Source organism: Rousettus aegyptiacus, unplaced genomic scaffold (genome assembly GCF_014176215.1).
Source record: "Rousettus aegyptiacus isolate mRouAeg1 unplaced genomic scaffold, mRouAeg1.p scaffold_m13_p_15, whole genome shotgun sequence".
NCBI lineage: Eukaryota > Metazoa > Chordata > Mammalia > Chiroptera > Pteropodidae > Rousettus > Rousettus aegyptiacus.
The window spans coordinates 6,242,237-6,296,755 of NW_023416290.1; the positions used below are offsets into that span (position 1 = coordinate 6,242,237).

The 54,519-nt window shown below is 48.2% G+C and overlaps 1 non-coding gene and 2 pseudogenes across 1 annotated transcript; 2 read left to right on the top strand and 1 right to left on the bottom strand.

Moving 5' to 3' along the window:
* Positions 1-5,521: 5,521 nt before the first annotated feature.
* Positions 5,522-5,640, top strand: LOC118612365. Its single transcript, XR_004954807.1, has one exon. It is a non-coding gene; the product is annotated as a 5S ribosomal RNA (ribosomal RNA).
* Positions 5,641-16,118: 10,478 nt separating this feature from the next.
* On the top strand, positions 16,119-16,237 carry LOC118612127 (annotated as a pseudogene).
* Positions 16,238-31,152: 14,915 nt separating this feature from the next.
* LOC118612197 lies at positions 31,153-31,271 on the bottom strand (annotated as a pseudogene).
* Positions 31,272-54,519: the final 23,248 nt, after the last annotated feature.

The window sequence follows — 54,519 nt, forward strand, 5'->3', positions numbered from 1 at the left end:
TAAAACGCCAGGTGCCTTCGCTAGAGCTCCACGTACCAGGGCCTCAGGACCAGGCCGGATGGCGCGGTGGCCCCTTGGATGCCCCGGGCCACGCGGCCTGGCTGTTCCTGCCTGCTTCGTGTCATGGGATGCTCAGGGTCGCTGCTGGACCTCCTTCGGGCAGACATCGGAAGGCCCGTCCGCCCTGTCGGCTCTCCGGGGTTTGCTCCTTGGCGGTGCATTCACGCATTCCGGCCTCAGTGTATCTGCGGTCTTGTCCCTGTTTGATTGCAGGTGTCCCCGTATTTACAAGCCTTGACCTCAGCAAAGATCGCCTCCTCCTCTCCTTCGGGGCCCACTCAGAACAGCAAGTCGCTAACACAGCTGGCCGCTCACCCCGCTCCCCACCCCGCCCCTTACCCTGGAGAAGGAGTGAATTATGTGACTGGCGAGCTCGGAAAAGTGACCTGGGCAGACTCCACCCAAGTCCTCCGGGTTCTCTCTCAGAGCCGGCCCCGAGGCAGAGAGGCTTCTGCGGCTGCCATCCTAGGAGCACGAGAGGTGCCCACGGTCCATGCAGATGAGGCCAGCACTGGCCCCTGCTCCAGGGACTGGGCGGAAATGCCTGTCCAACACAGGGTGGCTCCTGACACCCGCCTTTCTCTCCCTTCCGTCCGCTGCTCAGTTCAGAACTGGAGCAAAGATAAAGTATTAAACTGTAATCCCTTAAAACCCTAATACCCAGAATTTTATTAGCTCCTTCATCCAATCTCACTGTTTTCTCCATCCGAGCCGATGAGAAGCGGCCTGTCTTATCTCGCATTGTACCCCGTGATTTCAGCCTCTTCCATTAACGAGGAGGGATGGAGTTGAAGAGTTCCCATTGGATTGTTTGATTTGGGAATTAGGAGATCTCCACGCTGATAAAGGAGACCGTACCTACTCCCACCGAGCATCATTTTGGGCTGTATTTCCAGGAAAAGAAGTGAAGACGGACTGAACCATCCTCACCCTCCCGCCTCAGCTCTGGTGGGAAGCAGCCAGTCTGCCTCAACGGTGCGATCTGAGGCCATGGAAAAGAATGATGGGCACACAGGCGGGTTACCCCACAACCTCCGGGGCTTGAGCTCAGTACTGTAACAACGTGAGCAAATTGTTTCGGGCAAAATGGTTAGCCAAAGGGATTGCTGTTAGCTAGGAGGTAGCTGTCATGCCATGACAAAGGACGTTAGCTCCTGGAGCTGGCAGCTGGGTTCTGATCCCAGCCCGTCCCCCGACCGTTTGCCTGGCTTTGGGTATGTGATCATACCACTCCGCCTCAGCTTCTCCGTTGTGAAGTGAGGATAACAATGTTATCCATCTCACAAGTTTGGCACAGGATCAAATACGTTCACGTGTGTAAGCATGTAGGCAGTGCCAGGTGCGTAGTAAACATTCGATAAACGCTGGCAATCACGATTTGAGTTTGAATGCGATGGTACACACAAATGTAGGTGTTGGGTACGATCGTATTGTCACCTGGTTGTCCCACTACAGCCTAACGTGGCTCCGCCCCCCCTCCAGGAGCACAACGGAGCTCTTTTTGAGGTTAGCGAGGTGTTCAGCCCCCTTCATCTTAATCTAAATAATTATGTGCATTTAATGTACGTTTCAGTCGATTGGTGAATTATGGGCTAAACGTCAGTCGAGCTGCCAGCCCCAGGTGCGACGGTGCTGACCCTCCCAGAGGGCTCAGGAACCACTAAGACTCCTGCCGTCACCCGGCTTCCTGGAGATCGGTGCCGGCGACATCATCGGCTCGTGCACCTCCATGGCAGAGCTGACAGCTCTGCGGGTCACCTCTCACCCGAAGCTTTGGCTAGCGGCTCCATGGGACGTCACCGAGATGAGCCAAGGGGGACTGTGCGCAAAGATCTCAGGGTCAAAGGCATCGCCTCGACTCCCCAGGTGGCAGAGAAGCGGCGAGGCGAGCCGTGGCCGGTTCCTTGCAGCGCGCTGCGTTCCCACGGGGTCTGTCTGAACCCGGCTTTGCTCTCCTCTTTGAGCTCCTTGCACAATGGATCCCGTTCCCTAATTGCTACGTGCTGCTTCGAATTCGAGAAACACAGCATGTTCTGTTTTTATGGTAATTGATGGTCTTGCTCAGAAAATGTAAAATTCCACCGGTTGCTGAACCGGTTGTTCAATTAAGTTGTCTCCATTTCCCGAGCCGGGGGGTTCATCTGTGTCACAGCCTACAGCCTCAACGACTACCTCCCGTGCTGTCTCCGAAGATTCCCCGTCACGGCTGGAAGGAAGGTTAAGATTCCTGCAGAAGAGGCGGCTCTGCGGCGAGTTACAGATCCCACACGCCGGAGGTCAGAACGAAGTTTTCAGTAAATGCGTCGGCATGTGTAGTGACCCCTAAGAGCTGCTTTGAACTCGGGGTTTAGGGGGAAGCTGAAAGGCATGGGAAAACGCTGGGAAGTGCTTGCATGGCCAGTGGATTTGGGAGAAGTCACGTGAGCGTCACGGCAGAGTGAGAACACGGACGTTGGGGCTGTGGGCCCACAGAGCTGGGCCCTGGGTTGGCCTGGCGGCTCCTGCCCCGGGTCTCCGCTGGGAGCCCATAGTGCACAGGGGGATGTGTCTCTCCTGATCTGAGACGAAAGCCCAGAGTGAATGCCTCGAATCTCAGGCAGGAAGGCCACCAGGAGAACTTCGCAGAAGTCCCCACTCCGACTCCAGACCCCCTGCAAGGAGTTGGAAGGTCTCAGTGCTATGGCGTAGACCCCCGCAGCAGGGGCGTACGGGGCAGTTTTCCCACTTCGATAAACAGAGTTTTAAATACTGTGCAGCTCTCATTACAATTTGCCTTGGGTACTGATTCTAAGCCTTCCCAATAATGAGGCGACATGTAATAAAGACGAATGTCTCTGATCCATCGTGCCCAGAGCACCGTATGCTTCCATTATCTGGTTCCATGTCCACACGTGGTCATCATTCTAACAGACCCAGCTTTCTGAGCCCTTGACCCCTTTCTTCAGCACCTGCCGAGCCAGGTCTAGCACATCCGCCTCACGGACCACATGCCAATGTTGTCCCCAAGCTCCCGGGGCCGTCCCGTCAGCACGGGAAAACCAGCTCCAACGTGCCTTTGCCGATATGTCAGTTTCTGCCCCACATCAAAAACTGTGGTTTACGTTCTGCCCTCCCTGGTCCAAACTCTCAGGATCGAGTCCTAGACTTGGTCTTCCTGCTCCCACTGGTACCCACACGCTCTGGGCTGCAGCTCCTGCGAGGAAAAATCCTTTGTTCCCTATAACGGAGAAAGGCTGCCCCTACCTGGGCCACACCGAAATGTGACCCTAGCCACTGGTCTAGAACAATGAGGACAGGCAGGTCTTGATGGGGACAAGCACCAACCTACAGAAGATCCATCTCAGGTGAGCCTCGCAAGCCCCTCCGGAGGGTGCAGGCTGAGCTGTGCCCCCTCAGAAATGCACTGAGGCCCTGACCCCCAGCACTGTGGCTGTGACCTGATTTGGAGACAGGGTCTTTGCAGATGGAATCGAGCTAAGATGAGTTCATCCTGGATTAGGAGGGGCCCTAATCCATGACGGCTGGTGTCCTTCCTCACAAGAGGAGCTGACGCAGACAGACACAGAGGGAGGGACAGCTCCCTGTGAAGAGGGAAACAGAATGAATCCGAGGACCAGGGCCCAGGGTGGAGGCATGGGACGGCTTCTCCCTGGAGCCCCCTTGATTTTGGACTTCCGGGCCCCAGAACTGAGAGAGAACAAACGTCCGTCGCTTTAAGCCGCCCCGTTTGTGAGGGTCGGTGGCAGCGGCCCTAGGACAGGGGCCCACCAGTAAACGGAGGGGCTGCTCGTCTCCACGTCCGCCGGAGCAGTCAGAGGGGTCTTGGGTTTAGACCCTAACGTCCTTGTCTGGACGGCGGGGCCCCCGCCCCCCACCAGGACCCGCTAGCGTAGAGACTGCAGAGGCCGTAACTGCCACACGCGACCCGAGTCTCGAGCCCGGCTTTCAGCAGTCCGCCCTCCAGCTTCGGGACAGAGGAGCCTAGTTCGCCGCTGCCTTAAAGGCCTCGCGGCCTCCACACTGTGGCGAGTTGATAGGTGGCTCGTCTAAGTATGTCGTTTTCTTCCTTCGGGGCCCATGGCCGTTAACACCAGCCAAGTAATCACCACTGCCCCACATCCTTCAAGCACGCGGCCTGCGGGGCGAGCCGGTCCGCGTCCTCCTTCCCACACTCAGCCCGCCCCAGTGTGACCCTACAGGACATCGGGGGTCGCCACCACCACAGGGACCCCAGCAGTGGGGTCCTCGTTGCCATGTGGCCAGAAAATAACCCACGTGTAGGGTCTCGTCCCAGGAATCTGCTCCCTGGGACCACTCCCGGTACCAACTGCCTTATACGGGAATCTCTGGGAAGGGGAGCCTGGGACGAGGCCCGGGCCCGAGGCGGTGACCCCGGGAAGCTCTGTGAGTGGGGCGCTCAGAGAGAAAGCAGCCGCGATGGGCACGTGAACGACGAGCCGGCCACCGCTGAGGGCCACTGAGGACCCTGGGAAATGCCACGGAACTCACTGCGGTGTCTCCGCCCGAGGAAGGGACAAGGATCCGGGCGCGTCCCCACCGGCTCCCGCCTGTCACCGACCCAGGGCTGCTCCTGGGAGTGTTAGCTTTCTCGGGCTTCTGTTTGGCCTCGGCCCCGGGCACGGGCCAGCTGTGGCCGTGCAGCCAGAGACAGCCTGCGACAGCTTGCACGGGGTGCCGGGCTGGGCAGTGAGAATCAGCGGTTGCCTGCTTCACAGCGACGCCGAGGGCGTTGGGGGAGCGCAGACCTCGGCCGCCGCGCCCCCAATATAACGAGTGGACTCGGTTCGGTGTCAGGGGGAACTGTGTGCCCCGTTCTTGCGGGCTTGAGCCGGAGCAGCGGCGAGGTAAACTCCAAAATGGGAGCGTGGGCAGAAAGGGAGCCCCACTCTTCCTTCCTCACTGCCCCCCACAAACAGACCTTTTTTCTTTAAGTGCTCAGGGCCAAGAAAGGTAAAAAGCCATTTGCTCAAGTGCAGAAAAATAACTCTGTTTGCAGTCGAAGCGGCTCCAGTCTCTCCCAGCTGCTGAACGGAACCCGCGGTCTCCGCCGGCACGCGGGAGGGTCACCTTCCTCACAGGACACGGGACAGACCCTGAGAGTGTTTGCTCCAGGGCTGACGACGGCCTTCCCTCTGCTGCCACCCCACTGAACGAGCTCTCCTGGCATGTGAGCTCGGGATGGGCAACTTCTAGACAGAACGCTAGGCCAGAGCGAACAAAAGACATCCCGCAGAAGCCATTTCCCTGGTTATTTCTCGGGTCACACTGTGAGGCGTCTGCCTGTCACCCCACATTCAGACGCAGCCTCCCAAAGTTTGTCATTTAACTGTGTCTAGTGAGGACCACACTCCGATTTAGGGAACACTGCCATTCGGAGACAAATAATTTACATGCTCTCTCTAAAATTTGTCACGGTTTATCTTGAAATAAAGAAAATATAATCTACGGCCATGCCACCCTGAACAAGTCCGATCCCATCTGATCTCGGAAGCTAAGCAGGGTCGGGCCTGGTTAGTACTTGGATGGGAGACCTCCTAGGAAGACCAGGTACTGTAGGCATAAACAATTAAAACATAAGGGATCGTAAGCTGACAAGGCCCTTGCAATCTGTGCGGTCAACCAAGGTTGTCTCACCTAAAAAAATAAAAAATAATTAAAAATATAAACTATGGTATCGATATAGTTGCTGAGCATTAAAAAATCCATAAATTCCATCCTATTCTCTGCTTCATGGAGCTAGGCCCGGGATTTCAAATAACAGGCTACAATTCCTGTCCTCCAGATGGCCAAGCGTCTGGGCCAGTCAGAGAGGGCGATGATCACCCGCACTGCCACGAGGAGGCCCCCCCGGCCCTTGCGGGAGCAAAGAGGATGCGAAGTGTTTTCTGCAGTGAACAAACTCTTCCTAGTGTATGTAGTTTGGGCCGACAAAATTGCTGATCATCCACGATTTTTTTTTTTTTACAACAAAAACGGCAAATTTCATACTATTTAAACAAATAACTCCCCAGCTGAGTTATATCAGCTTTCCAGGAGTCAGCCTGGGTTTAAAAGCAGTGAGCGACAACTATCAAATTAATATTTTAAAAGTTAGAGGAAACGTCTGGTTTCAAAAGGACATAAGAATACTGACATTATCCCTTCTTCTCTTGGAAATCACCCCAAAACAAAGATAACAGAAAATATATATCAGACCACGTAATTGATGAAGTGTCTATCAATAGGCGACAAGTTAAATAAATCATAGGACCTCCAAACAAGAGATTTCTGTGCATCTGTTGAAAAGATTGCGGTAGCTCTGCACACGCAGACTAAGTGCTCTGTCCCGGCCAGGAACCACCGTGCTGTGTTGCCGCAATATCGAACAACCCCAACTTCGTGTAACAAAACTTACTTCGGGAACCATACCACATGTATTCGTGGAGCAGGGAACACTCTGCTTCACATGATCCTTACTTGGGGACCTGGGTGCATCACCTAGAACAGAATACAGCCGCAGGAGGAAAAGAGAACTATTCGCCTGCGCTTAAATCCCTCGACCCGAAGTGACACATGTCGCTACGGATTACGCATTCTTGGTTAAAGCGAGTCATGTGACCACCTGATTGCAGAGTCAGAGAGGCGCATTCCAACTGAACTAGCCCAGATGAGAAGTGGTGAGCAGCAACGTTTGCCACCGTCTCTATGAGGGGTTATCGAATGGAAGGAAAAAGCAAGCTTTTTTCTTTATGTTAAAAACTCTTTTTCTTCTTGATGTGCATTGAATATTTCTGGAACTCTATCGATAATAAGAAGGTACCTCTAAGTAAGCCTAGAAAAACGGGGTTGTCTAATTTTCTAGAAGGCTTAATTTTCACCATATGATTTTGTATCTTATGTAGTTCATACGATGCCTGTATTCTCTACTAAAATAATGCATTTTGAAACAAACAAAAATAAAAGGCATATGCCCTTTGACTCTAGAACATAAAGGGTGATATAAGAAATCTATCTCGATTTGCCTCCTCTTGAATAAAATGATTTCGGGATGTCCATTAAGGAATGTGTGTGAGCCCGGAAGAGATTTTTGTAATTACTTAAATTTATAAGGATTTTATAATCATGGCTCATAAATAAAATCTCCAAACAGAAAACACTTTTAGACTCTGAGATAAAGTCAATGGATCTTGGTCTGGAATGAATCAGTACCGATCAACGTCTATGAAAAAGATGACAGATCACCAAACAATGCAGCCAGACCGATTGAGTCAAAACACATAAATTAGTGAGGCGTGAACTCCCTGATGAGCGCCCATTATGAAAAATGGCAGATAATAGTCAGTTAGGGAGAGACTCCAGCTCTTGATGATGGCATTATGGATAAGGCGTGAACCTGTCATCGGTCCATCAGAGAAAGTCTGGCCACTTTCTAAGAGCAGCGGGGGCTTGTATCAGGGAGAGAAGAGTGTTCTTCCCTAACACAAACTGTCCATCTTGTACATCTCCCCAGCCCAGGGTCATTTTTAATGTAAACGTCCCCTTGGTACGGAACTCCCTGTGCTTTTGAAGTTCCTTAAATCTCTGATTAGTTATGCCATGTTAATAGCAATGTCTAGAATTGGTTTCTTTCCTTACTGACAGTTGTTAAAAGAAAAAAAAAAAAGGAGAGCTAAAAGTCAAGGAAGACACTGATATTTTCTGGGCACTCGCATACCGCCCTCTACCCCACACGATGGCCCCGTGCCACACCTCCATTCCAGAAGCACAAGAGCTCACAGTTAAAGCAAACCGGCCCCGAAGCCCCCGTCTGGGACTCTGACCGCTGGGGAGCGTGTGGCAGCGTCTTCAGAGCCATCACAGTAGCGTCCACTTTGATCTAGCTGTGTCCCGAGGCTGAGGCAGGCGCTCGCGGCCGCTCCTGCCGGCCATTCTGCCTCAAAGGGCTGCCCGGTTTAGAGGCGCCAAAGCAAACCTAGCATGAAAGTAAATCTTGAAATAGCCTGCACGTCCAAAGCCAAGCTCAAGGACAGAAGGAATGAAAAGCGAAGCGAGGAGGAGGAGAATGGGTTTTTTTCCTATGGAATTGGCCTGTAATAGAATGGTACGGCATAAACGTGGATTCTTGGAAAGGCATCTGAGAAGCCAGCATCTCTACTCCCTCCCGTCCGGGATCGGCCCTTAAAAAAAACGGGTGCTAATGAGAAAGGAGTGGAACCCACTGCAGCCCCCCCAAAAGTGACCTCCTCATCACAGTAAAGCAGTTGGGGAGCTTGTGGCATTCCACGTCTCTTTGTTGTTTTCAACATAGCCAACAGAATGAATTACGTTTTTAATAAGATTCTGTATAAAGACATCTACTAGTAAGAAAAAAATGCTTTGCCAGACCGTACGTCCTGATTTTCAGTTTAGGAAATTTTACCACTGTACCTTGATGTATGCAAACAGCATTTACGGCGCACCTTCTACACGCCAGGCACCCTGCCAAATACCAGGAATGCGACATTAAGAAAAACGCTTTGGCAGACCTCAAAAGTCTACTTGCTAGGCATATAACAAATAAGTCAATATGATAGCCACATTGATCAGATTGCTTGGCAGCTGATGGGAACTTAGTAAACATTGGTTGAAAAAATAAATTTTAAATGAATAAATAATAGAGATTTGTTAAAAAAGAAAAAAAAAAAAAAGAATGCCTAAGTCTGAACACATGTTTATCTTTGGCTGAGAACTTTGCCTGCCTCCCTAAGCATCCTCTGTTAAACGCAAATAAACTTAATGTGTGTGTGTATCTTTAATATTTATGTATTGATAGGTAAGGAGGACTCATGCCCAAATGAAAACAGTGGTTTTCTCTGGGTTGTATAATTATCGGTATTTAGTATCTTTCTTTTTTCTACATACATATTTCCTAAAATGAGCCTAAGGTATTTTTATAGTAAGAAAGAAAACGTCTCAATGATTTTTGGGGGGCAGGAAGCCCACTGAGCTGTGAGCATGAGAAGATACTCATACTTTGCTGCTAGTTACAAAGCCGACCAGCTGATAAGAGGACATGAGGGAGAGAGATGCTTGCCAGGCTCCGACAGGACAAGACAGCTCTACGTAGGGCGAAGCCAGCCCAGGTGAGGGGCTGCAATTTTTGATTAAGGCGTCCAAGGTCCAGCAAAGGAGGAGGGCGTGGCAAGGGCGGACGTGAGAGACATTACACTCGCCTCACCCCTCACCCTCCTGTCATCGGCCCCCTCTGCCAGCCCCCAAAGCCTGCAGGAGAGGAAGCTGACTGCGAGAGGTGCTTTTGCTCCTGATGCCCAGGTAGGGCTTCTGCTGAGAACACCTGTCTGCCTCCTCTGAGGATCCCTCGAGTCCCCTTTAGCTCTCATCCAGGAATTTAGAGCCTAGAAGGAGGCCAAAGCTCCAGCTCCTTGTCTCCCCTCCTCTAGGCCCCACCCCCAGGCCCCTCTCTCATCATCCAGGGCAGGAGGAGCCTAACAAACAGAAGCCCAGCCAGAGAAATGAGAGCATGGGGGGAAAAGGGGACGGCCCCTCCAGCTTGCCTTTCCCATGCTCTCCCTATGCGTCCCTCAAACACCCACCTCGCCTGCACCTCCACCCCCTGGCCTCGCGACCTTGTGGTCCTCCCGGATGGCTCAGTTTTTCACCTTGGTTCCCACGGGCACTATGCTGTCTCCTGACGGCTGCTGACTTCTAGCTGGCCCCCAACCCCGTGCTGCCCACCTGCGCGTGGGAATGTCCACACACCTTCCTTGCTCTGCAGAAAGCAGAGGAGACTCAGGGCTGAGCCCCAGACCCAGCTCTGTCCAGTGCCCCCGCCCCTAACTGTGCAGGACTCCCCTGTGCGGGCGTCCAGCCCTTGCCCTGTGTATCTCTGTCAGACGTCCCTAGGGCCGCCACCGAAGCCAGGCCCACAGAGTCGGGAGGCAGGGAAAATGAAGGAGCCCTTCTCTATTCCTCTCTGGAGTGGACAAAGTCCGTGCTGTGTCTAGGACCCCTCACGTCCCTTCCTGTCGTTTTGTGTGCTCCCTAGCTTTCGTCGTCAACAACCAGCACCTGAGGGTCCTTTCTGGAAGAGCCCCGATGGCCTGCTTCACCTGCAAGCATAGGAACCGGACGTGTCTGAGAATTCATGTCCCCTGTGCCCAACCCCCTGCCTCACCCCGTGGTCCGTAACCAACAGCTAACGAGGCAGGAACTTGCTGTGGGTCAAGACAGCCCGTGCCCTGGAGTCCCCCCGCAGGGTCGGATGAAGCCGCCCCCGGAGCCTCGTTCTGTGAGCTGAGGCCTCACTTCCTCCCCGTCTCCCTGCCGCTGTCCGGAACTCGTCACGTGCATGCGCACCTGCTCTCCGGGCCTAACCTGGGTATCTGTCCCTTCCCCTCTCCCTCTGTCCTGCTCCTTCCGAGAAGGGGCGAGCGCGAACCCCTTCTACAGCCCGCATCTCTTCCACAGACCTCACGTCTTATGGCCAAGAGGCCGTCGACTTTATGTTTTTCTAAAAAACTACTAAGAGTGATTCAGCACAATCTTAACAAGACAGATGCACTCTGTGAAAATGAAAACCCAGGTCTCCCCCGGACTTGGCAATCACAGACGGCTGACGAGAGCCTTGGGCCAAACAGATTTATCTCAGAATTTTAAAGTTAGACCATCCCTGACCCCTTTATTGAATTTCATGTTTCACTTGTTCAATTATTTTTCAACCAAATTGCAAGTTATCCTCCAGATGCTGGATCTGACCTGCTTTTCGAAAAATGGGTTAAAGACATTTGGTGTGCTCCCCGTGACATCCTTCCGTAATTAACATCGACTTAAAAATCTGAGCCCGCCCTCTCGGCAACAAACTGCCAATGAAATGGGACCTGCGGAGAACTGACTAGGTTTGCTGCCAGTTGGTTCTGAACATTTAATATGATATAAGAAGCTTTCAGTACTGGGTTAATTCCTTCTTCAAACCAGTGCTGCTTCTGTGAGGCATAAGGAAGCATCGCGAAGCTTGTGTTTGGTATAACAAGGCCAAACCGAAAGTTAAATCGTTTCCCATAAAACAAGAGATAACCCATGTTGTCAATCAGAGACCGAGAGTCTCGGTGTCAGGGGGAAGGGTCAGCGTTTGTCTTTCCAACAGTCTACATCGACTCCAAGTCTATCATTGTATAATCCCTAAGTGGAGATGTTCCAATAAACGCTGAACGACACAATGAAACGGATTCCATCAAATGAATCTTTATCCATATCCTGTGCATTCCATCATGTTCTGCCAAACAGAACACAGTAAAGCAGAGAGCTATGACCAAATCGTGGGTAATTTTGAAATTCAGGAACATAATTAAACCCGAAACAAGCATTGCTACTAAATGACCAGCATACTTCTGCCATTATTTTCCCCTTTGTAGCCAAATTAACAGCAAAAAGTGGACCAGAAAGAGCGAGCAACTCTTGGAAAGCAGGTGACAGTGGACAAGAGACCTGGTAACATGGGGTGGGGAGAGGCTCTAAGACAGCTGGCAGCTGAAGAGCAAACAAAATTTCAGTCACTCTTGCTGGCACCGTGTGAAGAATTCGAAAAAAGAAATGAGTTGAGTCTTATCCCCAAAGTCCCTCTGCTACCAAGTAGAAGAGCATTCGATTCGTTTAAGATTAACAATTATTTTCTCTTGTTAAAATTGCCTTCCAACACCACTGAAAAGCTTGGGGGCTTACAGGGTTAAGGCTGAGTCACGCAGAAGCTTCCCCTTTATGAACCGCTGATGATCCCTGGAAGATCAGGCCCTCCTGATGTGACAGCTCTGTTTCTGGATAGATGTCCTCTCCCCTGACGTGACTCATCACTGGAAACGACAACTCCGCGTGTAGATTCTGCGTGTAGACTTCCCCTGGAACCTTCGCTGAGTTTGCCTTACGTACCTACACCCAACGTGTTTACGCACCTGCCTCCGCCCGAAGTCTGGAGTTTAAAACACATTCGTGGGGCATCCAAAAGGGAGCTCAGAGCAGGTTCGCATCTCTACACTATGTTCTAATCCACATCTCTCTCTTATGCCTTTGAATAACCTGTTATGCGGATGGTTTAGCACAGGACCAATCCGAGTGACCGTCACACCACACCCAGAGCACGTCAGCAGACGACTGCATGAGGTGCCCAGAATTCTACTCACAAAGGGACCAGAGGAGATGCAAACCCAGTACCGCCTAGTCAATAATGCCTTCAATAAGGGTAAAGACCCAGATGAATCCTAAGGTTATTCTTCTAAAAGTCAGTGAACTCGACTTGAGCGCGAGCCAACAGTGCATCACGTGACAAGTATGTACTGGCTGCCTGTGTGCTCCTAACCCTGTGCGTCATCTGTGAGATTTGAAGTTAAACTATGTAGTCCCTTCACACATGGAGTTAAAATACCATCATGACCTCGTTATATATTCATCTATCATTCACTGAGTCCCTGCTTTGTACCAGACATTAAGAGACAAAACCTCACCGTCCACTGGTAGAAACACATAAATAATGGGTAGTATGACACATTTAGCACAGCACCTGGTAATTTCAGGTGCCAAATCCAGGTTGGCAGATCCGAATGAGCACAGGTGTTCAGGGGACCCCTAGGGGCTCAATTTGGCTGGAATAAAGGACTCATCGGGAACTATAGGACACGAAGCTGGAGAGCTAGGGGGGAGACTGGATTGTTAATGACTTTGTAAGCTATGTCAAGAGTTCTGAATTCTTTCTGGCGGTGGGAATTTCTGAAGGTTTTAAGCAAAGGAGTAGCACAATCTATATGCTCTCTGGGCAACAGTAAAGATGATGAATTAAAAGAGGTGAGTTTGGAGCCAGAGAGACCCGTTGGAAAGCCCGTGCAATAGTCCCAGCGAAGGATGGCGGAGGCTTGAACTAAGCCAGTGGTGCCAGAGATGAAGAGGAGGATCCCAAGATGTGTATAGGAACAGAATCAACGAAACTCGGGGACTGAACAATGAGCTTCTGAAAGAAAGGGGAGAATCGGGAGTGGCTTGGGCAACTACACAGGAGCTTATTTACAGAAATTGATTACAGGAACGGGAGTGAGTTGGAACGGAAGGGCGAGGCAGGTAACAGGTACCACTTCAGACATGCTGACGTCGAGATGTCTCTGAGATAGCCAAGGTCAGCTCTCTAGAATCTATTTGGTGCTAAGAGAAACGTCTAAGCCAGAGATACCTGTTCTATGTCCAAGAGAAGTATCTAAGGAGACAAGACAGGATGTACACATGGAAACAATGAACAACAAAAAGAACCCTGGAATGTTGTATATGCCGAATGGCCATTTAAGGTAATCATGGGTTCAGAGTTCACGGAGCAGGGAGAGGTCAGCTGGCAGAACAGGGGAAGGGAGCTTGTCCCCGAGGGATGAACAGAATTCAGCAAAGTGGGGGAAGGGCATGTCCATGGTCACAACCTGCACCGGCCAAGTCAGATGCAGACGTGGAAGCTCGGGGAGAGGCTTAGGTTAAACAGTTTGGGCATCGCGAGTGCAAAGTAAGGGCAGAGCCGATTGCTAAGGGTCCTGAAAACCAGGAGGAAGAACGTGGTCTCGTCACAATAGAGAGCAAAAAGCTGTCACACGTTTGGAGTGAAGAGCATCACATCCTCATGGAAATGCTTAACCACCCGATCCCAATGCACCTTATACCCGGGTGTCCGTCATCTCAGGGGTCTGCGCCCGATACAAAGTTATCATCTCCTCAGCAAAGCCCTCGGATCATCTACCTACACGTAGAGGATTCTTCGAGAGGAGACTTTACAGAACATATACCAAGGTGAAGAAGCAGAATAACGGTGAGATTTCACGACGCCAGCGTCGTCACAATAAGTTACTCGGCTGACAAATAACTTCACGCTCTGCAGATGGTCCATGATGGCAGTGTTGTACCGAGCAGCTTCTAATACACCTTCTGTCATGAAAGAGCCTCTGGAACATATGCTTCCCTTTATCCTCGGCCACCCGGGTCACCGTCTATGGTGACTGACAGATTTACGAGCTACTCAAAATCTCGGGTTAAGACTGAGTGACAGGAACAGGATATTTTTTTTTTTTTCAACTAACAATTGGGTCAGAAATCTAACAGTGGATTTGGGTAGGAGGATTCACTTCGGAATCCTAGGTTGACAACTAGGATTTCTGCCACTCCGACTGCATAGAAGCTGAGCGGACTGCCATGACACCTCTACCTACCGCCATCGGCACCACCTCCACAGCACCACGAGTAAGCGAGCGACTAGGATGTCACTGTGGTCGGCTCAGGAGTGCGTGCATGACCCGAGCTCCTGCAGCGAGACGCTCGCGGACACCCCCTGGCTTTTACACAGCCCGCCCCTTCTTCCTTGCTGATCTTCTTCAGTTACTGGGTGACCTGAGAGACATTCATGGGCTCACACCCAGCTCCGAGGGACAAATGTCGATAAGCTTAAAGGGATTGAAGGATTGGTCAAGAGTGGGCGTGCGATGTGACTGACTCACGAGACGTAAGGAGAGATCTGTGCGGTGGCTTCTGGAGAGTGTGTCTACACTCTCAAAAGAGGACGCAAGCAGAGACGTAATCTTCCCTATCTTTGCGCATTGTCACAGGAGGATGTGGTGCTGGGGGCTGCTTGGTCCACCCGAGACTATCAGGAGAAAGTTGAGAGAGACACGGAGAAGCTGACCAGGGGCCCTAACACGACTGGTTCCCTGAGTTAACTTATGGTGCACCTGTCTCTGCCTCTGGGCTTCTTGCTACGTGAGAGAAGCAAGCCCCTTCCGTCCAGTTTTGTGTTATTTGTGGCCAAAGCATCCCAACTGATGTAGGCTCAAACCTGGGCCTTGCTGCCACTTGTGGAAAGTAGTTTCTTCTTCCACTGATGTCACTAGTCAGATTGGATATGACCTTGTAGCTCTCACCAGACTCCATGAAGGCAGCAAAAATGAAAAAATAAAATCAGAAGAGAGGGGGGCCCTGCCTAAAGACAGAGCAATGCAATTCCCAGCGGCATTGTTTGAGCACCTAGGTCCAGTTTTCCATGAAGTTACTACTTAATTTTTCTGTTACATGGACCGAAACATCCGCCTTTTGCTCTTCGAGTGGGGTTTCTTCCACTTGCAATTTAAAGAGACATACACGAAAATAAATAAAATTTAAAAAATAAATAGACATACACGGATAAGGAGGGAGAAAGACAGACTGACTGAAATAAGGTTTGGGTCTGGCACATAGTAGGCACTCACTAAACAATAACGGAACCTGAGTCTGAGCTTTCCGTACCTCCTTTACCCTTCAGTCAGATCATCGCCACCAACCAAAAAGACTGGTAAACAAGTGCCAATACTCTGAAGCCCTCTCTGCCCACTCCCCCGCCCCCATCACAAATGTCCCACAAGCTCGAAATAAAACCTACCCGAGCATCCACACCCGTCCCCCGAGCAAGTCGGAGGAAACAAGAAGGTGATCGATGAGCATGGCCTTGCCTACTTTCCCGCCTGCTTAAAAACGTTCTTCTTAGACATGAGGTCATCTAAGCATAAATTATCCCCAGCTGCTTTGTCCTCAACTTCCGCCAAAAGGCTGGGAGCGATTCTCAGCTGCGTATCCATTATGGTTCCACTCACAGGTCACATCTGGCTCAGGCCTCTGTCGCAGCACATTTGGTTTATGCGCTAACATCTTTCTGTTCTACAAAATCACAAGTCCCTGGCGCCCAGGGACAGGCTTCTTCATGGAACGCTCTGGACCTAATTCAGTGTCTTACACTCTCAAAGGCGTCTAATAATGCTTGCTGATTGAATAGCAAATGAATTCGACCTCAAAGTCTCCCTTAATTTATGAGAAAGCGGGGATGATCTGTAAAGATGAGACATGTCAGAGAGTCCAAACATACCAGGTCATTTATCAGGTTCTCAGTTGCCAGCAGCAGAAGCTAACTCTGACTTATTAGAATAAAAAAAAAAAAAAGGTTTATTTAAAAGATAGTGGGTAGCACATGAATTGCTCGGACTGGAGAACAGAGGCAAGATCTGCCTTCTAAACACAGCACTTATAGCCACGCCACCCTGAACAAGCCCGATTCCGTCTGATCTCAGAAGCTAAGCAGGGTCGGGCCTGGTTAGTACTCGGATGGGAGACCACCTAGGAAGACCAGGTGCAATAGGCATAAAAAATAAGGGATTGTAAGCAGACAAGATCCTTGCAATCTGTGAGGTCGATCAAGGGTTCCCTCATCTAAAAAAATTTCAATAAAAATAATAATTAAAAAACAAAACGAACAAAAAAAAGAAAAAAACAGAGGCCAATTTCAAACCACAGAACTTGCCAGATAAGTAAACCACCACCGCACCGAGCACTGGAGAAAAACTTTGCCACCGGAGCCACCGAAAATGGAGAAACGCCCCCAGCACGTTCCCCACGTTCTTCACATCTGAATCGCGGACCCACGTGGATGTGTCTGACGGGCAAAGTCCGCAGCCCATACTCTCATCTTCACTACCAAGGGCTTGGAGTTTGAGTCTACTTCTGTATTGGGGAGGTCAAAATGCGTTACGAGAGGCTTCCCTAAACATAGAAAAGCCACCCAAAAGATGATGAGCAGTCATGAACGTGACACATGCTCATTACTCTGGAACTTCGCAAGGTCATCCGCGTTAAGTCACCCACCATCAAGGCCAAAGTTCCCGAGGGGGTGACACTGGACTCCGGGGGCCTCCGAGCTGGCTCTTCGGGCCTGTCCTCTCCGTTGTTGACGTCCACCACCCAGGCGGACCTGAGGGCAAGGAGGACAGTAGAGGGACGTGAGGAAGGTGTGTGGACTCAGTTTAAAAACTTGTCTCGAATGGTTGGTCGAAGGCGAACGCCAAGGACTCCGCGTCCATCACCTCACGACCTTGTGAGGCGGGCAGCTCCTTCCCTCTGCACCAAGGCCCCTGGAGCGCAGAGAAGGTTCTTCGGCTGGTGCTCGACACCCCAACTGTCCCTCAACTCCACGCCACCCCCGTTCTCTGGCGCGCCCCGCCATGCTGTCGACATTTTAAGTCCTCTGGCACCTGTCTATTTAAAACTTCCCAACTAAAATACAAGGTGTTTTTATTTCTGTATCGATTTTCCAAGTGTTTAGATTTTCCAAAACTGCTCCTTAAACAAAACAATGTAGACTTTACAAAAACTTCAGTCACCTACACTCCCTAATTCTATTGACCTCAAATCCTATGTCTCGCAGTTGCTGGGAAGACTTCTTTCCTCCTGTGAAATAACTCGGACCCATAATCACAGCATGCCACAGAATACATATGAGACTCTGTAACCAGCGTAACATTTACCCTCACAGGCACACATTTTCTGTAATTATGCTTATATGAAAATAATCCTCAGCTGAAAGCTACGAGAAAAACCACTTCAAAATAGAACCTCTACCTTGCCAACACTGTGGAGCTGCTTACCAACTGTACATGCCATTTATGTGCACGGCCCACCAAAAAAGCACTAACGGCTCACAAATTGCTCCAAGAATAAACCTTATTGACAATACGACAAAATGGAATCGCAAGATGCTGCTGCGAACTGATTGGTTGACAAATTTTCCATGATGATCAATATGTAGACAAGAATGGCAAGATGAGAAATATTGCTTTATGATTTACTGGCCATGCTGGAGAGAGCAAATCTTTCACGTAATAAGAGGCCGGTTTCTTTGCAACATGGAGACGGATTTTCAGGTGAAAAACCAGGACACAATAATCCCCCCAGGGAGGTTTCTAATTCCTCCAGAGACAGGACCCCAGAGAATGACATCATTATTTTGTTTGAAGTGAATTCTGAGACCATGAGACCTACCCCATACATGACTGATATAAACACAACGGTAGAGATAATTATGCTAAGCGAAATGAGCCAGACAGGAAAAGGTGAAAATCACGAGATATCACTTATATGTGGGAAAAAAGCTAAAAGCAACAAATGAGCAGGACAAACAAACAGAGCCTCATGGACATGCAATATGAACTAGTTTCCAGAAGTTTCCAGAGGACTATAGACTAGTGGTTACTAGCGGGGTGGGGGAAGGGTGGGGAGGTAGACGGGGTAAAGGGGGTCAAATACAGGGGGTAGGGGGAGGGCGAAGTGGGTAAAAGGGATCAAATATGTGGTAGCTGAAGGAAACTGGACTTTGGGTGCTAAACGCACAATAGAATATACAGACGTCGAATGATAATGCACACCTGAAAATTATATAATTGTATTAACCAATGTGGCCCCAATAAACTTAAAAAAAAAAAAAAAGGCTTTGAATTATTTTACATTTTTTACTTCTCCAGGTCACTAGTAACTTTCAATCAGACATCATTGACAGTGGTCAACTGCTGAGTCACACGCAAAGCACACCACCGAAAATGTTGAAGACTGCATTTACTGCGGTAAAACAAGTCTGTCCACTCCTAGAACAGAAAAGCGTCACCAGCCTCGGCCCCGGCCACGCAGTGCCCTGAACATCCTAGCTGCCCTTTTACAGTCGTGGACGTGAGGACCTTGCTCCAGGTCCGCCTTACAGGTGCTACTTCATAAATGCCCGGAGGCAAATGCTCCAACTTAAGTTTTATTGTTACCTGTAAAGAATTATAAGCTCTAGATTCTTCAGTCAAATTTGCCTCAAAAGGCAAATGTGTTATTCTTTACCTGTGAAAAATCAGTCAGAAGCCTGCGGAGATTTAAATTTTGGTTTCTTAATTACCTACTGGATCAGCTATTAATTATTTAGTATCTAGGAGCTGGAGTGGGCTCTGGTACATTTCCTTTATTTCAGGTGAGAAAATAACATTTACTCCCCCAGAAACGGGTTTTATAGTGTTCATACCAGTGCGCATTGTAATTACTAGAGAGAAGTGCCTGATGCTTTAGCAGATCCTGCTACAAACGACACGTAGGAACATTCTAGATGCTTATTCCATAAACCCTCCTAGGCACCGGAAGTCATTCAAAGGGTCTAAAAATATATACTTAATTATTTTCAGTATCTGGAACCTATAAATAACCGGTAAGATTCTTTTTGCTCATTCTTGCCCAAACCAAAGGTCTCAATTTCCTCCTTGTGACTTAATCTGTGTTTTCACCCCAACAATACCCTTTGCCTAGACATATAAGCATCTTCATGTAAAAACTGAGTTTTTATTTAAAGCTATATGCAGATCTGTAGAGCTCCAAATGTAACCCTTGAAAAACCATTTAAAAGTTTTTAAACCTATAGCTAGCTAGCTAATGAATTGATACAGTAAAACTGGCTTCCTATTCAGCAAAATAAAAAGCATCATAATGGAGTGACAATGAAGAATTACATTGTTCCCTCAGGAATAGCCAGTTATCCTGGTGGCTTTGACCAGGATAGCCATTTTTAAGTCAAGCTTATATTTTCTTCATTTTCACTTAGGTAGACGTCTAATCACTATGTTGTACACCTGAAACCAATATAATATGGCATGTCAACTGTAATTAAAAAAATAAATTTTAAAAAAGAATTTTTAGAAAAGACTATTTTTTCTTCTTCTCTCCATCCTATAACTAAGTATTCATGGCAAAGCTAGTGTTTTTATAAGATACTAGCAGAGGCTAAGTCTGTGGGGATTTCTTTGCATAGAACCTAGTAAGAGAATTTATCATTTTAGGCTTATTAAACATCCTGGATGATACCTGTAGGCTCACCGTCCCATTTACAACATATGTTTGATGACTATCACTACTCCACTGAGTTTTGAAATCGGAAATTCTGGTTTATGTTTTTAGTGGAAATTTTTTTACTTTGAAATTAACCACTTGTTTTAAACATAAAAGCATGGTCCTTACACTGATATTTTCAGGAACAATACGAAAGTTTGGACTTTGGCGAGGCTGAGCACTTTGGGTTTATTAGAGCCACGCCTAGAAGGCGAAGGGATAAATTAAAGTTTTAAATAAGTCCTTCTGCACCTCGCTCTTATTGAATCATCAGCCCCCAGCTCACCAGAAACACAACTCCTGTCCCACCAAACGTGAAGCCCTGCTCAGTGCGTGAGCATCATCTGCGTGTTCTCAGGACGCTCGCTGGACGGGGTCCAGCCCTGGTGAACTGGTCAAAGTCCCCTTCACGTCTTCCCTGCACCCTTGATCTCCGCCTTCTCCTCTGGGAGCCCAGTGTGCTGGGTGTCCTCCGGGGCCAGTTCTCATTGAGTTCCATGGTCCACGAGACTTGCCCAGGCACAGAGCCATCTTCGGAGTCAAAGACACGGCGTGCTCAGACCTACGCTAAGAGCCGCGTCAGCTTCTGACCCACACTTTTGATCTGCCATCTGTTCCCTCTTGCCTTCCCGCCCCCCGCCCTGAGATCCTGGCCCAGATGGCACTTTTTGTTGGTGCCGTGCCCTGCCCCTGTCATAGAGCAACAAAAGTTTTCGTTTCCAAATACGGAAGCAATGTTTCGGGACTGATGCTATTCCACTGTGCAATGTAAGATGCTTCTTAAGAGATTTCAAAGATTTCAATATCTGTTACCACAACCGATCATTCTTCAAGCTTGTGTATGTTGACAAAGCAATAACTATTTTAGCAATGGGTTCACTTGTGTTTCAAAGACACTCTGCACTTATAAAAACACGTACTCATCATCCACAGACTATTTCAGGTAGTTTAAGCAAAATACTTTCACATGCAGTGAGGGAGTACAAAAAGGTTAACAGAGAGGATATATTTGCATTAGTATCTTACTCACAGAAGTGAGGCAGCGAAACCTTTATTCTTAGGAAGTTACATGGCAAAGAACCTAAATAGGCTAGAAATTTTAATGATAAGCCAACAGAATAAAAACCGATTCTCCTTTAAGGGTCCCCACGGAGTCATTTACAAGGAGAGGGGAGAGGAAGCGGAGATGTGGGAAGGAAGAGACAGAGAGGGGCCTAAACAGGCCACGTGTAAAATTTATTACAGAGGATGCCTGATGTAACATCTTAGTTTGGGGGGTAGAGATTTAGAGGCCTAGTTAAAAAAAAAGGGGGGGGAGGGGGAGTGAGCTTACCGAAATCATGTAATATGTAACTAACCATATTTCCATATTGCCGATTAAAATTCAAAACCAAAACAATTCGTATGATCGATTATTGGAAGGAGCTGTTTAAGACACCAGAGGAGACACAGAGAATACCCCATTTCTTTAAAGAGATAGCTGCTCTGCGTAAAAGAATCCCGTAACCTTCTCTTCAGGGTTTACAGGGCCCCGTGGCGAGATCTCCAAACTGCACTAGGATCATGTTGTTTCACTTTGGCATAGCTGCGCACATGCTGTCCGCCCACCCGGGAATGTTCCTCTCCCAAAGCCTGACTCAGCGATCTCCCCTCCTGGAAGAGAATTTGCAGCTGTCACCTCCGCCTCAGCAAACCACGCCCTCTTTTGCCAACAATGACTCTGCATTTGAAAGGCAGCTTCCGGCTTCTTCCCAAGCCCTGGTAGAGAGCAATGCCACACCAGGGGACAGCAAGTAACGTCGCAGTTCGAACCGTCGGTCATGAGCCGGGTGCTGATCCGATCCACCGAATCACAGAACTGAGTGCACACGGCGGCATGCCATGATGCATTAGAAATGGCACGGCACAGCCAGCTGTACCTCCACTCTTCCCCCGACCACCTGCAGGGTCACCGGAAGTGCCCCCAGGACCAGCGAAGACAAGAGAAAAGCTCCCAGGCCCAGGACCAGAGACATCTGCACTCTGCGTCCTTCAAGCCGTCCCCGAAAGATCACGGTTAGCGTGCTTCTCCCCATGGGCAGAGCTCAGGGGGCTGCCTGCGGCCGTCTGCTCCATGAGCAGGGAAGAACTGCCGAGGCCTGGACCTACAGCTAGACGCCCGGGCTAACGGTGTTGGCTGGCGGGTCAGAGGCCTAAAAAGAACAAAACTGGAAAACTGGTGACAAGGGAGCGATCCGTGAATGGACTCTTAAAATGGACACGAAGTATGAGGATACTGACCAGAAGGACCACCTTGTAGGAGGCCCCCAGTAATCGGGTGGACTGAACGACCTGTTCAGTATGCTGGGCAGTCTCCCTCCATGTGAAAATGGCCATGGCAGCAATGACAAAGCCTATGCGTGGGTACCCCAAAGCTCACCCAGCCCCCTCACCTGCCGAGGCCTCACCCTGCCCACGGCAGAGGCCAACAGCAAACCCCGGATATAACTCAGGGTCTGTGCCTTATTCTTTGCTGTATTCGCCGGAGCTTACCCATTGCCTGGTTTGTAATAGGTGCTTGTTAAACATTTGTCGATTGATACAAGTATCAGGACAGATTATACATAGCATAGGACAGGCCACCACACAACAAGGAAAGACAGTGTGGCTGAGATCCGGTCGGCATAGAGCTGGCACAGGGCAGCCTTATCCAGACCCAGAGGAAGGGGGTAACCTTTTGTAATGAGTCCAGCCAGTGGGATGCCTTTGGGTGCTATGCGCAAAGAATCGTTCTAGCAGGTAGTCTTGCATAAGAAAAAGATAAGACCTAAGTACTTTAGGCAGTAAGAGAAAAGGTTTATAGCAGCTTGGGGACAGTAAAGAAAGACTTCAGCTAGGAGATGTCTCGTAAGATAAACGCACTGCGATTCAGTTATTACAAACTTTTAATATACTACGAGGATAAGACAGAGCATTTCTGGCCAAGCCTACATAACCTCAGACAAATCATAAAAGGATTTTTTTCAACTCTCACCCCAATGAGTTGAGTGGGAGATGCTTCCAGATACTTAACTCATGACTCAACTATATTAATAAGTGGTGACAAATGGCGCTGAGCAAAGTTCATGCGTTCTGATTTCGCCACAGGTGTTCAGATAAGGATTTACACAAAGCTTGGGTTCTCTCAGTAAAAAGGAAGAGTCCCAGACCAATAAATGTTTTTTCAGGTTGCTAAACTAATATCTAAATACTATGAGGTAAATGATTAAATGCATAAATAACAGTGCCACACTTTAACTCCATCTGATAACCTTAGATAATAGTACAGATAATGGCAAATGCTCAACTAAATACTTTCCTTATTTGGTAAATCGAGATTTATTTCAATCGTCTGTAGGAAATACTGAATATGATTTTGCAATAATAATTTAAACGAAGTATTTGTGATAGACTACCATGCTCTGATATTAGCATTTGTGAGATTCTCAGGTACTTAGTAAAAATTATAGGGTTTGGGGATTCGCAAAAGGAGAATTAGTGAGCCTTCACATTCGTAAAGAAGTTTATTTTAAGATTTCCGGGCAAAAGCAGATAACTCCCTGGAGAACTCGTGCATTTTAATGGTTCTTTCTGACCAGTGCTTCTAGCAAACAAGTAAGGCAGCTTTTTCTACTCTGCTACACTGGGTTAATTTAAACGACACCTGTTTAGAAGGGTATCTAGAGAATGCCTGCAAGTTTTGACCCGCATCTCCTCACTTAGAATTAACGAAAGTGTGTTTCTATATCATATTTATGTCTTTGGTTTCAGAACCCTATGAAGGGGAGCAAAGTAAGTTTTCCATTTAGCAGGTCACTTCCTGGAGAAAATGTTTCCTTTTACCTTTTCCTGGACCTTTCCTCCCCCCCCCCCATTATACAACGGAAAGAACATTTTTTTAAATCACGTTGACTTAGATTCAAATTCTAACATTCCCCTTATTTTAATGGTGTAAGCTCTAAGATGCTCAATTTTGCCATTTATAAAATTGGGCTAATAATAACTATTTTACAGGGCTGTTATCAGGTACATAAAAATGCATATAAAGTATCTATTTCAGTACCATGCATTTAATAAGTGGTAGCAGCAGAGTAGTCATCATTATCCCTGTTGTTATTATTATAATTACACCATCAGGACTTCTAAGATACCAATTTGATTTCAAGAACCTGCAGTGGTTAGGAAAGAAATTATTCAAAATTATTCAGGAAGGCAGGGTGAATCACTAGTAAGTCAGTTGTATTTTATTCAGTGACAGGTACCAAGGGATGGTAAGACAGGCTTCTCTTAGCCTTTCACTATATCGAACATAGGTATTAATAAAACAGCCAGAGGATAGTGTAGGCGAGAACTTAGCCGAGGCCTGAAAACCCTCGATCACTCACAGAGCACTGCAGACATGAGGTTTTCATTTGTCAGTGTCTGTCAGATTTTAGCATCTTCTGTGAGCGAATGGCAGCTTTCGCTACTGCCTAAAATACAAAATCTCCATAAAATGACTTCTGCCATTTTCGTTCCTGTAATTGTACCATTGTTCATTTAGACACCATCTATATCTCTTCTGCTGAATAAATGAAAGAAATGTCCAAATCACTGGAATCAGCTATTCACGTACATTAAGAGGTCTTATCCAGTAAAACTATAAATCCCAGTTTTCTAGCCATATGATAACATTGGTGTTGAAACAAATTCACATTAGGAATTAGAAACACTTTCACACTGTGATTAATGTGCCACATTATCCACCATTTCTACCTTTCTTCTTTCTCTGACAATTTTTTTTTTTTTAGGGGAGGCAACCTTTGGTTGACCTCACAGATTGCAAGGACCTTGTCTGCTTACAATCCTTTTTTTTTTTTTTTACTCCTGCAAGCACCTGTCTTCCTAGGTGGTCTCCCATCCAAGTACTAACCAGACCCGACCCTGCTTAGCTTCCGAAATCAGACGAGATGAGGCATGTTCAGGGTGGCATGGCCGTAGACTCCCTGAGAATTTCTGAGACTAATCTAACAACAAATAATTCGCCCCATTCTTTGAAGACATCAGATGTCTTTTTTCCTCATTTGAATGATTTGATCTAAGGCAAGTAGCTTGGAAAAGCATTAGGAGTCTTGGGTTTTATAACAAATCATGTGGGTGGAGGGTTTTGTTGGGTTAGAGTTTTTTTTTTTTATTTTTGGGTGGTGGTTTTTTTTTTTTTTTTTTTTTTTTTTTTTTTTTTTTTTGGCTGACAGCAAACAAATCTATGTGAAAACACAGTAAGCTCCAGCAGGTGCCCAGAGCTAATTTGGTTTGGAACTATTTTTAAAAAGCACTAGCTAAGTTTTATAACTAGTCATACCAAATGGCTTTATTGTTTTCTGTCTTTCTGCAATCCAGGGGGCCAGCTTCAAAATGTGACTCTAAACATAATGCCAAAAACTGGCCATGGACTAAACAGATCTAAAAATACCCAGATCTTTAACCGTCTGAGTTCCCCAGAAACAAAATAATTAAAGGTTGACACTTCAGTTTCCACTTAGCACATTCCTCTAGGAATTTGCTGCATTTTCTGTCTATAGTTTTCATTTAAATCAAGTGAGTTTAAGCTCTGGCCAGCGCGGATGCTGTGAAATGCTTCCCAGCAGCCAGCTTCAACCGGATTTGTCGATTCGACTGGATTTGTTGATCCAACCACCTGCTGATGGCATGTGTTTGGCTCCAGGCCTCACTGTGGTTGCTCCCTCTCCCAACGGGATCTCAGGGCAGTCCGGTCACTTAGCATCCTTCTCCTGATCCTTAGACTTGAAGAGCCTCAGCTTTGAATCTCTCATACATGCGCTTAGCCCGGCCTTTCCTTTCTCAGATACAAAACTCTCATTTGGATTAAGATACAAAGATTGGATTGCAGGGGAGGGTTGTTTGTTTTATCCCTGTATATCCGAGCAGAGAAATCACTAACGTACCACCTAGAGTCAAAATATGTATTTGTTCTGTTATTGAGGCAGCAGGTGTCAGGTAAAGAACAAGGGTTTGGGAGTCAGCCTAGCCTGGACTTGAACTCTGGCAAGTCCACTTGGCAGTGTGTGGTCTTGGACAAGTTACTTGAGCTCTCTGACAAAAATGGAGACAATAACCCCTACCTCACAGAACCGTTAGGGAGATAAAGTGTGATCCTATATGTAAAATTCCTAACACTGTCAGGTTCATAATAAATGCTCAGGAGATTCTAGGTTCCTTCCAATTGCCTTTCCTTTTTTAATTTTTACTATGGGGACATTGGTTAACGAAACCCAGTAAGTTTCAAGTGTACAATTCAACAGCAAGTCATTTACATCGCATCGCACGTTCGCTGCCCAAAGAATTCTTTCTGTCACCACATATTTGACCCCTTTCCAATTGCCTTTGACAACAAAACAACTCAAATCTGCTTTGTGCTCATCGTGCCACAGGGAGCAGTCCATGTGACTCTCCTAGCTCTGCCACGGGCTGTCATTAGCCTCCTTTTGCAAACGGGGAAACTGAGGTGCCAAAAGCCAAGTAGTTTTCCCAAAGCCTCACGAAAAGTAAATAGAGAGCCTGCGTCTCTATTTACATCTAACTCTAGATCCAATTCCTTTTCTTCGGTTTTATCACTTGTCATTGATTTTGTTCAACGCGCTCCGAATTATTTAGTGAAAACCTGCTCTAGGTAGTCTCCATTCTCGGCAGACAGCCCCGTGAGCAAACAACAAGGTGGATCACAGGCTGCCAGAGCCATGTCCACTCTGGCCCTGTGTCCGTCCCCACCAGTGCAGCCGAGGACATGGCTGCCTTCCGCGCTGTTGGCTTTGAAAGACCAGGGTATTAGGGCCAGGGAGGACCCCGAAGGGCAGTTGGTGGCCTACAGCCAAGGCGGAGACGTGATGAGTTCAACGTTGGCGTTTTGAGGTTGCGGAGACTATGGGACGGCTAGCCTGCTCTCTCGTCCCCTCTGCCCTCACTCAGAGGGTTTGCTCAGCCACACACAGTCCTTCCAGCTGTCCTGGGAGACGCAGAGCTGGGCTGCCACCTGGCTGGCTGTCGGATTTGGACCCCAGACTCCCAAAACTTAATTCTCAGCTATGTGGTCTCAAAAAAGCTGCCTAGTGTCTCAGTACCAAAAAAAAAAAAAAAAAAATTAATCATACTTGGAATTCCCTTGTTTTGCTTGCCCATCACAATCGCACTGCATTGGAGACGAAACGGGCATTATGTTTATAAGGAGTGTGAGGTTCGGACATGTTAGCCGGTAAGAAGGGGCACCCGGGGGGTCTAACTCTTCATTCTGAACCCTTCGAACCTCCTCCCTGCCTCCGACCCACTGCGGCTGTGGGACCCAGGCACTCTCCCCTCAGGGGCTCCTACTAAGAAACATAAAAGGACTGTAAACATTTGCCGAAGGGATGGAACAAAGGGACAAAGGGACGATGAGGAGGTACCTGTCCCAGTTCTCTACTCATTCTGCCTCTCCTGTCTTGTGAATGAAACTCCCCGCAAATTCCAAATTCGTCTGAAATAATCAACTCGTTTTTTGTCCTGTCAAGCCAGTTTGTCATGTTGCCACAAGCCAAAGCAGAAACTGATCCAGGTCAAAGGACCCAGAACACCCCTGAGGAAGAAACTGCTTGATAGGGAAGCTTGCATGAAACGATCTCGAAGAACAAAGGAAAAGCCACAAATTTAAAAGCCACACGATTAATGTCACCCAGCTTCACTGGGCAAGCACTTGCCGTGTCTCTCTGCTGCTGACCTGTGAAAATTTGTGAATGTGATTCCAGAGCATGAATGTAATGAAATCATTTGGTCAGCTCAGAAGTCAGACTCGTCATATTTAAAAAGTTGGGACATGAACGCAGTTAAAGAAGGTGAAATTATGAGGCCTCAGAAAGCAAAAGAGAAAAAAGACGGAGAGACGGAGACAAAACTGACTGAAGGAATGCCGGAATAATGACCAGCTTGAGTGGCATGGCATGCCTGCCCCATCTCAGTCGGCAAAACACCCCCCGGATCAAATAGAATTCTCCTTCCTTAAGATTCCTTTGACTAGCTCATGTTATTGTTGTATGTAACCGATGAATTGATCGGATGGACCAGACCTGCCTTTTTCAAAACATCCTTGATGACTTAGATGAGCGACAGGCTGGTTCTCCGCATTGGACGCGGGTTACTCAAGCACCTGTTTATAGTTATTTCAGTGTGTCGAGCTGCCTTTTAAAATCAGAGCTTCCCGTTTTCCGATCACGCTTCTGTTCCAGATTTTAATCTAAATTCAGGAAGACCAAGACGCAAAACCTTGGAAAGTAAAGTTGAAGGTGTCTACAAAATGTTAGGGGGGAGAAGCATGTGGAACGTTTGACGCCTTGGTTGGAGTTCTAAGAAATGTCCCTGTCTTTCTGGTCTTCACTGAAGGAGATATTAATCTTCGTATTCATCCCCGCAAAGTGCTAAGTGTGGGGGATCACGCGACTTCTCGCTCTTCTCCTAAACCTCAAGTCAACACACTATGCATTCGTGGAAGTGTAAAGGCCTCGTGTGTCCAAGACCTATAAGAGGCTGTAGAGAAGTCTAAAACAAAGAGGTGAGGGACTAATTACTAAGGAACACAAAGGAAAACATTAATATATAATACTTTTTTTTTTTTGATTTGGGCAGCAGTAATCTGTGCTTTTGAGAAATCTTAAAATAACACTTCTTAACCCATGTTAGCACTTCCAGGGGACATTTGGGACATTTGTGGGGATTGTTCTACTGTCTCGACGGTTAGAGGACACTAAAGACACTTAGTGGGTGACGGCCAGAGATGGCAAATGTCCTGCAATGAGCTGGCTGGTGCCACAGCGCAAGGAGCTAGCCCTCATCCTATATGATTTGTCGAGTGGCTTGCCCAGCATCCAAGTAGGTAAACTCCTATTTATAATTGTCTAAATCCTATGTATATGTTTTAGATCTACCATTTTAATGTGTTTTGGAGATTCGCAGGGTTGCCACGATGGGATAAATTAAGGGAACATTTTGCACTATTCTGTTCCAAACTTTGCCCAGAGTTGTTCACCGTTTTCGGAAATCACGTTACTAATCCCGCCGAGCCGAGACGTCGGTAAGCCACCTCTGCACGTGAGCTATCCCCACCACCAGGACTCACTCACTCCTGACTCCTTCCGCATGCCTTCTCACGTAGAAGAGCCAAAACATCCTCTTACGGAAACACATTCCATTCGCACTATAAACCACTATTATTTCATTTCCTCTGTATGTCACAGTGGAAGTTATGTATAGGTAGGTTACCGCATCTATAAAACATTTTGCAGAATAGTAAAGGGAGTGTTGCCGATTATTTTTTATAAAAAGTTTTGATTTTTTATCTCCATCATTTTTTCTACATTTATTACTTGCATTACAGAGATAGGAAATTATCAGTGGATGCTAACATTAGTGGGTGAAAATTGAATGAGAAACAGGCAGAAAGCATATCCTCACAAATTGTTTACTAGTTGCAAAGAGAAAAACAGTACTTTACAGTGAAGACTGGCAAACACTACCTTAATCAAGTGATTATTGTTCATAAAATTATGTATATATATTTATACATAGGTATATGTGTGTGTATATAAATATATTGGGGAAAATAAAAATGGAATTAAAAGTTGAGAAAAACTAAAGTAAGAATTTTTAAATCACCTATTTCATCTATAAATCTTTTGGGGATTCATGTTATGCAAACAGCTACTTAATTTTCCATTTTATAGGTATAAACAGACTCATAGAAATATCTAAGAAGATGTAACAATGGGAGAAGGTGATATTTTGAAAGAACAGTATAAACTGATAGACCTCTGATTTTTTCTTAAATGTGAGTGTGAACACATATTAGTATTTATCCCTTTATCCTGGTTTGCAAAACTTACGAATTCAGTGAGAGAGCTGAACATAAGAGAATCTGATAGAATTTTGATACCAAGCAAACAAACAAAACCAAACTCGAACACCTCATTCCAACTCCATTCGAGCCAACGACACGGATTCTCCCAGTATTCTTAGCTGTTACATACGGCCCCAAAGTACCGTGCGTAGGAGTTTCTCTGAGAAGCCATGCGAGACCACGTTCTGTCCCCATTGTCACACGCTCTCAAGTACAAAACGTTAAGTAAATGATTAACCTGCCAAAGAAGTGTCTTTAGAAAGGTAGGCCGACTAGTGACTTCACAGATTTCGATCTTTCACGAGAAGCCTGAACTCGCCCATGTTCTGAAATGAAGGGGTATGGGGCGGGAGGGGGGGTTCCCTTTCCACGAGGACAGGCCCACGGCCCAGCCCCATCCATCCTGGCTCGGAGCGTAGGCTCCCGGCGCAGCCCAGGAGGCGGGGAAGGGGTTCCTCCTTCGCGAGCAGCTGTCTTCTCGCTGGCGAACAGGCCAGTGCCAGAAACTCTACCCGGAGGCGGCAGGAACGAGAGGACAGGACACAGAAGAGGCGGGGGGCTCAGAAAGAAAACAGAATCCTTCGAAAACGTGAAAGATCGGGTCAACATGGTCACCATTGGAAACAACTGCACAAAAAGCACATAGTCTTCAAAGCACCGAGCGCTCCCGAAAGCTCTGAAAAGACGAGCCAGCCTGGGGGCTCCTCCCTCGGCACTGAGACCCCTGTCGCCTGACCACAGGAAACAGGAGGCGCCTCCCGCTCGAAGTCACCAGAGCGTGCGCGCTCGCGAGCGGGCCGCTGCTGGCTGCGTTTGATTTCTTCGTGCTGATCAGAAACCGTTCTGGAAGGTTACGGCCAAGTCCCCGGACTCCCAGGCTTCCCGGGGCTCGCGCTTTCCTTACACCTGTCTGTCTCTATTCGTCTGCCGCACATTCTTCTCCCTTTCACCTGAACAGCTGATACGTCGTTCCCGAATTAAATCATATTCTATCGGGAAGAAAAACAAATGTCATCCGGGGTCATCTTCTCAAGGTCAGGAAGCCCGGGCCACCCACCTGCTCCTGCTCGTCAGAATCAGATCTGCCAAGTGCTGAGTTGCTTGAAAATGTCCTGTTAAGTCATTTAAAGATGCGGCTCTTCATAGATCTAGCAAATTGTAACCTTAATTTGAGACGTACGGCTTGCCACAACCACGGAACTAACTCCCCAGTAAAATGTTTTCTTTATCAGAGTGTGAAATAAGCTCCCGGCTGAAAATGTGGTTATCCAAACTTCATATTCCCTGTTGTCTTACCTAAAAGAACGATCTTTCACATAACCAACCACATAATCTTGCTTAAAGAATGTTTTTTTGAGGAATAACTGACATAACATTATATTCATTTCAGGCATACGACAATTTTATCTATCTATCTATTTATTTATTTATTTTAATGCGTACAGGACCTGGTATTCCTAGGTGGTCTCCCATCCAAGTACTAACCAAGCCTGACCCTGCTTAGCTTCTGAGATCAGATAAGATCGGGCACATCCAGGGCAGCAGGGCCATAGACCAGTATTTGTATACAATTGCAATGATCACAGCAATAAGTCCAGCTAACATCCATCACATACATAATTACAAAATTTTTTTCTTGAGATGAGAACTTTCGAGACCCACGTGTTTTAGCTAGTCACCATTCTGTACATTACATCCCCATGACTTATCCATTTTATAATTGGAAATTTGTACCTTTTGACCCCCTTCTCTCATTTTGTATATGATTTGCATCTTGTAACTTTGCTGTATTAGTCCTAACAGTATTTTGATGGAGTCTTTACAGTTTCCTGTATATAATATTATTTCATATGCAAATAGTGAGCTTTACTTCTTCCTTTCCAACATGGATGCCTTTTCTTTTTATTGCCTAATTGCTCTGGCTACGCGCTTCTAATATTATATCAAATAAAAGGGCATCCTTGTCTTGTTCCTGACCTAGAGGAAGCTTTTAGCTTTTCACCACTGAATATGTTTTTTAAATCATAAATGGGTGCTGAAATTTGTCAAATGCTTTTTGTGCATCTGTTGAGTCATGATTTTTAGCCCTCGTTTTATTAATGTGGTATATATCGTGTCGAGTGATTTGCAGATGTTTTACCGTCCTCAAATCTCTGGAATAAATCCTACTTGATCATGGTGTATAATCCTTTTAATGTAGCACTGAAATCGGTTTGCTAATATTGAGGATTTTTGCATCTACGTTCATCAGGGATATTGGCCTGTAACTTTTTCTTGTGGTATCCTTTCCGGAATCAATATCAGGGTGCTGCTGGACTCGCAAAGTGAATGTGGAAGTGTTTCCCACTTTATTTTTTGGAAGAGTTTGAGAAGGATTCGTATTAACTGTTCTTTGAGTTTGGTAGAGTCCACCAATGAAGCAAGCCATCTGGCCCTGAACTTTTGTGTGTCGGGAGGTTTTCGATTACCAATTCTATCTTCTGACTAGCAGTCATCGGTCTGTTCGCATTTTGTTTCTTCACGATTCGGTCTTGGAGGGTTGTATATTTCTAGGAATTTCATTCCCTTCTAGATTGTCAAACTTACTGGCATATAATTAATTGTTCATAGTTTATGACCCTTTGTTTTTCTGTGATGTCTCCTCTTTCATTTCTAACTTTATTTCGGTGAGTTCAGCTCAAGGTTTGTTGATTTGTATATCATTTCAAAGAACTGGCTTTTAGTTTCATTAATTTCTTCTATAGTTTTTAGCCTCTTATTTCTGCTCTGATCTTCGTATGTGATCTTTTATAAAGGATATTTTTAAGTTTCTTTTGAAAGTTTTTAAAGGCCACTCGCATCTACAATGCCTTATAATAGGTTTCTATCTTCCCTTTCTCAGCAAGCAGCTGGAATTACCAGAATTAGCATTTTAATAATTTTGCGTCCTAGAACTAACCTCTCTATACCACGTCACTGACACAAACATAGATTTTATTCTTTGAGAGTTGATTTGCCACTTTCTTCTCTGGGCATCTGCATGTAAACGTTTGCCTTAAAAATCCACATCCCTGCCTTCCGAATAATCTAGAGCACAGTGTTACGCTACAACCTGGCTCTGAATAAATGCCATTGTAAATTATGCTTTTACCAGGCTGTGGGTGCTAAAGTTTTTTATCACATTCTTCAAAATGAATTCCAAAAAATAATTTTAAGAGTTTAACATTATTTACAAGCTATTTTCTAGGGACCCTGCTGAATAAATAGACTGTGACTACTGACTACATTCTAGGAGAAGAATCTCCTAAATGTCTTGTTCTCTCTCTGATATACAGCCTGTGGACCAATTATGTCACCGAAAGGTAGATAATTCTTCAGGGCCATTGTTTTTCATTCTGAAAGGGTTCATGACGAAGCAGAGTGGCCTCCACTGAGAGCACCAAGATCCTGGTCGTTCTTAGGGAATACTGTCAAGCCGACGCAAGACAGACTAAGACGTGCCTGTGAGATAGGACCACTCACGTGGCCTGGCTGGCTTGTGACACAGGGAGTGTTTGTGAGTGTTTTCCCCAAGACCTGACTCTCATCCAGTTTCCAAAAGAAAGCCTGGGCTTTTTGTTTAACGCCCTGCTCAGTAAAATGTGAACTGAGCAGGTCCGAATCTGAGGGCCAGAGCTGGCGGGGGGCTGCCCAAATGATTCTCTTCCGACTCCTCCACATCACGCGCCGGAGCTCGGGCCCAGAGATACGCAGTGTCCAGTGTGAGATCCTACAGCTCGTTATTGGAAAAGCTTGTAAGAAATGCATCTCCGAGGTGTGACCGTGAGAAACCGGAACCGTTCCAACACGCAACCGACATTATGCCACCTTTGGTGTTTGCCGGCCACAGTCCGCAGGTGGCGTGTCCCGGGCACCGAGGCGCGTGGCCGGCTCTGGGGAGCATGTCAGCTGCTGACTGTGATTCAGGAGGTCCCGGGCGGGCCCGAGACTCTGCCGTCCCACCAGTGCCCCCGGGGCCTGCTGACGCTGGTCTGAAGGCCATGCGGTGAGTAGCGGGCTCCAAGTGCTTCATAAATATTACCTCCTTTATTCCCCAGAATCACCCTGTTCTGCTGCGTAGGCACTGTCACTATCTCGGTTTTACAGAGGAGGAAAGTGCGGCACGGTTCAATGAGTTGGCTAAGGTCGCACGTCCACATGGGCCAGAGCCAGGATTTGCGCCCAGAGACCCAAACTCTAGACTGCTCTTCACGACAGGTGCCCCCGCTGTCCGGAAGCAGAGCGGGCCCAGGAAACTTTTCTAAGCCAAAATGGAGTAAAGTGAAGGTGCAATTACCGTTACTTTATATCGAACAATGTCTGTGCATTCCCAGACCCCCCGAAATAATCTACCAGATCATACCCGATAACCCATAAAACCTAGACCAACCCTAACGTACAGTAAAAGCGGGGTCCCTCCTGGTGCTCACGGTCACACTGTCCCCGCGACGGCTCACCGCGGAACAAATGCTGAACGCGATTTTCTCTCTGCACCTCTTTTCCTCAGAGCAAAAGTCCTCTTTGGATTTTTTTTTTTTTTTTTTTGGTCAGTCAAAACAGGTACTAACGTAGGCGTAAAAGCAAGCTAGCATAAAGTGAATGTTCGAGAAGTGGGGATACCTGTACTACCTTATCCTCAGCTTCTGAACACAGCTCAAGATAACCTCCATGCTTACATGTGCCGGCCTTCCAGCCTGCGCCATTCGGACTGAATTTTAAATATGTAGCCATTCAAATAATAACCATGAAAACTACAAGAGAAAAAGGAGAGGAGATGCTCGTGACCTGATGCTAAATAAAAAGGTCAGAATACAAGAAACATCAGACCAGGCCGGACCCTGAGGACCCGGCTCCATCCCTCCTGCGGGATGGAGGCAACCCATTACAGCAACGGCGGGAAAGCTTTTTCCTCCTTTTTCTTCTAAGAAACCATCCCAAGGAAGGGGAGGAAGCCAGCCTGCGGCCCCCGGTGTCCACAGTTCATTCATTCATTCAACTGATGTACTGAGAACTTGTGCCGCACACCATCCTGGGGGCTGGGACACAAAACAGACAACAGCCCCCCCGCCCCCGCCCATGAAGAACACATTCCAGTGGAGAGGCCCACAGTCAAAAAATCAGAATGAACAGGCATATTAATTATATAGTTAGTGTCTTAGAAAACTGCTATGAAAAAAATAATACGGCCGGGGATCGGGGTGCTGGGGTGGGAAGGCAGACTGCAGTGGTAACTAGGGCCATCAGGAAGCAGGGGACATGGGAGAAAGGGGTCGAACGAGGGAGTCAAGTCTGCACATCTGGGGAAGAACATTCTAGCAGATGGACCGCCAGGTGCAAAGACCCTACAATGGAAGCACATCCGGGATGTTTGAGGAACAGAGGCCACCGACCCTGCAGCGGACGAGGCAGAAGTCAGGGTGAGAGGTGGGTGAGGGGCAGGCCGTGCAGGTGCTCACGGGCCCTGATGCGGCTCTACCCTTTACTCTGAGGGAAACAGAGTCACAGGGGTTCGGAGCAGAGAAGCGACACGATCTGATGGATGTACCCAACAGCCTACGGGCTGCCACATCCAGAACCGACTGCGATCGTGGACGGAAGCTGGGAGACCAGTCCAATGGCGACGGCGATAATCCGTGTAAGGGACACGGGTGGACAGGACTGCAGTGGGGAGAGTGGCCGGCGAGACGGGCAGGAAGAGCCTGGAGGTGGCGACGTCTTGAGGGTTAGACGTCGAATGGGAGGGAACGAGGGCTGTTGGGGATGCTTCCTGCACTTAGGAGGAGGAGGGCGTCCTCCGTCGACAGGCAGAGGACGCCAAGGGAAGCTGACCCAGAGCAAAGGCGCAGAGTTCAGCCTCAGACGTGTGAGGATGCAAGTGCAGAGTCACCGAACGGGCTACGAGTCTGGAATCCAGGGACGGATGCGGGCTGGGGACGTGCCCGTGGGAGGGGTCGCATGTGACGCCATGAGACCAGACGGCATCTCCAAGGGAGAGCCGAGGCGAGAAACACCACGCGATCTGAGGCCTGAGCCCCGGACGCGTCGATGGAGAGGGAAGCAGGGGGCCTCTGGGGAGGAGCGGCCACTGAGGCAGAGGAAAACAGAAGATCGTGACGTCTGGGAAGTCGAGAGAAGAACATGTTCACTAGGGGACGGAAGGGTCGGCTGTGCCGACTCCACCGAAAGGCTGAGTCAGGTGAAGATGGGGGACCAGGCTTCAGATTCGGCAAGGCGCAGGCCACGGGCGACATTTTTTTTTTTTTTAATCTACAGAAAGGATAGGAAAATCTTAATGACAGAAAGAGGACAGGGGCACAGTCCCTGGCACTAAACTTTTAGGGAGGGGTGGAGGAAGAAGCCGCATTGCCTTTGGCGTTGGAGAGAGATCTGGGTGTGAGCCGAGCACAGACGTTTCCGTATGTGTCTTTATTTTCTCACAACTCAACAGATTATGCTGCTAACTTACTGACTTTTGTTCTCTCTTCATCTCCGTCTGTCCTGAATAAAGCTTAATCCTTTAAGTGGACAAAAAAAAAAAAAAAAAAAAACACCTGAATAAAACTTAATCTTTTAAGTGGACAAAATAAATAAATACATAAAAGGTCACCTAACAGCTGTTACGCCATTCACTCGCTTGAAACTGGGACTTAATTCATTACATGAAAGGGAGGCTTGCGACATTCTCCTTCGACTTGTGAATGACCACCCCACCAAGAGACTCTTGCTCTTAATATGGCTGCCACACCTTTGGAACGACAAAGTCAGGAAACACGCGCTGTCCTCTCCCCGAGGCCAGACCTGCAGGTTCAGGGCCAGGCTCACTCTGGCACCACACACTCCGCCTCCCACAAGATCATCTCCCACCCCCGGAATGCCTGCCGAGCCCCCCATTTAGGGCTGTCTCTTTCCTTTTCACACACGGTCAGATGTGGAATGCAGAAGCGATGACATACATAAAGCCATCAGAATGTTATTTTTCGGAAATGGAAGATCTGCCTTGAAAATTCCTGAGCAGGACCTTCTAACTAATTAGCACTTACCAATTGCGTATTTCTCCAGTTAAACTGGAAGATAAAATACGTTCCTAGAAAGTACCTAAGACACTGTTTACACTGCTTATTCTCTGCTATTTCAGCTTTGTGGAAAGAACTATCACTAAATCCTGTGACTAAAAAATAAGGAATTTTAGTAAAACTTATTTCAGAGACTACTACTTCAAAAATAATAGTAGTTCGGTCTTCATTGAAGATTATTTTTATATCATGTGTGAAAAAGGCAGTATTGCAGAGGAAATTAATAACGTTAATAGAGTTCAGGAAGAATATTTAACCCACTTCAAACACAAAGTGTTTCAAATATTATCCACTTGTTAAAGGAGAGTGATCTGTACATTCTTAGCGCAGAAAGGCAGCACCTGTGTATGATGGATACGTGTTCATGAATTCACTACATCATACCCACTGGTTTTCCTAAACCTAAGAGGTTTTGTTATAATTACTGATCTACACACACACACACACGCACGCACGATCAGGTAAGTATATACAAACGACTCACCAACCCACACGTTTTATTTGCCAGCACCCACGCCCCACCAGCAAACAGGTTTCCCAGATTAAAAAAAATAATAACGTCCCCGATCCCTTCTTTTTGTCCACGACAGCGGCTCCCTCTGTACTTGAGTCTTAAATGGACTCCTCCCCGGGCTGCTTTTTCAAAATTACATAATCGCGACTTCGGCAATGTAAAATTAAAAGGAAAAGAAAAGAAAAGAAAAAAAAAAGACAGGTTATTTCTTTGTCGACTAAGAAATAACCCATAAAAAGACATGTGCCTCTTCTCCGTGTCTCTAGATTTCATCGTGGAGCAGAAATCAGAACCCATGCTGAATACTCACAATACACCAAAACCCATTTACTGGATTCCCAATAGCATGCTTTCTTGAAATATTATTTTTAGATGGGTTGTGTAAGCAACCTGCAGAAGAGGAAAACTGAAGGCAGCTCCTCACAAGATGCAAGCCTGAGAGGCATATATTAAGACTCTTCCCAGCCTCAGCCCGGCAGATGATGAAATCTGACAGATTGGCTGGCATTATCTCCCCCGTCCTGGGTGCTGCTCTCACGCAATCTGCTCCCACGGGGCTGAGCCACCGCCTTGTTCTAAAAACACCAACCCCACACACACACACCACCTCCGATCCTAGAAACCGAAGATCTCCCTCTTCGCGGCAGTAAACAGTTGTTCTCTGAAGTTTTCTTAACTAAAACTTTTAGAATTCGTAGTTACCCCGTGGGAAGAAGGTACCAAATGCACAACATTCAGAAAATTCCCTCCGTTGCTATCCACAAGAGCTCACAAATATTTGTCCAACAAACATCCATGAAGCACCTGCTACGTGCCAGGCTCCGCGGCAGCAATGAAAGACGGAGAGCCAAGTCGGAATCTGGTTCGCTCTTGAAAGAGATGGCTACGTATGTGAAAAACAGCATCGCAAACACGAGACTAACAGGGCAGCGGGAGGGGAAAAAAAAAAGGCAGCGTGATTCATTCTGCTTGGGAGGCTGAGGGAAAGCACGCTGCAGAGGTTATATTGGAGCTGGCTTCAGAAGAACGAGGCGGCGTTCACCGCGGGAGAAGGGCAGAGAGTGTTCCAGACACTGCACCGCGCTGACCCCTGTCTGGGAAACGGGAAACCTGGGCCGACCAGAGAGAGCGCAGAGAGGAGACGGGCCGGAAGGGGAAGGGTTCGAAGGCCATGCTTTTCTTTTATGCTGAAGCTACAAAGAACCACGAATGTTTTTGTCAATAAAGAACAGCCAGATCCACTTACGGGATCGTGGCGGTCTGGAGGATGGGCGGAGGCAACAGGGCGAGGCACTCAGGACTTGAAGGGGAACTATGGCAGAGCAGAGAGAGGACGAGGAGGCAGGAGCAATCCAGAGACAAGGGGGCCAGGACTCACGGGCCTCCGGATGTCACGGGCGAGGCGGGGCAGCACAGGATGAACCCAGGGGTCCCAACTACAATGACTACGAGACAGACCTTCGTGACCCCAGATCGGGGACAAGGGTGGGTGCAGAAGTGAGCTCACTCCAGCTGCTCAGTGAGCTGCCTACGAGAAGTGTGTTCCGGCGGGGGGTGGGGGTGAGGAGGTCAGAGAACTCTAAGGCCGAGACTCATCAATGCTGACGTGAAAGTCCGCCGGTTATGCAAACAGGAGACAGCCAGGAGAGAAACGGTGGCCCAGGAGTGAATGGATGTGACAGAGGCACCTGGATGTCCATACGTTATGGCGACTTGTGTGAAAGAGCCTAACCCGGCTGGGCAGAGGGACCGCCGGGGCGGATGCTCCTGGCTGGCCCACTCGAGAGCCACTCCCGAACCCCTTCCTCCTAAAGCCAGGTACTCATTTTTCCCAGGGTTTCTCTTAGCTACAGGTGGCAAAGCGGCCCTACAGGAACCCGTGAGACAACTCGCTTCTCTGACGACAGGCACGCAGGTGGTCTGCCTCGAATGAGGAAATGACGTCGAGGGGTTCTTGGAGCCAGCCCGTCACCGGTGAGGTGACAAAAAGCCAAGACGTTGATGATGGTTAGGCAAAAGGTGGAGAACCCCACCGTCCGGCCCAGCTGTGCGGACCTTGCAGGCAAGGACCGAAGAAAAGCAGCAGCGCCGGAGGAAACCCGGGCTTCGGAGGGGTGAGCAGGGAGGGAAGGTGGGCTAGGGAAGGGCCGAGGGCGGGCCCTGTGCCACTGGCCCCCGCGCCGCGCCGGATGCCGAGCAGGCACTCGCCCACGTTTGCTCCATCGCTGAATAGTGACTGGACGGCAGAGCGGAAGTCCTGACGAAAGCCCGCAGAGCCGGGAGCCTCTGCGAAAGGGCAGGGCCGGGCAGGGACGTGGTAGCTAGGTCAGCTCTGTCCCTCGGACGGTCTCTGCTCACCCTGAGGCAGGCGAGGCAGGCGAGGCATGCTCTCCACAGTTTCAGGGGAAAGACAGAAGTATTGCTTGGAGAGAAGAATAACCTGAGCCAGAAAAACAACCTTGCCCTGGACACTTTGCGGGTCCAGGGTCAAAGGCGGTCCCGGAGACCTTGCACTTCGGGAGATCCGCGTTCTTAATGCCGCGCAGCCCATCCTCAGAGCCCCACCCTCAGAGGCCCACAGCCCTGCCCTACCCGGGGCGCCTCAGGGACACCAGGCACCCTGTAAGGTGGCGCTCACTCCGCCTGACTCAGAGGCAAGCCGGGGTCCCCCAGAACCTCAGATCGCCCGATCCTTCAGGCCTGACAGTTCTGGATCCCCGGAGCCTGACCCTCGCTAGATTCCCGTGAGCGTTGATTCCAGGGGCGGGAAGGCGGGCAGTGGACAAGAACGGGCCGGGGACGGGTTCCGGGGGGCGCGACCGCGCAAGGGGCTGCTGCTTCGGGGAGCTCTGGGGGAGGAAGGCGGCCCGCAGCCGGAGGAGGCCCATGGGCGGAGGAAACGCCGCCCGAAAAGCAGTCACACGATTTCCCGCAAAACCTCACCGCCCCCTCAAAGACCCCCTCCCCACACCTCTCCTCCTGCACGTCTACCTCGCCGAATAAATTCAATAAGGAAAATAAATCTAACGATGCCTCATGTGGTCTTTCTATAAAACATAAATAACAAAGCACATACCTATGTCAGAATCACAAGGAAATGAAATTGTCATCAAGCATTGAAGGCATCTTCAGCATGTGGGCCCTGCTTTAGTTTCAATATTGAGATATATTCTGTGCCATTGAAATAATACCTAAATGTTCCACTTAAGGAAGAATGACATTTTCAAATGTTGAGTTTTACATATACGATTCCAAGAGAGTCTTACCAAAGTCCTCGAGAAGCTAATCTGATCGTCAATAGACAAAGCGCGTGCTCCAGGTAAGGCTGCATGTAGCACTGTGATCTGTCATAGGCGTCCTCACACGGGACCTGGCGGAGACCAAGCCCTGACAAGGTACAGCACAGCACCACCTACTGACCACACGCCAAAAATGCAGTCCTTCGGTCCATGTTAGCCCTTTGGGGCCGACGGGCTGGGCGCCCTTGAGACGCATTTCACGTGAACTGACCTCTATGCTTTTCTGCAGATGTAACAGAAGCAAAGTGGGGATAAGAACCACGAAACGCCGGCGAAGAGTTCCGCCTTCACTCCGCTCTTTCAATGTCACTTCTTACGTCTCCGCTGCAGGAAATCTCGTTCGATGTTTTTCGCGCTCACTGGCTTATCATATACATCCTTGTCGGCCACCTACCTGTGCCACACTCTGCGTCTGGCAACATGATTACAGCAGGAAGCAAGACAGGCCTGCGCCCTTGTCCTTGTGAACATTCCCGGGACCTGACCCCTTCGCGGGGCCTCCGCTGCGAGGCCGTCCTCACCGGCACCCCGCCTCCACAACCCCTTCTCGGCAGGACGCAGAGGGAGCCCCTTAGAACCCAGGTCGGAGAGCGCGCCCGCTCTGCTCTGAGCCCCCCAAGCTTCCGTCTCACCCAGAGTCACATCCGAAGTCCTTCTCGCATGAGATCCAGCCTGTCCTCTCCGCCTCGGTCCCTCCCAACTGCCCCTTTCCAAGCCACCCGCCCTGTCCTCCTCGAACTTGAGAAGCCTCAGGGCCTTTGCATGCACGCGCCCCTGGCTGAGGGTCCGTACCTCAGACCCCTGGCATGACTCGCTCCTCCAGATCCTTCCTCAAATAGCCCCCTTGACCCCCTCTCACAGAGCGACAAGGCCCTGCTGTCCGTGCTGGCACTTCTCATCCTACTGGCCCTGGGCTACTTTTTCTCCCTAGTACCATTGTCACCATTGGATATACTGTAGGCAGCTGATTGCCCATTGGTGGTTGTCTTCCCCACCTAGATTCCAAGCTCCAGGAGGACAGGGACTTTGTTTTGTTTACGTAGACTCTCCGGAGCCTGTGGCAGTGAGCCTCGTACATTTGTTGACTAAAATCGCACTCACTTCCCTGAGCATCTTCTCACTCTCCAGGCCCTGGTTCCTGAGGACAGGGAAGGAATCTGTATGAGGAGCCCTCACCCTCACCCCTGGTCCAGGACAAAGAAGAGCTCGCCCTGCGTGTTTGGGGCAGGTCGGCTTCTCAGTGGTTCATGCAGTCCCACGGGGCTCCACACTCAGAGCGGCCCTGGATATAACTCTGGTCACTGACTGGAAACTGTAACCAGTTTCTGAATAAGAGGACCTGCATTTCCATCTTGCACTGGACCCCCACAAATCATGTAGCTTGTCCCGTTTGGAGGATCTGGGGTAAGGTGCGAGGAAAATAGCCCACCGAAAGACGAACCATCCTCACTGCGCATGTCTCTGACAAGTCACAGCCACCAGCTAGTCCATCGTCAATAATTCAGGCAAGGCAGCTCAGCCCCGAGGCACGTGGGGTTCTGCTCTCTTCAGACTAGGATGGCCAGACCCTTCCGTGAGCTGTGGGGTCGTTCCAGTTTTCTCCTCTGCAGCTTTCCCACCACACACACCCCCCCCCACCGCCACCCCCCACGGCGGACCACAGCTGGAATTCCCCACCGTCATGGTCGCCGTCCAGGAATGGCAAGAGAGAGGCGTGTTAATAACAATTAAGTTGTAAGATTAACTACTGCAGAGCTTAAACTTAAATAGGAGAGCTTCATGGCCGTGGGAAAGAGACATCTGGTGGTGTTAGCTCAGATGTCGATGGGAGAGAAGGGAGGTACCGAGCCCACGAAACGCTTGAGGGTGTGTGGTGCGAAGCAGAAAAAGCACCGCGAAAAGGTAGGGAAAGGAAGAGAAATACCTCTGAAGCCTTAGCCACGGCTCTGCCCCAGCTCAGGGACCCAACGAATGGCTCCGGGAGTCGCACGGGCCTGGTCTGGGCGAGAGAAGTGGCCAACGGGGCACGCCAGAGCAGTGGGTGTTCCAGCTGACCTCTGCTGGCTCTCGAAGGCAACGTCCAGGACCGTCCGGGCGATGCCGAGTGCTGGCGAGGACTCCCGGGGTTTTTCCAGAATGATGGGTACGCACAAAACAAGCGAGATCCCGGGGGTGGGGGACGTGCTAACGCGCGGGTAAAGAATGCGTTCGACCCTATTTCTCTAAGCAGAGTAATCACGTGGTGATCCTTGTGGAAACAGAAACAGCAGTTTATGTTTTTGGAGAGGGCCTAGAATGATCTCCAAACAGTCATCCCTCAGAGCCTGTAATACAGACCAGAAAGCTGCAGTCCGCGATGATGGAACAGAAAAACATGGAACTTTTAAGATGTTTATTTTGCCTCTCAGTTTGCTTCTCTCCTCCCTGCCTGAGCCAAGGTAGTCCTGAGAAGTGTCCAGACAAAATGCAACATTTTACATTCAAAATAGTTCCAGTAAATTCTCTAATATCCCTCGGCAACACTAAGCATGAGGTGAAAATTAGATTCCATTTTCATTAGATTCAAAGAAATTTATCTGGACAGAATTTTGCAGAAAACTGTTTAAAACACCTTAAGATGGAACAAAAAAAAAATTATACAACTTTGTCTATCACACAGGGATCCATTTTCCTTTCCTTTCTGAAGGTTTTAAAGTTAAAAGGTTTCTTGTTTCCTTTAATGTCTAAAAAACATGATTTCATAAATACAGACTGGTATTGCCCTAACTTCAAAACTCGAGTAACTAAAGGCATAAAGATTTATGTTCCTAGAACAATTTATGTTTCTGTTTTTAAATACTGAGTAGACTAACAAGTCTACAGCTGCCAAATATCCACCCATCAACCCCATCAATAGATACTAGAAACTCTATAATGTCTCCTTCTTCCTGAGCTGTCCTGATTGTACTCCAGTGTCAATAAACAATCCCATCAATTATCAAACAATGGGAACTTGTTAGGTGCCCACCAGGTACTCAGGGAAGGTGTCAGTCAGGCTCTTTGTCTTCGAACTTATACCACACGGAGAACACAAGCACTAAACAATACGTCCATCGGAACTACTTTGGGAATTCAGGGAGGGGAAAAGCCTGCGAGGAATCCGTTTGAGGAGGGGAGGCTTTCAGAGAAAGACCCAGAGACCAGAACAGACACAGGAGACAATGTTTGAGGCCAAACAGCACTTTGAATGTCAGGCACTGTTTACATGAGGTTGAGGACAAACCACGCCTTTCCTCAGGTAAAAAAAATAAACGCAACGTCTAAAAGAGCAGAAGCAGCTCCGTGACTGAGGGGTGGCGGGTGCGACTCTAGAAAACGCGAAGATCTTTTGTTAGACTACGCAATCAGGAAGGCTCACTTTTCACACCGTGAGCTGGAATGCGGGCAGGCCAGACGCAAAAGTCCCAAGGGAAACGGTGACGCGGTTACCGTCCCTGAAAGCGATGGCTGGCCCTGGCCTCCCAAACGTTTGTAAAACATCCTGCTAAGACCGCGCCAGGACCCTGAGGTCCAAATCTGTGGGGTGGGACCCAGGGGTTCCAAAATTCATGGCTTATGAGCGCCGATAGCTTGCTTTTGGCGACTTACCTCAGGCTCCTTAGATAAGCAGTTTGTGATAAGGTACAATCTCATTTCTTAATGATAGTGGTTCTCAAACTTTTGGGAGCATGAGCTACACCTGGATACTTAGCACGGTGTCAACCCGCAGGTCCTACCCCCCCGAGATGTTGCTTCTGCAGGTCTGACTGCAGTTTAGTCATCGGCATCTTAAGCCACCTCCACCGCCAGGTGATTCGGACACAGGTGCATCTCGGACCACATTTTGTGCCGCCTGATGAGCTGTCTCCCAGCCACTCGCTAACTCTGATGCAAACCCACAACTGCAATTCAGTGTCGAGCACGTCAGGAGCTTTGCCACCCAACTTTGGAAGAATGTCTGAGAAACTCCCATTTCTATCAGAATATCCTTTTGCCCAGAGGCACTCGTTGTTCTGGTCAAGAAGGGAGAACTTGAGGGGTGCTATTGTGAACTGAATGTTCGCGTCCCCCCAAATCCACATGGTGGCGACGCCCGCACCCCCGAGGTGACGGCATTTGGAGGCGAAGTCTTTGGGCGATAGGTAGGTTGTGATGAGGTCGTGAGGGTGGGACCCCCATGGCGGGGTTACTTACTCAGTAAGAGAGGACAGTCCGAAGCTCGTCCTTTCTCTCCCACGTGAGGACGCGGCAAGGCGGCGGCCATCCGCACGCCAGGAAGCGAGCTCGCACGGGGAACCGAATCCACCGGCGCCTTGAACTTGGACTTCTCGGCCTGCTGAAGAGGGAGGAGTGTCTGTTACTTCAGCCCCAGCCAAGACAGGTGCCGCACCTCAAAACTGAGCGGCAGTGGGTCTGCTGTGGAAAATGGCCTGAACACGTGTCCCCCACGCCCCTCCTCTTCCACAGCGAGTCTGACGTCACAGGAAAGAGTAAGCTCAAGCAAACGTTCTACCTAAAACACGACCCGTCTCGGCCCCCAGCCTCATTCGTAACTGGGAGTAAATCTGGCCATCTCTGCCGAGCTTCGCTTTATAAACACCAAAGGCAGGAGCCCTTGACCTTATAAACGAAGAGCAGATTCTAACAGCTGTGGTAGGTCCTGTGATTAATGAGAGCCAGCAGGAATAGATTTGCGGTGGTGAGACAGGCCTCCGCGTAGGGTACAGAAAGCAAAGGATGGCCGTGATCCGTCCTTTTATCGAAGGCTTCCTGAGTGCCTACTGCGTGCCAGGCCTGAGTCCCAGCAGGGAGCAAAATCGGCCATGTTCTTCCTGTAGTCTCGTAGGGAAAGATGCGAGATCCTTTAGGGTGGCCATCAGCGCTAGGAAAGAGTGAGAACTGGGAAAGAGTGTCCCGGGGAGGCAGAGAGTGGCTACTCTGCACTGGGGGCCAGGGGAAACCTCTTGGCCAGAGTGACATTTAAGCACAGTCCTAAATGTCGCTAAGGAGCCGAGCATGTAAATATCCAGGGGAAGAAGAGCCCGTACCAATCCCTGACGCAGAAGGGGGCTCGGCGTGTTTGGGGAGAGGGAAAAGGCCAGCGTGGTGGTAATAAGTGACCAAGACGGAGGAGGAGTTAGAGAAGTAAACAGCATCCTGACACGGCAAAGCCAAAGCGGCCACGGCACGGCCAGAGGACAAGTCAGCGACGCTCCAGGTGACGGAGCTTTGGTTTTGTGGACAGTCACCGGGCTCGGCCTCATGCGCTGACACAGTGAGTAACCTACATCTGTCAGGTACGTGATTTCAAGCTTGAGAAGCCGCCCTCTCCCCCTAACCCATTCCACCTGTGCAAGGTGCCCGACATCACATCAGAAAGGTAGACTCGAGGTTCCGGCTTCGCGCGGACAGCCCAGGCTTCAGTTTCGCCTCTGCCACTTTCTAGCTGGCTGGTTAATTAAACAACCCGCACCTCGTTTTTAACGTATTGAATGGGGATAACGTGACTACCTTACTCACAGGGTTGTTGTGGGCATTATGAGATATGTGAATCGTTTACGACAGCTGCTGGCACGTAATAATAAGTGAACGCAAATGCTGTGCTTATCCAAGAAGCTTCATTTCATTTCCCTTATTTAAGACATTGATACAAGGTAAACAGAAAACCTCTCAGGAGTAGTTGCACTGTAAGTTATTAGTCATTTGTACTAGACTGTGAATTAGTCTGCCAATTTTCTTCTCTAGAGCTGCAAAAAGTTGGATTTGAGAGACAGAAGAAAGTCCAGATCTCAGAAGAACCAAAGAAGAGAAAACTAGAAGCTTATAGCCTCTGGACTCTTCAGTGTTAAAATTATTTGAAAACTATTAAAGGGAAACAATGAAGCTTTTATCTGCCTTTTCATTTTGGGGTAACCAAATGATGAGAAAAGTCTCTATGAAAAGTATTCTACTTACAGCACAAGAAACAATGGTAGAATTGAAATACTACCATCGAGCAATCTTTAAGGAGCTAATGGATCGAGGTCATGACCAAGGGCTGCTCATCTCACAGAAAGAGCCCAACGTTGTGTGTCTCCTGACAGAAGGACACACATCGCCGCCTACGAGGTACTTCTGCCCTAAACTCGAGCCTGAATCTTTAGTGGTATCAGTTTTTTCGGAGAATAGAGGAACATGTTGAACATTGCGGGGAAGCAATCAGCAAAATTCATACTGTTCGAAACTCCCCGGGATAAATCACCCAGTTTCTCCCACAAATAAATTGCAAGGAAAAATAAAAAGTGTAAAGGGAAATCTGTAAATTCAATAAAGACTTAAGAGGCAGCCCAACCAATTGCAACACATGGACCTATTGAAATATTCTAATTCAAACAAACCAACTGTAAAATTAAAAGCTTATAATGAAATCAGTGAAACATGACTGGATATTTGCTAATATTAAGGAATTGCTGTTAAATTTCTAGGTGTAATAATGGTATTCTGGTCACTTATTAAAGAGTCCTTATCTTTAATATATACTAAAATATTGCTATGTATCTATGTTTATAGATATTTGTAATATCTAGAAAACATATTTACATGTAAAATATGTAATGTTTGAGATTTTCTTCAAATTAATCCAAAAGCTAGTGCTTGTTTTTAATAACAGTAACAAAAATTAAAATCAAATCAGAAACATTTGAAAATAACTTCACAGTTTTCCTTAAGGTTGGCACTTCCTACGTACATTTCGCCGACGACCAAGGGCTCTGTGAGTTGAAGGCACTAAAAAGACTTTGACACGGGACAATGACAATGACAACTAACATTGACTGACGACCTACACACGTGCCTAAAGCCTGTCCAGGAACACGCCCAGCCAGAACCCTGGTACAATTGCACTGGGGGTGGGGGGTCCGGGCGCACGGAAGGGAAGAGTCACTCACCACGAGCTCCCGGCTTTCTGCCTCAGATCACTGTGAGCTGCTCAGGACCAGAGAACCACGTTTTATTCATCTTCCTACTCCCGGTCTGAGCACACAGCCCGGGCACACAGCAGCACCCCAAGTGACTGAATGAGGAGAAAGGGAATTTGTAGAAATGTGGGTGGGAGAAGGACATGGAGACCCGTCCGCCTGGACTTGCCAGGCAGCAGTGAAAGTACAAGTCAGCTGCCTGGGGATGCGGTTTATGACTTGAAGCTGGTGCAGTCTCTCTTGGGGCCAATGAGTCGTGCATCCCCAGGTGAGTCTGGGCTCTAAAGGGCCTCGAAGCTTCATCACAGGGCCGGCAGAGAGCTCGTGTCCTGAGCAGCTGAAACCACCTCTGTGCCTCCTGCTGGCAACTTCTATCCTTTGCATCGACATCCACCTCTCTGAGCAAGAAAGCGCGTGTGAGGAGCTTTTTGGAAAATGTTGGGAAGCAAGAAATGAGCAGCCATGGGGCAGGAACCAGCGTTACTGTGCCAAAGTGATAATGGAGAAGGCGGCATGAGCCGTGCGGAGAGTCCTTCACGTAAACGTGCTGAGAAAGCGGCGCTTACCTCAGCCTCAGGTCCCCGTGGCTCTGCTCCGTCTCCCTCTCAGGGCTGGCACGAGCCAGTCATTCCTTGTCCAAGCCTGATTCCTTGCATCTCCCTAAGGCCCTAGAGCGAAGTCATCCGGACGCGTTTCGAGTGTCATTACCGGCACCCTTCTCCCCGACGCCTTGCTGCTTTTTCCAACCAAGGCCATGAGCAGCAAAAAGGGCTTCGGATGCACACACTTCGAGCGAATCAAGGTGGATCAGGCTGAACGCAGAGCCCCTTATGCCCAGACTGTCTTCCAGCTCCCAGGCCCTGCTGGACAGACAAGGCGAACGGAAAACATTTGCTCCACAGAGCCCACTGGGTTGGCCAAGGCCCTGCCAGGCCCGTGTGACAAGTGGGTCTTTCCCCTCGCCCTATGCTCCCCAACACCTGCCTCTCCCAGGCGTTGGCCCGTCTTAGCCACCTGCCTTCTTCACGGTCTCAGCAGCTGCCCCCACAGGACACAGTGAGCAATAGCACTCTTCCCTTCCTTCTCACGCCATTTACAAAATAAATGACAAAACGAGGACTGACCTTATAGCATTTTTTCAGCACCCCCGCGTTCATTGCTCAAGAGCAGAAATTGTAAGCCAAACATTCTCTTATTTTTTTACTAAAAGGAATTTCTGCTCAACCAAAATCAAAAGAAATCAAAGATAAATAAGATGTACTTTAACAGTTCCACCTTACTGTCTAAAAAAAACAATCTATTTCGGATGCATGCCTATTCAATTTCTGACCTCACCAAAACAATTGGCTTCACAAAGAAGTCTAGATTCCTAAAAATAACTATTGTCATATTTATAATAAATTCATCGATCTCTATGAGAACTTGAAAAAGAGCAGAAGGACTCGAACCTGAAAAGAAATTACGAATGAGTTATGTTAGGGGCAGCAAAGAGAATGGGAGACGGGGTTATTTTACAATGAATCCAGCCCTTTTTTAAAAATTGTTTTATTGTGGTAAAATACATGTAACATAAAATTTGACGTTTTAATCATTTGTGCGTGTACAGTTCAAAGGCATTAGACACATTCACAGTGTTGTGTAACCATCACTGATCTATAGTTTTAAAACATTTTTATCACCTCAATCAAGAGCGACTTGAGCAAACACAGGATGCAGGGAGAATGAACCAGTTAGAACGCAAAGCCTGTCCTACGGTACTAGGTCGTGTGGATAAAACACTGGCTGAGCCAAAGCCGTCTCAACTCCATCTCTGGAGAAAGGCCTTGACAGCCACCTGTTGTCTGGAATCTCATCTCACTCACCTGGGAATCAGAACCAATTACGCTGCCGGCCTCGGGCCTCGGGCCCCGGGCCTCGGGCCTCGGGCGGCTGGGCTGTATGTGAGCACGTGGGGCGAGCTCTGCGCAGAGCTCGCCCGGCCACAGGGCCACCTGCGCTCACGCCCCTGCTGCTCCTCTGCTGACTCACCTGGTCGGTGAGCAGCGGCAGCTAGGCGAACGGCTCCACCTTCTCCTCCAGCCTCTCGCACACCTGAGCCGGGCGCGTGTGTGGATTCCTGACACAGGCCCCAGGCCGCCCCAGGATGCCCACTCCGTCAGGGGCAGAGGCAGGAAGGGGCGTCGCGGTTTCAGCCTGCCCTGTAGCCTCTAGCCTGCCCCAGCTTTCCCAACTGTCCGTTTATCCCCCATTCCTGACCGCCGGCCCCCTGGGCTGTGAGCTCCGGTACCCGACGCCCACCCTCCAGACACCACTGCTCCAGCTCCCGGAGCTGCCCCTGGCTCACACACACACACTCACACACACTCACTCACACGCACACCCTCACCTCCAAACACACCCTGCTCCCACCTTTCCCAGCCTTCCAGAGCACAGCCCCATCTCCCTCCAGCTTCTCCCAGGAACCCCCACCCCCACCCCCACCCCCAACGCCTTCCAGCTTTTCCTGTTTTACAGCCGCTTTGTCAAAGGCCCTAAGGCTGCTTTGTGAGGATATGACACAATTTATCCTTCACCTGTTGGTCACCTGGGTCGTTTCCAGTTGTTTGCTAGTGCAGACATTGCTAAACCCTTCCGTTATGGTTTCATTAATCTTGAAAGTTCCCTTGTTGGGGACTGCAAAAATGTCCCAGGCTCGCCTTGCGACTCCTGTCACACCTGTGGAGTCTGCTCCTCCTCTGAGGAGCCCAGGTTCTTTTTTGGAAAATGGTACTAGAGCCAGAATCAGGATATGAGTCATTTATATTTTCTGGCCGGCTTAAGGATGCATTATTTTTGTAATTTTAAATATTTTATAGCACCTGTTTTTGGCTTCATTTTCAGCAAAAGTGTTGCTCTGGGTACCCGGGATGTCACATGTCCAGATATGAACATTTCCTTACCGAACATCCAGCGTCAAGCATTTTACTACACAATTATACGATCTAATTCCCATGTCAGTGAAATATAGTAGGACCTTAGGATCAGCCCCCTTTTAAAGATGACAGAAATGAGGCTGAGGCCCTGAGTCACCTGCTCACACAGGGGCGGGGGTCTGGAGCCAGGCAGCTGGCGCCTGAAACGGGCTTGTTCCCACGGGGCTGTACGCGGCTGCGATCCAGCCGCCCGGGGTAGGAGTGGGTTACGCAGTGGGAGACAGGACAGGAAGTTAGTTGTGCGTCACAGCTCAGTCACCGAGAGCACAAACGCTCGGCCAGACCGGCCGGACTCAAACTCTGGCTCTGCCTCTAACCGTGCCACTGCGGGAAGTGAGCGACCAGCCGCGGAACGGCTTCCGTTCACTCGTCTGTAGGGGGAGATGATAATGCCAGCCTGCCCGGCCCCGGCCCCTAGCCACCTCCATTCTATTTTCCATCTCTTTAAATTTGACTCCTCTAGGTAACTCGTAGGAGTGAAATCATACAATGTTTGTCTTTTCGTGTCTGGCTTATTTCACTCGGCATAATCTTTACAAGGTTCACCCATGTCGTAGCACGCGCCAGAACTTAATTCCTCTTTATGGTCGAACAATATTTTACGGTTTGTGTAAACCACCTTTTGTTTATCCACTCGTGTGTTGACGGACACTTGCGTTGTTTCCACCTTTTGGCTGTCGCGAATGATGCTTCAACGCACACAGGTGTACGATTCTCCGTCCGAGTCCCTGTTTTCAATTCTTTGGGGTACATACCTGGAGTGGAGTTGCCAGGTCAGGTGGCAGTTCCACGTTTAGCTCTGTGAGGGGCGGCCAAACTCTTCCCACAGCGACTGCGCCATTTTTGTATTCCCACCAACAAGAAACGGGGATTCTCACTTCTCCGCATCCTTGCCGACACTCGTCACGTTCCATGTTTTCTGGCGTCATTATTATTGCCATCCTAGTGGACGTTAAGTGGTATCGTATTGTGGTTTCGATCTGCATTCCCCTCCCGATTATCGATGTTGAGCATCTTTGCACGTGCTTATCGGCCATTTGTACGTCTTCGCTGGAGAAATGTCTATTCAAATTCTTAGCCCATTTTTTAATTGGGTTGTTGGTCTTTCTGTTGTTTAGCTTTTGGAGTTCTTAACATATTCTGAATATTAGACTCTTCTATACGATTTGCAAATATTTTCTCCCATTTTGTAGTTTGTCATTTCTCTTTCTTGACAACATCTTTAGATGCCTCCAGACGGAGAAAGTCTTCTGCTTTTAAGGGCTCGTGTCCTGGACCCACCTGGATAATACAGGGAAATTTCTCCTATTTTAAGATCTGTTACTTTGCTGATAGCTGCAGAGTCCCGTTTGCCATGACACAACTTATTCACCGGCCGCAAGGGTTCGAGTGCGGGCATCTTTGCGTGGCCTTTCGGCCCACCATACCTGACATGTTGCGTATATGTCCCACACACTGTCCGGGGTGCTTTACAAGAATCAGAGCACCACAAAAATCATACGATTTGCCACTTTGAATATTGTAACCATCTTACAGTCGGGGAACAAAGCAAAAAGGTTAAATTGCCCGAGGTCACGCAGCTTGTAGGTGGCACTAATGGGCTTCAAGCACGGGAACTCTGGCCCCAAAGTCTGTGTTCTTTATCATGACACCTCCAACTCTTTATATGGCTGCTTCAGCATCCAAGAGCATGTGTCGTCACAAAATATTAGAGAGTCACGTGAATGGTTCCGATTGTCAAAATCATTCTGGGCACAATCAACATAAATTCCTGACTGGCTTTTCTTTTGTATACTCCGTAAGACTATATTTTCCCTAAAGTTATTCTTAATATAGTAGTTGTTTGACTCAATCCATATTAACCTTACATTTTCAAATAGCCAACTTGTCCAGAAAGGTATTTATTAAAAATTAAACCAAGTAAAATGACCGTTTACTTAATCTTAAATAAGAGAAGTGCCTAAGAAATATGTACTGATTATAAAGAAATTATAAAATCCGGCCTTTAAAACATATACACTATGACTTCCACATAATTAAGTAATCTGTTTCTAATGTCAAGGAAAAAATTAACTAAAGCTTATATGTGTTCAAAAGAGATGACTAGATTTCATTTCAGGGGAATTCTGGTGTGGCGGACTTTTAGTTTTCTATTACTGAGTAACAAATAACCCCAAAATTTAGCAGCTTCAAACAAACAAACAAACAAAAAGCAGTTTTTCTGTGGGTCGGGAATCCAGGAGAAGCTATTTGAAAGCTTCTGGCTCAAAGTCTCTCACGAGGTTACGCTCAGGACGAGAGCTTGCATTTCAATTATCTGATGGCGTGACTGGAGCCGAGGGATCGTTTTGCAAGCTGGCTCGTCCAGCAGGCCTTGCAGGTGGCCTCCGTTCCTCGCCATCGAGGCCTCTCCACAGAGTGGCTTGTGTGTCCTTACGGCATGGTAACTGGCTTCTGCCAGAGAGAGTGATCTGAGAGGGAGGGAACAAGGAAGAAGAACGGCCACCTGAGAGAAGGATTCTATGACTCCAGTTACATAACATATCCAGAACAAGCAGATCTATGGAGACAGAAAGTAAACGCATGGTCGCCCGTGGCTAGGGAGTCTAGGGGGCTGGGGAGAAGAGGGGTGACTGCTAGTGGGTAAGGGGTTTCTTTTCAGGGGGTGACGAAATATTTTTTTTAAACTGACTGTAGGTATGATTACACAGCTCTGAATGTTCTAAAAACCCTTGAATTGGATACTTTAAATAGGTTAATTTCCTATAAGATGTGAATGATATTATTATATCTAAATAAAGCTGTTATTTTAGAAAGGAGAAAGAAGAGGAAGAGAAGGAAGTCTCCATGTGTTTTGTGTCCTAATCTCAGAAACCACACACTATCACCTCCACCGTGCTGTTGGTTAGAAGGAGGTCACCAAACCCAGTCCGCACTCAAATGGAGAGGAGTTAGGACCCGCCTCTTGAGGAAAGAATAAAAAAAAATTGGGGCATATTAAAAACACTATATGGACCCTTCCCGAATTATTCGATTCTATGTAATTGTCTCTCTATCGACTCTGTAAAAATAAAAGTTAAGGTGTAGAAAACTGATTGTAAGGCATATGTTCTTGTCCATGGCGATGCAAACAAATTTTATCCATAGAGATACAATTAATTTCCAACTTGTAGAAAAGATGGCCCCAAATACTTCATTTTATTGTCCTATAAGATATTAACCAGTTCTGCATTTGTTAGTATCTTTATTTCAGCATTCTTGATTGCCTGTACATTGCTACCCTTGAAATCCCCTTTGAATGGGCTGTAACATCTTACCGGGTCTCTCGTTAATTGAGTTGAAGAAAATCTTGACACATATTTATTTTATTTTTGCATGAAAATTATGTGTTTAATCTTTTAAAAATTTTACTTTAGTGTTATGATTCCTGTGTCTGCACCGCACTGTTCTTTCTGTCACGGCATTGACATACGCTCAGCACAGAGGTACGTGGCACAGTGTAAAATGAAAACTCGGTCATGACCGAGGTGACAAACGGCCAGCTCCTCTGTTCCTGACCTCTCCAGAGCCACGCACACTGTCAGAGCTCATCGTGTCTGGGGTGGAAGGAGCGATGAGAAAGGAGCTATGATAACCACGTCAGGGTCCCAGGTTCTGAGAGGAAAAGCGACTTACTAAAACCACTGTGTGGCCTACCTATAATTCACTATAAACATGGTAAAACATTCATGTGCCAGTTTCTGCCCACGCCCAGGAAGCGGGCACTGCCGTGCTAGGCAGACAGGCTGCGGGCGCCAAGCGGTAAGCTAACCCGCTAGCCCGGGAGGGAAAGCTGCGTTCTGCATCCGTAGGGAGCCTCCGATGTTTTCTCTGATCGTCTACAGAGGTTTGGGTTATTAGCAAAATGGGGTCATGAATGGCTTTTCATGGGCGAAGCTAAGGGTTCAAGAACT